General features: G+C 42.9%; 3 protein-coding genes across 5 annotated transcripts in view; all 3 read right to left on the minus strand.

Moving 5' to 3' along the window:
* Positions 1 to 387: 387 nt before the first annotated feature.
* On the minus strand, positions 388 to 14719 carry ptk6b (PTK6 protein tyrosine kinase 6b). Its single transcript, XM_040152298.1, has 8 exons — positions 14131 to 14719; positions 10281 to 10402; positions 7758 to 7921; positions 6800 to 6965; positions 3706 to 3867; positions 2712 to 2893; positions 2469 to 2622; positions 388 to 754 (listed from the first exon to the last, which is right to left on the minus strand). The coding sequence occupies exons 1-8, from the start codon at positions 14517 to 14519 to the stop codon at positions 573 to 575; spliced, it is 1521 nt and encodes a 506-aa protein (XP_040008232.1). The 5' UTR covers positions 14520 to 14719; the 3' UTR covers positions 388 to 572.
* A 2198-nt stretch (positions 14720 to 16917) lies between these two features.
* Positions 16918 to 43653, minus strand: zgc:194282 (tyrosine-protein kinase Srms). The gene is made up of 8 exons (XM_040152299.1): positions 42792 to 43653; positions 38540 to 38661; positions 33029 to 33195; positions 26530 to 26677; positions 25116 to 25274; positions 23506 to 23687; positions 21589 to 21745; positions 16918 to 20050 (listed from the first exon to the last, which is right to left on the minus strand). Exons 1-8 carry the CDS (start codon positions 43169 to 43171, stop codon positions 19851 to 19853), a joined length of 1515 nt encoding a protein of 504 aa, XP_040008233.1. The 5' UTR covers positions 43172 to 43653; the 3' UTR covers positions 16918 to 19850.
* A 10350-nt stretch (positions 43654 to 54003) lies between these two features.
* LOC120803607 (nucleolar protein 4-like) overlaps positions 54004 to 71592 on the minus strand; it is a 166592-nt gene continuing 149003 nt past the window's right edge. For all 3 annotated transcript variants that reach the window (XM_040152228.1, XM_040152227.1, XM_040152226.1), the window contains 6 exons: positions 70575 to 71062; positions 66586 to 66777; positions 64935 to 65123; positions 58435 to 58548; positions 57877 to 58108; positions 54004 to 56151 (listed from right to left, as the gene is read on the minus strand). In XM_040152228.1, the coding sequence (XP_040008162.1) occupies positions 55907 to 56151; positions 57877 to 58108; positions 58435 to 58548; positions 64935 to 65123; positions 66586 to 66777; positions 70575 to 71062 (1460 nt within the window). In that variant the 3' untranslated portion in view covers positions 54004 to 55906. The remainder of the gene's footprint in view (positions 56152 to 57876; positions 58109 to 58434; positions 58549 to 64934; positions 65124 to 66585; positions 66778 to 70574; positions 71063 to 71592) is intronic.

The raw sequence follows: 71592 nt of genomic DNA on the forward strand, positions 1-71592 counted from the left end.
GTCAGTTGATACTAAGGGTCACCTCGCCCTGCGTGGTGCTTCATGGGTCTCTGCGGGCTGAGTAAAATACTCTCTGGTTCCAGCCTGTCAAATGGGAGGATTTGCAGCTTTTCGCTGTACTTACATCATTTTATATCATTTCAAACTGCAGATATTTGATATTTGGTCTGTGGGTCGGGCAAAACAAACGTTTTAAAGACATGACTTGACTTTAAGAAACTCTATTATCTGAGATTGCAAACATCAAAAATTGATCCGTTCTTTTAGAAAATCAATCCTGCTAATTAGATGAATAAATAATTTTCTACCGGTTTCAGCTCTAGAAAAAATAATAGACAGACGAAGTGATTATGAAAATATTTATTAGTAGTGGACTGAATAAAATACATCATGCTTTTTAGGATTGCACACTACCAACACACACACTGAGTCATTCTATACAAAAGCCTGTCTATTGTTTTACTTTCTGGATTTTTAAGAGTCCTCAGCGAAAAATCGGCCCCTGCTCAATATTGGACTCTCTGCTGCCCCTCTGTGGCGTGGAGCATGTGCCGCAGGAAGTCAGGGGGCGGTCACTCCAGCTCATAGGAGCTGCTGTCCAGCTGGACCTTGAGGGACTTGAAATGTGGCCTGTCGTCCGGCTCGGCGCTCCAACATTTCAGCATGACTTGATAGAAAAAGTCGGGGCACTTGGCCGGAGCCGGCATCCTGTATCCTTTGGTAACCTGCTGGTACACGTCTTGGTTGCTAAAAGCTGAGGCAGCGCAAGGGATGGGGTGAAGGAGGTGGAGAGAGAGAGAAAGTTGAAGTGTGAGGGACAGAGGTGCAGAAGCGGCGAAGTGAGGTTTAACATTTGTTCCCAGTAAAACACCTGTAGACACACCTGTGGGCTTTGTGCCCACTTTAACTTTGATGGTGGTGTGTTTGAAAAATTCACACCGCAACTATAGCGCAGTGTATCGCAGTAGCTCTCACATTACTGCTGAACCACAAAAGTAAACTGTACTGTGTAAAGATATATTAAGCGTGGCCGCTGACTTTCAGTTCCCTGCACCTAACACCGAAATAGTGCAGGTGCCGTTACTACATCGCATCGTGAAAACTCCCATTCTGTAATCACACTCAAGCACTTTGGGCTTTTTTAAATGATCAGAATGTACACTGATGGGCCACGACATTAAAACCAGTCAGAAAGTAGAATGAAAGGAAAAACCTGCATAAAAGCGACTCAACTGGCCTGTGTTTCGATAGGATCGGTGGCTAGAGTGACAACCGACGTCAGCGAATAGGGTCGGATATTGTGGACGACGGCGTAACATTTGGTGAGCGTGACGCTCGTGCATTAGTGTGAAATGAGAGGAAAAGCAGAAGAGCAGCTCTTCCTCAGGCGACTGATAAGGTCAACGCAGGACGTGATCAGACTGCGTCAGCAACGACAGGGCGTCAGCAGTGACACATGGAGAGGGATGTTATAGCAGGGTTGCAGAGCGTAGAGCCCTCATCACAAATATGATGCACATCTGAGCGTTGAGGAAAAAAGTGATATGGTCAGACGAGTCCTCCTTCACCACATTCCCGACAGGTGGGCGAGTGCATGTGTGGTGAACAGCGAGAGAACGGTACAGGCCCGAATGCTGGACCCCCACAGGGATGGGATCTGGTGGATCTGTTATGCTGTGGGGGGCATTTTGCTGGATCGGTTTGGGTCCATTTGTCCCCAGGGTCACTGCAAATCATGTACAACGTTTTCCTCGCGATCACCTTCATCCTCTGATGAAACATTTCTATCCTGACGGGAGGGGTCTATGTCAGGATGACTGGTCCCCATCCACAGGGCACTAGGGGTCACCGAATGGTTTGAGTATAAAAAAAGGCCGTGAGTCATATGCTGTGGCCTTCACAGTCCAGTATATATATATATATATATATATATAAATATACGCCATTCATCCACAACATTAAAACATAAAACATTAAAACCGGTTTTATTGTTGTGATCTACGGTAAGGTTAGTAGTCTTTTTAGGGCTGCACCATTAATCCTTTTAAGATCACAACGTCAATTCAGAACTCTGCGTGAACTCATTTGTATGTGACCCCGTCACTTATATTGGAATTTCTGGAATTAGAGCTGTCTTTTAATGGCCGGTATGAACAGGAAGGATGATTACAGCAGGCAAAACCCATTTCAATTTACACTTGGGTAGATAACGTCTTGCTTTAAGATAGACTTAAAAAATTGCGGGCCTCTTTTAAATAAATCTAATGTCTGTGAAGCTTTTGTCCCTGTTGAGGACATGAAGTGGTGGCACTGGTGCAAACTTTGATCTCTCCAGCACAACATGGGAAAAATGTTTCCACAAGGACCTCACCTCATTTCATAACCACCATATATCATCAACTGCTTTAAAAGTGCGTCAGTGCTTTGAAAGAAATGTTTAAACTAAAGCAACATGACATTCCACCAACCTGGGTAAGGAATGCCTCCATAGGTGATAATCTCATAGAGCAAGATGCCAAAAGACCAGACATCCGACTTGTTGGAGAACTTTCCGTGGCTGATGGCCTCGGGAGCGCTCCACTTGTAGGGAATCTTTTTATCTTCAGTGATGTAGAACGGCTCCTGGATGAAATATTTTTGTCTTAAAAAAACAAAAATTCTTGATTTCGGTCCAAAGAAGGTACAGAAACCCTTCCTCCCTCCCTACTTACCTTGATCACTCTGGCCAGTCCAAAGTCGGCCACCTTGCAGATGTAGTCTCCTCCCACCAGGACGTTACGAGCCGCCAAATCTCTGTGGATGCTGTTCTGCTCCTCCAGGTACGACATCCCATCAGCCACCTGGGCGCCCATGTCAATGAGTGACGCAGTGTCTTGATGCTGCCCCTCTGGACCTGAGCGAGAAGGAATGAAACGCAGAGGAAACAGTCCCTACAGAGAAGTGGCCCACAACAAGGTTGAAAACCCAGAACCAAGAGGATCCCCGGAATGGCAACAACAAGATGAAACCGCCTCATTTCATTGCACTTTTTTAATCTATGGTAACATATAGGATTCATTGTGTTTACTTCCTAAAGTCAAAGATGATACTGTATATGTTTGGATTTATTACAGAACAGCTAAGCCGTCCCTGACACTTTGGTTCCTCTTAAAAAAGGGTCTGATTTCCCAATTAGCTTTTTGAAAGATTTTTTTTTCCTTGCTTCAAAAAGCAAATATTAATAAATGTCTTTTCAAAAAATGAGACGTCCGAGCAATGATCACAATTTAACAGCCGGTACAGCGGGTTGCCAGAGTATCAGGTCAGGTATTCCCCATATTTTGCTCTTTGACTCTTCATCACAGTAGCCAACTTTTTTCTTTTCTTTTTTGTTTTTACAGAAAACAAGAAACCTGGCAACTCTACATAGATCTTATGGTAACAGTGAGTGAGGTTAAAATTACAGCATCCTTTGAGACCTGTAAATATATCGGTGGGGACAATTCAGCGCCAAAACCGGCAACTGAGCGCAATTTCCCCAGGTTTCAATGTCCAGGCTGCTGAACTGAAAGAAACCTCTTCAGAACTAAAAGAGCGACATTTTAGATCACACCCTACAGACTAAATAACTGAACCTCACCTTCCTTATGCCCCTAACCCCGAACCCCGGGCCATAAAACTCTAGGTTCTCACACAAGACGGGAGTAGAGTAACACCGAGGTTTACCTCTGAGGAAGTTGAGCAGGCTGCCTTTCTCCATCAGCTCGGTGATGATGTAGTAAGGTGCTGAGGCTGTGCAGACGGCGAACAGAGAGATGAGATGACGATGCCGGAGACACTTTAGGATCTGAACTTCCCTCTGAAACTCACGGTGGTTCATCTCAGAGTCTAGAGAAACGGACAGAACGAGTATTAAAAGCAAGAAAAAAAGATGGAAATGAAAAAGAGGAACGGAGACAAAAGAGGAACAGGGGAGGGCAAAGAAACCAAGGAGAGCACTTAGAAATCTCGAGCGTTTAACAAATATGACACACTTAAAAATGACTCATGACTCATCACAATAAAGGAACACAAACTGTGGTGTTTACCAAATATACTGTGAGTCAAAGCTTGACAAAATGACACTGGCAAGGATGGGATTTTCTGTGTTTTGCAAACATTAGGTGAACAGAAATGTCCATGTAGTACAATGATATTGCAACTGCAGTCCTGGTGCTATGTCGTGTCTCTGAATAGATCATGCTAACTGTAGTAAGTATACGGCGTATTGTGCAAAGTGCCTAACGTCACTGTCTGAGACACACTTCGCGTGTGCTTGTGAGATCGTTTCGGTCTGAAGCCGGGCACACACTTTCTCCTATTACACTAATGTTGTATGTTGTGTTGAGTCACTCTGTGCATTTAATCAGTTTTAATCACCTTAAGCACACGCTGCGTTTCGGCCTTTCTGGCTGTGCAGAAAACTGGCCTCGAGGTGGGTGGTCACACTGAACGGGAAGCACGGAACCCCCCCGCTTGGTTCGCCCGTTAACAATTACTATAAAGTTGATTTAAGCAAGACGACCCCGTGCTCAACAATGATGACAACAAAGAGAGAAAGGCCGCATTACTTTGTGCAAAACTTCCGTGAATGGAATAAGAATCTGGAGCTGCAGATGTCTGGAGGAGGAAGTCGGAGTTCGCTCCTATGTCACAGAAGTCTCAGTCAAGACGACAGTTTCAGCCACGACATGTAAAACACAACTCCAGTAATATTAAAACAAGTTCACTACAGTTTATAACCCATCCTTTGACAACAGCCGTGTGGGAAATTGGAACCGTGGAACCTGTCAAACGACGAGACGAGCGACCGAGATTTCCATCCGGTCATCCAAACGCCAGCTCATTGAGCGTTCAGGCAATGAATCAGCCGCTGTGACCCCTCGCGGAACTGATCCGGCAGAAATCGGGTCTGATTCTAAGCGTACTCTGCACTGATTATAGACTTAAGGTGAATACGTAATTATAAGTAGCCCAACACAGAATCTTGCAAAGATGCAGATTAGTCTACAGAAAACGAGTCTGCCTAAAAACGTTACTGAAGCCGTGATCAATATAAAAAGATTATTCACACTATTTTGTACGTCTTTGACAGTGAAACTAAAATGGCTACAAGCAGATCCTGGGTTTCATTGCATGGTGTTGAGCTCGTTCATGAATGATATCTAGAATCATTACGTGCGAGGTCTGAACAGTCGTAAGGGAGCAGGGACTAGCACTGGCACACAATTAATGCCAAAAAGATGATGAATTTCTCCTGGAAAAGAAAGAAAGAGTTTCAACGATGGTTGCACAACGCGTCGGCTGTTGTGATGAGTAGCCCGATCACGCGCCCCCTAATTTCCACGTGTAACAATGAGGCCTGTGTCGCAAGTCATGTATGACAGTGCGTCAATGGGGATTAGCATGATAGGTCTGGAAATAACTCCTCACATTCTCATTCTGTCTTTACAGGTTGAGCCACGCCCAGTTTCTCTCAATTGTGGGCTTACATGTTATTGACAATGGATATTTGTACTTCGGCCAATTTATATGTAAATGATGGCTCCATTTTACTGGGGCAACTTCTGAGTCAGACCGTTTAGCAATTAAAGATGGAGGGATTTCCCACATTTTAGGAAATACGTTTTGTCCAGGATGGATTTCGTTTAGTTCTTCACAAATACTGGAAGCAGGAGAAAGAAATGGACGGCTGCCAATGGACATTCGCAGCCACAAAAAATGAGTCAGCCGATGAATTGGCTACACAAAAGATTGTCATCGACGACTCAGTGTTTTGGATTAGTTTACTGTGCCACAGTAACCTGAAAATGAAGTTTCTGGGTTTTATGTATGCAAGGACTGTGGCTGTACTGGGCAAGTCCCAGATGTTGGTAATTATTAATCTGGCACAAAAGACAGCCGGTACAAAGTCGTGAGAGTTTATACCATGTTAACACTCCCCAAGCACTTTATTAGGAACACAGTCTTGGTTTGAACGCCAGCGCCGGTCTGAGTATTGTTGCTGACCATGTGCTTCCCTTTATGGCCACAGTTTACCATCTTCTAATGGCCACGTCCAGCAGGAAGCAAACTGGTTTCATAAACATGACCATGAGTTCAGGGAACTTCAGTGGCCTCCCCAGTCACCAGATCTGGATCCAGTACAGCACCTCTGGGATGTGGTGGATCAGGAGACCGGCAGCCTGAATGTGCAGCTGATAAATCTGCAGAAATGATGTGATGCAATCAGGTCAACATGGACCAGAATCTCAGAGGAAAGTTTCCAACATCGTGTGGAATCCAGGCCACGAAGACCTGAGGCTGTTCTGAGATCAGAGGGAGGAACTACCCAGTATTAGGATGGTGTTTCCTAATAAAGTGCTCGGTGAGTGTATGTACAACTCATCCGGGAACACAACACCTGGAGTTCCAGCGAGAAATCACAGCCAGCAACAACGTGAAAAAATGATTAAAGGCAAGATGAGAGAAACGAGTGTCAGCAGCAGGTCTGAAATTCCTGTCGTTGACCAACAAAGGTGTCCCAGTCCCAGTTCTGTCAAGCCTGCAGCTGTCACCAGACTACATCCTGCATCAAACCATCCTACACTCTATTAAAACCCAGTGGTCTGCCCAGATCACTCGACGAAAATCCCTTTATGCACTTGGAGCTGAAAGGGATGTTTCCCTCTTGATATATACTGATCTCACTTTCGTGATATATGGAGCTTAGCGCCGAACAACTCGTAATAAGAAACCTGTTAAGTCGGCCTTCATTAGCTCAACAGAGAGGATGAAATACCACTTTTGATGATCTTGATGGCGACATTAATATGGTTTTTCCAGCGTCCCCGGTAGACATCAGCGAAGTAGCCGCTGCCCAGCTCCTCATCCAGGGTGAACTCTTCTTTTGGGAGCTCCCACTCATCCACCGTAAAATGATTCAAGTCTGGGGTGTTGGGCTTTTTCTGGTGGAGGGAACACACATACACACATCTTTAGGACACAAATCCAGGACACGCACAATACCCACTCAAAAGGGTATTGTATGTACGTGTCACACTCTTTGAATGTTTTCCATCAATCTCAGAGTCGCTGAGAAATTTGGAAAATGGGATTCGAGTGTGTGATGATTTTGGAGGCTGCAACCTGTGCTGCAGTTGACCTGTACTGCATTGTGCAAAAATAGTGTGTCTGTTGTTTAGCCTACTCCTCATTCATTTGAATGGGGTGGACAAAATAATAGGAACGCCTATCGGCATAACGCAGTACGGTTCGACAGCACCACGGACCACGTCATCCAAAATGATCAGGCAGTCGAACCAACACCCATTTAACACAGTTTCAACAAAAACTGAACATTGAAACCTTCATGAACTTATTGCGGGACTGTTGTATTAGTTTCATTAGTTTCAGCTTGGTGTTCCTCAGTGTAGTTTGACAGGCATCCGGGGCTGAGTGCTGCTTTTCTTTCAAGAATTATAGCTCTGATCCATTCGCTCCCTGTAACCTACATCAGTTCTGCGGCCACGTTGCATGATTTCCTAGAAGAACTTTTGTGTTCAAGCTCAGATGCAAGAAAAAAAAAAACACAACACATGCACAAACACAAGGAAGCATTCTGATGACCAGTGCTCCAGCAACAAGTGTATTTGACTGTACTTTCTTTAGACGTCATCGCTTAATGTCCTCGGTTACTGTTCCAGAAACCAGAGGAGCAAACAAATGAAGCAAAAAGATGGAACCAAAACTTGCCCTACCCTCTTGCAGGGGCTTCCCAGTCTGCATGTGTTGTTCAGGCTATTGGTGCTGTAGTGCTCCACCAGGTCAGTCAGAGAGCTGACGCGGTGGTTGTGCTCCACGTAATAATTACTCTCATCCGCTTGGTGGATTTTAAAATGCTTCACCCGGGTGCTCGACCTCACTGCAGAAAGATTCACACGTATACACAAAGTCAGGAGCAGGCAGCAGTGGTTGAAAAGTGAAAACCAGAAGATCGTGCCTCCGGTTGCAACTTTCCTCTTAAGATGTATCTTAACGTGTAATTCTTTAATTACTAAAACACTGTCGTTCAAACTGTGGCAAAAACTTGCCAAACAGATTCCAAAGAGAAGTGAAAGGAAACTTAAAAGGAACTTAAAGCTCTGATTGTAATGCAGTTTAACTTCAAAATTATTATTTCTATTAGTTTTTTTTTAATGCTGTAGTCAAGTACGTCTACGGATGTCAGAAAGCCCAAACTGGACCTTCAAGGGGAAGTGTATTTATTGTCTGATGGATATAGCAAGATACCACATACGTTACAAATTAAATATGATTTGAAAGACAAAAAGGTTCTCAAGCAATAAATGTGGCTAAAGTGTCCCCTAACACTGTTTTCGTCACATTTCCACGCCACTTGATTTGTCGTTAAAAGGAATCCCAAGTGTTTACTTTGGATTGAGGTTTTATTCTTGACAACAAGCTGTAAATGATCATTTCGTGTGAGTGGGTCAGACAAGTTCCAAACAGTCCCCCAGATTAAAGGGGCGTTTGTTGAAGAGAAAACAAAGGGGAGCGGTGCAGAGCGTTTTCCTCTGCAATGTGGGATTATTACCAACATTTTTGGTTCACTCATTTTAGGGTTTACCACCAAGTAAAGTGGTTTCAGATCTGGATACACTGATAGTTTGTTTAACCCGCACTGATCATCTGACTGCTCATGTTGTTTCCCTGTCGGTTTTTTTTGTAGCAAACAGGAAAGACGTGGACCCAGTCACTCGAATAGAAATTGCTGGTCCAGTGCACGAGCTAAAAAACGTTTTCTGGTGTCCGGGTTTGCTTCCACATCGTGCATCTCACTGCACATGCGGATTAGTGTTTTCCTAAACCTAAAAAGTAGTTTTTGTGCCCCAACTTAACTAAACCGTGACCGCACACCTTATCCAGGTGTCCATACCCTAAGACAGGACGCGTAGGCACTGATGGAATGATGGAAAAAAATAGCTGGACAAATTTAACTTCAGAGGAAAACCTACATGAACTAAGGATTTCTTCTAAAGATTGAACCATGTATTTGAGATGAAGCGATCAAAGTTTCAGCTGTTTCCCGTGGCAGAGCTACGCTGTGCTAAGGCAGAGCCAGAAAGACAATTTTTGACTGAATCCCATACCTAGTAGTCTCTCAAAGACCCCTGTACTGTATGTTCCCACGCCCCCACTTTGGAAGCCACTGCTGTGGTTTGTGTTGAAAGGCACGGATTAGTAGGCTGCCTGAAATGATGGCAAACACAAATACTGACATTTTCTGTGGTTACGCTTGGATTCGCATCAGTTAACTCAGGAGGAAGGAATAGGATGTTTACCAGGAACTTGTTTGAATTATCACGGCCCTCGTCTGGGTGCAGTATGGTAACATCGTTCCCTTTTCTACTTTTTCTCCGTCTGTTTCTGCCCGTGCCACACTACACTTGGTCCACTTAGAAGAATAGTTCGACAATGTGGAAGATACGCTTCTTCGCTTCCTCTTTCTGGATACGGAAAACAAAAATGGAAGGGTAAAAACAAGGGTTTGTGGTTTTATCGGTAGTTACTGTGTGTGCCAGACAATTTCCTGGCTCTGAGAAGTTCGCAGGCAACCAGCGAAGACTCCAGGAGGCGACTGTTCTCGGCCAAGAAATAGCGTAGCACATTAACCCTGAAAAAGCGGGGACGGCCATTTTGGACACTTTGGTTTTTGTCGGATTAAGCAATTGAGATATAACGTGTCAGTGAGTGAGCTTTAGAGGTGCTGGTAGCTGGATTTTGTCATTGGACAGGGCTAGGCTGGCTGCCCCCCCCAGACCAAAAATGTCTGTTAGTTCGGTTTAATGACGTTAGCGTGCAGGTTCACGTAGCAAGAGAGCCACTTCAGAAGAGTTTAATTTTTGGCACATCAGCGGGGTTCTTGTGGAGCCAGGTCGACATGCCCCTGCTTATTTGCCACCCCGAGTCTCCGGCCTTGTTTGAGACACCCGAACGGTGTCAAATGTGTTTGGAATTTCAGTCTTATAGTGAGAATGTATACGTGGAAATCTCTTCTTAGGGCTCCCTTTCGGTTACCTGCTCCATTCTAAGGCCGACTGTTTTCCTTATATTTTACACATTTCCCTCCCGGTGTCTCCCTTTCTTCCCAAATACGCCCTGCTCCGTTTGTGACCTGAAGTGAAACTCCCTCTTCCCCCCCGCTCCATCAATCCACTGACATATTATGCTTCTATTTCCCTTTTTGGGTTTCCTTCTTCACCCTCCCCTTCTTGTCTTGCCTGAGAGAACGTATCCAACGTCGTCTTTCTCACTGTGTCGGATGAGGAAGGCTCCCTCTTCGTTTCCTGGTCCCTGCAGGTGGCTTTGGGCCTCAAAGCGGTTCATTTTCCCAAAGTACCATCTGGATCAATACAAAAGGCCACAAATAAAAGTAATTATTAGGAAGCGCTTGCTTGGCCTCACACTTTAAAGTTGCAATAATCAAAAATAATGATCAGAGTTACTGTGTAAATAGTAGAAAATATATTCTGAAATCATTTTTGGAATCATCGTAGGTATTAACAAGTTCTGGCTATAGACACTGGGGTGTATTTCAACATTTTAATATGACAAACACATAGACAAGCCTGTGCCCGTAAACATCCTGGGATCTGCTCTGTAAACAATAAGGGTGGCTCTTGAAAAATTCTGAACGTACAACTTTGAGTTGCCAGAGTGTCGACACGTGTCAGAAATCTTTATAACAGGTGGAAAGAAGAGAACAATGGGAAAGGAGAGAAATCACAGCCGAGCTTTCTGCCTCTGGTTATTATCAGAGGCTCAGCCATTAAAGGCAGTGTTGGAACCGCACTCTTGTCTCTTAATCAAATGTAATGTACGTTGGAGTCACGAGGCCTTTCTGACGTCGGATGATGAAGGGAAACTCCAGTTAATCCTGGGTACTTTCCGGCACTTTCGTAAGTGGACTTCATTTGACGGTGCTCTTGTAATAAGGTGTCCTATCTGTGCCTTTTTGGTGACAGTTCTGGCTCTTCAGTGTAGACAATACAGCGAGTCTGACTAAATCATTACTGGAATTCCTGGCTCTGGTTTCGCCAAGGTATTTTAGACTGGTCCGTGGTGTTAGGCCAGTCTTGAAAGTTGGCCACCTTCCTCCCAGGCTCACTGTGAACTAAGAGCCATAGTTCCATGGTAATAATCCGTGGCACCGGTGGAAAAACATGATTTAAAAAAAAAAAAACCAAAGAGCAAAACGTGGCTCATAATTTAGGGCTTTTCTAACAATGTTGTGGAGCGAGAAGGGAGGAGCAGCAGTGAGGACATCGTCAGTCATTTTTGTTTGTCCGAGGAAACTACCCTGAGTCTGACTGGGGAGTTAGCAGGAGAACTGAGAGCTGCCCCATTAAGAAGCCACTGTATCTCATCTCTACTCTGGGTCTGCGCTGTACTGAGACCCAACGCTGCTGGTTTTTCTTTTTTTTCTTCCTGACACTTCCTGGTAAAATGTCCTTGCAAATGTTAGATTCTTCCAGAAGGCAAACGCTCGCTGCCAGAATGAACAGGAATCAGCAGTTTACTCGGTTGCTCGGTCCTTTTTTTTTTTAGCTTGAAAGAAATTCAACTTTTTTTTGACTTGTTTCAATAGCTCTAGACTATTTTAAGACTAAAACTGGACAGCTTTGTGCAACGGAGGACTTTAGACGACCGTCTGAAGTCGGACTATCAGTTTGATCTGAGCCACTGCCAAAGGCTGTCGTGGTGAAACCAGCCCCAGGTTGGCAGACTTTAACTTGCCACAAACACTTGCTCTGACTTGTGAACTTGAATTTTCATGGACATTTTTTTTTTTTTTTTTTATGATCCTCATAACTAGAGCTGAAATTACCCATCTGCCAATTGATAACACAAATGTAATCTGCAACTACTCTGATGAAAGACTGATAAAGTCCTTTTCAAGCAAAAACATCAAACATTACCTATAACTTCAGGTTCTTAATCGTGAGGATTTTTGCTGCTTTCATTGTCTCGGGTGATAATAACCTGAACAGGTTTTAGGTTTTCGAAATACTGGTCAGACAAAACAAAGAATCTGGAGATGTTGCTTTGGGCTTTAGAAAACTGCGATGGGACTTTCACCAAACAGTCTATCAACCAACAGAATAACTGGCACAGAACCAAGTTAACCATGCGACTCTTAAGTGGGCTAGAACAAAGCACGAAAACATTATTCTTGCACGGTGTTGTATCAGTGGGGCTGAGGTGTTTAACTGGATGACAAGTGATTTAAAAAATAACTACAATATCATATAGTTTAGTAGTATAGTAGAAAAAAACAAAACAGCAGAGCAGGTCTTTAATTAAGTGCAGCTCTCCAGCATCTGCTGACATGTAGGAATTACCACACTTTACACACTTCCCCTTCTGCTGAAACAATAAAGAGAGAGAAGGGGGAGAGAAAGAGGGAGGGAGCCGAAACAAGAAGCGGTGAGGCCGACTGTCTTCATGTTTGCATTCCAGGTTGCATCACTGCTAAGAGACAAACATGAGACTGACATTATGAAAAGTGCCAGTGACATTTCTGGCCGTGTTATTTACAACAGAGGGCTGGGGGACATGCTTGCGCGTGTGATGCAGAGGAGGAGGAAGAATCAGGAGAGGGATCTCTCTCCTGACACGAAGTCGCGGCTACACCAACGTTCAGTGGCTGGCAGGGACAAGGGGAAATGGACCGGTGGAGGCAGAAAGTGGCCGACGCTCGGCTCTTCCTCCGGGGCTCCAAAGGGATGACGGACGTATAAGTCAGTTTCATGGGGAAGCTTTTGCCCATGTGAGGTCTTCTCTAGATGGATCCAAGTGAAATTTGTTCGCTGGAACAGAATCACAAGAATGGTGATTTAAAAAAAAAAAAAAAAAAAGTCATCCGATTCTGACCGGCCATGTGGCGTAGGACAGGTAGATTTGTGGCCCAGTGGTCTGAGATGCACACAATAGGCCGTGTTTCCTGTTGGTTTCACTCTCAAGTACCAAGCAACAAAACCTGCCAAGAAAATAGAAATATGAAATAGATAAAAACAAATGAAGTGTTAGGCTGACACCATGCAGGTCCCTGGAAAAAACAAACCCAATGTGACCAAACGTGGAGAATAAACATTCATATGTTTAATGAGATCTAGTCCAGTTGTCCAGCGTGTTCCAGCCTGATCCACACGGTGAAGGAGTGCAAATAAAAGTCTTGTTGATCTGGAATGATGTTTTAATTTGTCACATTAAAATGTGGGGAAGAAAAGGAAAACAGCTGAGCTTGCACAAATACAAGTCCAACGAGTAGCACCGCAACCCCGGCGTACCGCACATCTGGGGCGTCTTAAAGGAACTCGAACGTGTGGCCCGTGATGTTTGACCACTGGGTTGCCTTTTATGCCGCTGAAGCTTCTCTAAGGGTCGGGTCTGCGTCAGGTCCCTGCAGAAAGGAGGGAACCCGAGCAGGTTTACGCACAAAGCCCCGCTCCCTGCGCGTTAGGCTTCAAAAACCTGGGTCGAGGCAATGGATTATTCCACCCCATGGGCCGTAGAGGCCCCCTTTAAAGTCTCCCTCTCACTAGACACAAAGAATGCGCAAAGCCTCCAGCCCAGACTGGATCCTCCTCGGGTGTGGAGGTTTCCGAGCTCTGCTGGAAATGTCGTATTTTAACGACCCCGGGTGTGTTTTCACCTGAGTAGACAGACATATCCCGAGCTGGAGGCAGAACCAGGGGTCAGAGCAGAACACCTGCGCTTTAATGCGGAAATCTCTGCAGTGAATTACCGGCTGGAGACAGATCACAGCGCTTCCTGCTGATAAAATCTTTTTTTTTTTTTATGTTGGGGAGCTCGTAAATTGCTCTTCGACGCGTCTTTCGTGATCAGTATCACCCGTGCGGAAACAAGGCAGCTCGACATTTTGATCAAAATGTCTTTAGGCTCAGCTTGGGCATAGCAAGGCGACGCAGGGTGAGGTGGGGCAGTGAGGGGGGACGGAGTCGACCCAGGGGTCTGCCGGAGTTACCGAGTCGATGGTGGGAGAGAAACCACGACTCTATAGGTACCTGTGCGTCCCCGGTCAACGAGAGGCTGGTCGATAACACTCACGGTTGCATTTTCAGGGACTCGGCTCTGGTCAGGTAGTTATTGGGGACTATCCCGGTGTCCAGGACGCGCCCGTTCCTGTCGATCTTCCGTGCGGTCCACCAGTCCCCGCTGCGGCAGATGACACTGAACAGATCCCCCTCCTGGAACGACAGCTCGTCCTCGTGCCGGGCTTCAAACGGCCACACGGCCGTGTAGATAGCGCCGCTCTCGGGCACCTGCTCCTGCGGCTGCGGCTCCGGGCTGGGCGGTCTCACCTCGCCGCCGCCGTCGCCGCCGTCGCCGCAGCCGTCGCGTCCTGCCCTTCCTCCAGGGGAAGCCTTTTTCTCGCTGAAAATCCTCTGCCACAGCGCTTCCAGACATGGACAAGCTCTCCGCAGACACTCACCCATGGATGACCATGAGAGGCCCCCCCCCCGCTCAGAGTCGCCTTCCCACGCCCGCTGCCTCCGTGCGCGTCGGGCGGGCCGGCCGCCTACACCTGTCGGACAGGTAGAGAGGACGGCGCGCCAGGAATCCTCGGAATGCCTCACGGAGAAACTGTAGCCGGGTCAATCCCGTGGCTGCGGCGCTCGGAGGACTGACGGCGAACTTCCTGATACCAGACAACAATCCGGCGCACGTTAACCCCGCCTGCGAGACGCCTCCTAAACCTCGCGCTCAGCGACATGGTGATGAGATGCTGGCGGGCGGGCGTCGGATCCGGTCCAACCCGGAGAGCTGCCGCTTTAACTGCGGTCGTTACCGGGGCTGCAGTTTGCAGCGGCGTTGAACCGAGCTGCATCGTGTCCAGACGGGGTTTTCCAACGTCTCTAGTCTCCAGCCACTGTGGAGGGTCTGGACCCTGTGACCTTGCGGCGGGTCCCCCGCGCGGGCTCCTCCCGTGAGCGGGTCTGAGATGCGTCTTTAAGTAGAAATGAGACTGTAATTAAATGATTTTCTTCACAGTCCGTTCACAGTTACGTCCATGCCTTTCTTTTCTTTTTTCTTTTTTAAATTCAGTACTAGTGTGTGCCTGTAAATTAACACCCACATCCTGGGGGGGTCGGATTGGAAGCTGTAGCCTGAGTCCGCTGAGCGGGATGAGATACACAGTAGAGTCTTGTTGGGGTTTTTTTTAATGGGGGGCCTCATGGTTAACTTTGTTTTTGTGTTGTGCACCTAAACATCATGTCCTGGTTTCATCCTGGTGGCTCAGCGACGCAGGGAAATCCGGATGAAACCTCGGCATTATTGGAATAACTGTGTCCTAAAGAAATAAACAACGATATTTTGCGGATAAAAAAACAAAACAGAGGAGCAAAGCCTCCATGGACGTTTCCATTTATGGCTCACGCGTACACGGTTGCCGGTAGAGCTGGGCACCGTCAACGAGGGGTTTCCCGCGGGCCCGGGTCTACGTACGCGCGGTCGAGAAGCGAGAAAAAATATCAGGCATCTCCGTAACTCACCGACACCAGGCTTTTTGTTTTCCGACTTTCTAGCTGCGATATCTAATCTGTTGGCAGAGCGACAGCAAACGCACCAGCGACACGGGATCCGGCTCACCTCACTTTAGGTACCACACGGTCTTCGTGCGGATCCGGCTGCAAAAGAAAACCAGCTTAGGCGGTTTTTCTTGGGTCAGCACTGAGACTAGCCCACCACCATCCGAGGCTTATGGGAAATGGTCTTTGTCTGAGGCTGATAAAAAGAATAAATTCTGAGTAAACAACGATATTAAATGGTTTTCCAATAAACAAACACACAAAAAAACAACTAGTGTCCTCAGACACACAACATCATGCTGAGGAAGATCCTGCTCCAAAGCTGGATTTCCAGTTATTAGTATAATTACAAATGTCGGTGGGATTCTGAACAAGGCCTTTTCTTTCTTTCTGGAACCGAACCAGGAGGTTCCGGTTTCCCTTTGGGTCTCTTTCCACGGTTTTTCCTGTGAGGTCCAAGAATCGTTTAAACCAGTCCGGAAACAGCTCTTTCCAGTGAAAAAGTTCTATAAATCTCGAACGAGATCTCAGGTCCCTTCAAGGTTCAAGACTCTTTAAAAATCACAACTGAGCAGAGGGTCTAGACCGAATCCTCTGAGCACTCAGTCACGTATGGAAAGTAGTTTTCACAAACAACCCAGAATCAGAACCAAAAGGACGCTTTATGCTTTCACATCAGCTCCTCCCAGGCAGGGAGTTCCTTTTTGAGTGAGTTCAGAGAAGATGTGGTAACTGGGGGGGGGGGGCATCTCTGCTGTCCAAACAGTCCCATGTACTCATTCGACCAGGTCGTGACAGTTTTGACTCCATCGGCTGCCTAGAGCTCTAACCTCGGTGGGACGACAGACTACCACATACGTCATGATGAGGACTGAGGCCGAGGGGTTCAGTATTCAACCTTGGAAAAAGCAGTGTGATAAATTCCTAGCACGGGGGTTCACTTCCCGGAAAACTCTCTCCACGCTTGAACGACTGTCGCGTACAAGCGTAACTTAGAGAAAACCCACGAAAAGCAAATACCACGGCCCGCTTTTCGGCAAGCAGACCAATGACTACATGATCACTATGCGTGATCGTACTCTTGGTTTGTAGAGGGCCAAGTGTTTGTACTCTTCTTACTGCGTGCTCCAGTTCGAGGATAATCTCATTAAAGGAGCTTCGTCATGGATTTTCCCCATTCTACACGGTTGCAAATAATTACTGCCAACACAACATAATGCTTGTTTAATACAGTACAAGGAGAGTTTACAGGAAATCCATCTAAAAGCTTACAGCTGCTTTAGAGAAATGGTAATCAGTAATGTAAAATATGGCCCATTGACAGTGAACGAGCCTTTAAAACAAATGTAAGGATTTCTCGGAGTCAGCTAATTCTTGTTTGATGTCTTTACTTCCCAGGAAAGTTTCCAAAGTTTTTTCGTTTCTGAGCAAGTGGCAGGGCCTCTGGTAGCAAAGCTACTCCATGAAAATGGAGAGTTAAAACTATTCTTTCTATAAAGCGCACTTGAAAAGTGTTCTTTGTCATTTAGTGGCTTGACAACACGACCGTCATCGCCCGCTTTAAGCGGCTCTCCACCGACACATCTGAACGATCTCGCACTGTGAGGAATTCAGGGTAAACCCAGTAACCTTATCTACATCCAGTTCTTGTTTCATCAAACGTTCTTTAACTCCCTAGTAAGTGGAGCGCTTTGTAAGCACATGACAGAAAATGCCAAAATAAAAAATAAAAACACAGACACATTTCAAAACAATTCTTAAAATACTTTATTCTTTGCACTACTGGTGTTTGGTACCTGATGGCACGAAGCCTAAAACGCAAAACTCGATCGTGACTCAATCTTGTAATTGGTGATTATGGCTCAAGTTTCCTGAACTTGGCTTTGTCTTCTGCCATGCATAAAAGACCAAAGTTGCATTGTTCTTAAATTGCATTGCTTTGCAACACTGTTGTACAATTTTGTGGTGCAGAAATCCCATTCCCCTCCCCCTCAAAAAGAGTCTTCTGGATATGGCTGATTCACTGTGCAGGTCTTTTTGCCTTAGTGTTAATTTTTGTAGTTTTTACTGTTCTTATTTTGTAGTTTAGTGTGTGTGCACAGAGTCTGTTGTGTAAACATAAGCACTCTAGTTCTATCCGGCCATTTGTGGGCCAGTAGAAGAGTTTGAATAACCCAGGGACTGTACACATGGAACTACTACTGGCTCAGCCGCTATTAAATGTGTCACAGCAGGACAAAAACAATTATTCTATTAATATTCTAGATAAAGCGTTATCCAGATACTAGATATATAACATGTTGCCAAAACCTTCTCGAATCCCTGTAACAGAAGGTTGGCTGAAGAAAACACTTAATGCTTTTGGTTAATAACAAGACTAACAGTGTGTAGCCATGCTAGGGGCCTCATCAAGCCAGAAAACAAAACTGGTGCTTGGATGAAAAATACAGAGAAAACTTTGACTTAGATCTTTACGACAAGTGGGAGAGAAATGTAAAGGTTGTCCTGAGGGTGGTGGTAGAGTCAATAGAGGGATCACGGGGCTCTGAGCAGTGGCCATTTTACGACTTCACAAGTTTGCTTGCTGTTCTTGATCAGTGCTGACATGCTAGCTGTGCTGTGTAATTTTTTTCTTTTCCCCCCCTCAGTGTTGTACATTGCTACACTGCTAACGTTAGCATGTATGCCAGTTAGCATGCTAACGTTTGCATGCTTGTTGACGCAACAGTTCAGCATTCCGGGAATTAAGCTTATTCACCCCCTCGCCAAGAGAGTTATATGAGAAAAGAAGAAAAGAGATAAAAATCGATACCGCTCTCATGTTTGCATTCGAAATGAGGTTGCCAGACAGCCGATGGTGACTCCAGTCATAAGCGCACAGCTGCTGGTCGCCAAGAAATAGTTAAAGTACTTAATTACCTGTAAAATTGTTGTATTTACAATTCCATTTGAGTACGGGTTTAGCAAACTGGATGTAACCATTAATTGCCGAGGTTAACAGGTGTTGGTGGGTGTATTTCGTAACTTTGGACATAGCCAGGCTAGATCTGTCCCCCAGGCTACGCTAACAGGGCTCTGGCTCGCTACTTAACCCAGAGGCATGAGAGTGGTATCAAGCTACTCATCTAAACTCTCAGTAAGAGCTTGAAAAAGCATATGTCCAAAAATGTTGAACTGTTATTTTAAAGAACTGATTTGGTCCATCTTGAAACAATACTCGCATGTCATATGTACATTAAAAGAGTTATTGGTTGCCGTAATCATTCCTCTTGTCCATACTGGCTGTGAAGAGATACCCTTGACCTGTCCTTTCCTTTAACCTCAAAGTAACAGTCATCATGCTAAGATACTTGCAGCTCAAAAACTACAGCGTTGGGCGAGAGGAAACCCTGACGGGATGGTAGTTGTAGATGTAAAAGTCGTAGGATCACCAGAGTTATTAGATTATTAGATTCATCCTTTGGGGTTCGTACCAAAGCTCTGTGCCAGACGTCATGGCGATCGACCCAACTTGTGTCAATCTCTCTCCTTAGATCAAAGCGTTGGGCCAACAGACCGATTGACATAAACATCCTTAGCACCAGTCCCCTAGCGTGGCTAAAGACCCAGCAAGCATTTCATTATTGCACATAACCTCAATTTTAGCACTGGCTTTGCAATCAAAAGACAGGTGATTAGTTTAGGTCCTGACCTGTGATTTCAGACATGGCACGTACAGAAGTAATAAAATATTATTTATAAAACACAAAAAGGGTATAAAATTAAAAACAGTTGGTGCTGTAAATGTGCTGAGGGTTTCAGTGTTAAGTTTCTTTTAGGTAGGAGTGTATTTACACACCTTTCTCAGGCTACGTTCAGTCATTCATTTAACCGCCTTCCTGTCTTTTAGTCTTAAAAATGAAGTATTCCTCATTTTCCGTCTCAGTTTTCTCTATTATTTAATTTGCCGAGCATCTTCTCCGTCGCCTCTCCATCGTACTTGTGTGTGTCCGTCTCTGATGCTCTTCTTCCCTCTGTCCTTTCACACCTTGGTGTTTTTAGAGTACATATACCCTGTTGTGGAAGTGTATTGCATGGGGGAGGAAAAAACTCCTTGCTTTTTCTGCCCCCCCCCCATCTCCTTCCTCCTTTGTTTTTGTAGTCCATCCTTCTGTCAAAGACAAGTCGCAGAGGATCTGCTTTTGCACCATTCATACCCTCAAACTGTCCTTCTCTGCCCGGAAAGTCTCCCTCTTTCTATACCTCTATGGTCTTGAAATATATCCGGGCATAGATTGAGTCCAGCTGGCTGTGCAGGGCGTGGAAGGAGGGTCTCTTTGAGGGCTCGGTGGCCCAGCAGTCCATCATGATGCGGTAAATATTCTGGGGACAGCGGGTTGGACATGGCAGCCGAAACCCTGATGACAGCAGATCCAACACCTCCTTATTGCTTTTTCCTAAAGCAGATTTAAAAAAATGAGCGTTGGAGGAGTTTACTAATTCAAAGTCAAAATCACTCTTGTAACAAATGAGTCCAGATATTCATTTATCTTAAAAGTACTCATATGCTAAGGCTGGAGTTACTTAATATTTTTCCTTTTGTCAACAAATCCCATGGAAAGACCAGAATGACAATGTCTCCCAATGCTTTCTGCTTCGGCTCCACCTCGTCTGTTGCGCTCTGCCCCGAGCCCCCTGGTCCCTACTAAAAACGTACATTTTTAAAAGTAGGTCACATACGTGTAGATTCATTTTATTAAAAAGGCTCAGCGATGTCCTAAAACCGCTGGTCACTGTGGATTCATTTCAACATTACTCAGACAGGTCTGAACGGTGCATTTGTTGGGGACTATTTTCAGTTGCGGATTAATCCACGTTTGGTGCTCCAGTTGAGTATTTCTGGCACCGGGAAGGTGTGTGTGGGATTGAGTGAAAATAAAACTACGGTGTGTGTGTGTTCATGGTAATGAAGGAACATGTCACCTGGTGCAACAGTTGGACTCCACGATGTGTTTTTAATAATATGGAAACAACGGAGCTCTACGGCACAGAGGAATAAGACGCATCAGGCTTTAGATACACACACAATACTTGCTAGTAGGATACAAATATAAATATTCTGAGGACAGCGGGTTGGACATGGCAGCCGAAACCCTGATGACAGCAGATCCATTCATTGATGGTTTTAGTCTATTCATGGGATTTTTTGACATTAAGAAAAAATATATCACAAGCCCTACCTTTTAAATGTCCTTTTTCTGTGTTCAAATGAGCCGCAACACATGTTGTGGAAGTCCTGAATTTCTAATCTAGTCAGACAGTAACTAATACACTGTTAAACGCTGCCGATCAAATTTGACTCTACTCTCTGACACAGGCTCATGTAAATGTTTTCATTTCACTTTGTAACCACATCAAACAAAATCAAAAGATAAAACAAGAGAGGATGAAAAGATAAGAAGCACGTGCAGTGACATTATTCCACCGCATCGACTAACAGAATTATTCTGGAGCAATACTAAAAACCTTCCAACCTAAAAACCTAATAAACTGAGAAGGGTGTACCCACACGTTGGAAGCGCTACAACCATGTGCAGGTACCTGTGCAGTACCTCCATTGTATGTTTACACCCATAAATCCATTATGTAGCTGTGAGAGTTGTGCATGCTTCCAATACTTTTCCAGTGGTCGACAAACAGGTTAACACACTGGAAACAAAAAGCAGCAGTTTATATACAGTTAGGCCAAATGCAAATCTTGGAATCAGCTCCAGACCTTGCGATATTTTTTGTTAAACCCCTTTGGTTTGAAGCTGAACGTCTACACTTCAATCAAATCCTGACGGCTTCGCTTTAAGTGCATTGTGGTGGTGAACAGAGGCAAAATTACTTGGACAGTTACCTGTACCTAACTGTAGTTGTATAAATACTGCTACGGTACAACAACAGCTTATATATCTCTTACAATAAAAGTACAAAACAGTTAACACTATACCTTCATAAGGCATTTTGCCACGTGACATCATCTCATACAGCAGCACGCCAAACGACCAAACATCCGATTTTACAGAGAAGCGCTGGTAAATCGCCGCCTCCGGAGCCGTCCACCGCACTGGGATCTTTGTGTTTCGACTAGCTGTATAAACACTGTCCTGGGGAGACGGAATATAAAGGGTTAACAGGATAGATATGCACACTTTAACTTAACGGTAAACTTTCTAGCCTTTTAGGTTTCTCAAATTTAACAGTACTTTTCTCATCAGCCCCCCCACAGACAGTGTTTCTTCTTATTTATCCACCGTGCAGTAGATTTGCTTTGAACTGACCCGTAACATTCTTCTAAATCAGGTCACTGAAACGATCAATCATGTGATGTTGTCTCTCGTCACTGTTGTGTGTAAACAGGTAGCTGAATGAAAATGTCCTTGACTGGCCAGGTGAATTCTTTTAATAACTCATTTGCGCAAGCGCATTGCCTAATTTGTTTTGCCAATCACAGCAGCAGAAACAACCTCTAAACACAACACCGACACATTCCTGTCTTAAGGTTGATATAGCAAATGTGCTTGCAATCAGTTGTATTTACACATCCAACAGGCACACAGCAGCATTTGCATTCATTAGGATTAGAAGTGGTGTTTCTGTCCACCTGATGCAGGCAGGTCCAAGCTTCATTCTCTTTAACCTCTGTGTTTGGTCTCCACCAGCTCCTGAGGGAAACATCTGGCTCTTTAGCGGCTAAATGCTCCACTATGTTCACCAGCTGGTCTCAAGATGCGCCTGTCTGCCGTTTGGTCACGAGCATGTAACGGAGAGGGGGTATATCTGATTTTTTTTTTTTGTTTCTGTACTGAAAATAGCTGCCTGTTGTGTCTGTAAATGACACCGACGAGCAGCGAGAGTGAAAATGGAAACCGTGACGTTTCAGGCCGTAAAACCAAAACAATTAACTAAAAGATGCTGAAACATTTTGTAAAGCTGAGGGAACCTGCAGAGTTGGGTGATAATCCCTTTCACATTACACGCAGTCATTTGAGCCGCTGTTAGTATAAGAATATTTATTGTTGCAGCTTTAAAGAAGCATGGGATAACGTAGACTTTTCAATATGAAACCAAATTCATAGCAATGTTTTTCTTTTTTCCTTTTTTTTTTTTTTTTTTAAATGTGTGCAACAGCTCTGGACTGAACAGATTTAATTGACACACTAAGCCAAACACAGGAGAGAAGACCAACGTGTTAGTCTTAATGTCTAAAACTATACTATACTTAAACACCAAACTTTCAACAGAAGCATGTTGGACAAAAACCGTTAATCAGTCTTAAAAAACAGCCGGTGCCGGTTTGCTTGACTTCATGTAGAAAATTTAGCAGAGGAAAACGAGATAAATTAGTGTATTTCTTTCAAAATAAAAACTGTGCCTGTATTTAGCTACAAGATTTCTTTACAAGGTAAAGTGCAGCGCAGAGACCAGCAGAGACCGTCTTCATGAGGACTCTGACTTATTTACAGTAAATATTGTTGTCTCACAAGTATGGAGGTAATGATGTATTCATGTTTAAATGGCATACAGAACATTTAAGCTGTCTCTTTCTTAGCTCATATAAAGTCTCGGAGGCTCTGTATCAATAACATATTTCATTCGTGTTAGTACACACAAAGTATACGTGTGTGAGTGCTGCGGCTGTTATTTTTAACGTGACACTGGACGGACAGAGGGAGGGAAGAGGGATGTATTAAGGATACACGAGTTTACACAGGAACAACAAAACACTCTACACATATTTAAAAAGAAGATAAAGAACAAGCGTTATTCTAAAATAAGAAAAGGGTTCCTGACAGATGAGACAACAAATATAGCCCCCGTCTCTCCCCCTTCCTCTGTCACACAGACACACACAGCCCTTCCTTGCCTTAATAATCCGAGCCAGTCCGAAGTCGGCCACCTTGCAGACCAGATCGTCCCCCACCAGGATGTTCCTGGCAGCCAGGTCTCTGTGGACGATGTTCCTGTCCTCCAGGTAGGCCATGCCCTCGGCGATCTGGCTGCCCATGTAGATCAGATGAGCTGACGACAGCACCTGGCCTTCAGCAGCTGAGAACACACACTGTCAGTTGAGCGGGCTGGTAAATCGCTCCTTCATTCTGCGTTAACACATGAGGCCGCCGTGCTACACATTTTCCAAAATACACTACAGCCTAAAGTTATGATCAAATTAAATGAGGAAATATGTCATCAGAGAGCAAGTAAAGAGGATCCGGAGTCTGACAAAGCGTTCGATCCAGGTTTTTAATAAATTTTGGTCAGTACTCAGAAACTGTTAACGTGTGACACCCAGCCCAGTGAGCGGGCAGTCAAAATATTGTCAGACACCTTTGTCCAAAGTGACTTAAAAGCACCTTCAAACGATAACAACGGGTCCAGGATCTGGAGTTCATCGAACACTGGGAGTGCATCCGCCTCGGAGCTGCAGTACAAGTGCTCGGTGTTTTGTCTCTCTCCAAGTTACAACCCCACATTCCCAGAAACTGCCGTTTCAAGACTGAATGACTCTGGTTAGGCTACATGTTTATTGCTGTGCAGATAAGAAAGTAGATTGTGCATTAGAAAAGCTATTTTATTTGAGGAACACATGACACTGTTCTCTTCCTACTGGCAACAGTAAGCTGCAGTACAGGTTGATAGGGATGTGATTTGCAAGTGAAAGCTGGTTACAACAATAGAACTAGTTCTGCTATCTCCACTGTTACTTTCACACACATGAGGCTGATAATGATGATTGAGCCTGTTTTTTTTTTTTTTTCCAAGGGTAAGGAGGAAATTGGATGACTGACAAATGTAAACATTTTTATTTCCTTCTGTGTGTGAAGGGTTTCAGTGACATACAGTGGAAGGTATCAGTGCAACCATAAAGCTAATTATACGCAGAGGGCATATAAGTACAGAAACCACACACACACACACACACACACACACACACACACACACACACACACAGCACTAAGAATAAAAACCCTCTACTGGTATGAGAAATATCTGCGTCAGACCCATCACACTTGCTCGCTAAGACTCCTTGTGATTAAAGCCTTCTGTGAAGCGTCTGAACAATATTTCTCTGCCAGAAACGCAGATTATAATTCCATTTGCTTTGGATTTCAGGGGAAGAGATTTAACGTCACTTGGCCTAAATACTGTTTGAGAGGGCTTTCCAAAAAATGTCTGAGGTGAGGACTGAAATGCTCAAACCCAAGAAGAGCAAAATTAGCTCTGTTCTAAACCTCTTAAAGCAACAATGGAGTCTCCTCTTTTAGAAAACATCCGTGCGATGATTAGAAACAGGAAATAAACCACAACAAAACACTTCTTGATAAGGACCTGATTTACTGTCAGATTTCAAAAGGGTTGACACCCTGTTCTCTGAATATCAGGCATTTCAACTTTTGGTTCAGGTTACAGAAGTTTTACTAATGTGCCTAACTGTACGCACAACTCAAACGTGTGTGTGTGTATCTGGGCACTCACAGGCAAGGTAGGACTTGAGGCTCCCTTTGCTCATGAGTTCGGTCACGATGTAGACCGGTTCTCCTCTGGAGCACATGGCTAACAGCTGGATCAGCTTCGGGTGATGGAGGCTCTTCAGCGCCTGGACCTCCTTCACGAACTCGTCCTGCTTTGTGTCCTCTGGAGGTGGAGGAGACGGAGAAACCGAAAACCTTGGTGAATTTATCCTTCATTTGACGATCTTGGTTGTCTGTCTGTTCACTGTTGTTAATGCTCCTTTCCCGTCTTTAATCTGGTTTTACATTCATACCCTCACTTACGACCAAATCTGTCTTCTTTTGGCCATGGAGCTTGTCACATTTCTCCAAAATGTCCCTCATTTCCCGATTTAAAATTTTACCTGTCATCCCCTCACTGCTCTCATTCATTTCTTTGTCCCTCCTCCAGGATCTCTCCCCCCTCTCTTGCAATCAGGCAAAAGTTTAGTTTAAATTTACTTTTTAGTTTATTAACACAAGTAACAAAAGAGACATCACTGACCAGCAGTAAGAAGGGGACTGTGTTGGTGAGCTCAGTCTCATTTTGCTCCGTAGTGCTGCTAGCGTTAAAAACTCAGACTTTAAATAACCTCCACCTCCCTTTCTGTGGCCATTCAAAATTTATAACTGCATCCATCCCTCCCTGCATTTGACAATGAAATACTTCAGGGTCATCACTGTTCTCCATTCCTCTCATGGTGTTTTTCTCCAGCCTGTGCATCCTTCCATCTCTTTATTTTTAGTCTTGGCCTCTGAGCCTTTGCTGTGTTGTCCGTATCACAACGCACTGGCTAATCAAATACGTGCAGGCCCACGTTCCCGCTAGGATACTTGATATCATGAATGGTGTTGCACTGGGCCAATTCTTCTGTTTACCTTGTGTGTGTCGGGACAGAAAAACAAAAAAATTGCTGCAATGGTAACCTTACAAAGTTGTAAAACGCTAACTCATAGGAATATAAACGGCTATCAAGTGTGTCAGAAAGCCTAAACTGGACTTCCTGGTTCAACTTTTATCTTCTCAGCAGCACCTGTGGCAACACACCCATGTCAGCGCAGCCCTTTGCTTTTGTTTTGTACAGCGATTGTTGTGCAGTCCGCACGCAGCCTTCAAGAGTAGCCGAACATCAGGCGGCGCCATCGCCCGCTCTGGTTGAAAGTGTCAAGCCTTTGTCATCTCTGACCACAGCCAACGTCACACACCCAGCTACACCAGAAGGATGTCAAAGGGTCCCTTAGTACACTTTTTTGGTTTGTGTGAGGCCTCGTGAATTCACACAATGTGCTCTGGTCAGAAACACTGAATGTAAACATGACAGGTTACCACTTAATCTCCAGATCTACAGTATTTCAAGCAGGACCTTCCGTCGCATCGTTAATTCCCCCTGCGTTCGTACCTTGTTTCAGCATCTTTATGGCCACTTTCCTGTTCTCCACGGTCCAGAGAGCCTCCCACACCTCTCCGAAGTGTCCCTCTCCCAGTTTCCTGTGGAGCTTGAACTCCTCTCGAGGCCTCTCCCACGGCTCCATGTCAAACAGCTCCCGCTGCACAGAGACGACAGGGTGAGTCCAGACAACTTTCACACTTCTCAAAACAAGTGGACGGACAATGCTGCGGAGAGGCACACTGCGGCAAAGCAGACATGCAAAGCAGACGCGTTGACACATTTTCTAACACGGACGGATTTTGCATCTTAAATATTGTTTGATCCATCGGTTTTACAATAACTCCTGACACTGCACCATGCAAAGTGCTGAGACACAGAAAAAGGTTGGACTGCGTGAAAATATGAGAGTTGCCTCGCTGCAGAATTTACTTGATCCCTGTATGTTGTTAGACCGGCAACTGGAAATAAACCCACTACTTTCCAGTTGCCCCCCCCCCCTCAAAACGTTGTATCCGACTGAAGGAGGTTTCACAGTAACAACAGAACCGAAAATGTAGCTTTGATTACAATAGAGTGCATCTTTGATTGTGGCTTGGAAACGAGCAGGATGTCTCAACATTAAAGAGCATAGTCTGGGTGCTTTCCCCTCAACACGTAGTATCATTGGTTCTCGGATTTCATTTACTGCCCGTTTCTCTTGAATGCTGGTCGCGTGTTTCTCTGACTGTTTCTCTCTCTGACCGACAGCCTTGGTTCATTCCCTCCTGATGCAAAATGTGAGTCAAATTTTCCTTTTCAGGCGAATATGACCTAATTTAAAAATAGCAAAAACCTGAGCCGTGACGATAAAGGGAACATTTTTCTCCACCTTTATTTATTCGTGACCTTGTCGAATTTATCTGCTTTCGCTATGCCAGATTCTTAACGTCGTCCCGTTTCAGGTTCGATGCACTTGCAGACGGATTTCCCTTTTGATGATGTATGGACGGATCAGCAGCGAGGCGAGCGAGAGATGAACGGATGAATGAAGGAAGGAATAAATGGCACATGAATTCAGACGTTTTATGACAAATTTATTGGCATCAACAATCAGGTGCTACAAAACATTTTGTGCTATCGATCAAGTGCTTTGATGAACATAAATGAAATGAACAGATCAATGAAGCGATTGGTTAAATAAGACGATAAAACATGATTAATGAATTAACAGTCAAATAATTATTAAACATCACTCATAAATAAGATACTACAGATCAAGTTAAGTTTATCTATATTGAAACAGAAATCCAAGCGTTGATCAGGTGATACACAAAGCAACTTGTTGGTCAACGCTCTCCTCTGTTGCCTCAGCATCGTTGCCTTAATGTGCACAGATGTTTTTCATTCGCTTGAACACGTTCAAATAGACGAGCGACCCCAGGTGTAGTTTTTATTTGCCGCTGAAGCTTCGACAACACAGTTGCCTGCTGTCTAGAGACAAAAGCCCAGGCTACGTCGTCCAAAACAAACAAATAAATAATATTCAATACAAAAGGACCTTCAACTCTACGTCACCGTCCATTAACCTTACACAGAAAACCCAATGAAAATGCTTCTTACTTCAAAACATTTTCTTTTTTCAGCATGAACAACGTGAAGGTCTGGCAGATTATTTTGTTAATCCCACTTCATTCAAATGTCGCCTCTCTTCATTTGTAATTCTACCTGACATAATCTCAGTAACAGCCGTAAATTTGACAAATCTGTCCACTCGAGCTTTAACACAGGCCACTGAACGGTTTACTGGGCATTTAAAACACACAGGATGAATCTGCTTTTAGAGACTAAAAGCTAACGGATGAATCAGACCACAAACCATGCTTGAACAGTTTTGAATTGACTATTTCTCTTTGCCACGTCATTACCGGGAACAAGATCTTGTGCCAAGTCGATAAATAGTGATTGAAAGTATAATTAGTGGCCCTATTTAATAGCAGAACATTTAACTGGTAGAAGGTTTAAAAAAAAACCCGTCTCAATGGCTGTGAATGTCTAATTTTCTAAAAGCAGATTTATTCTCGTGTTTCAGGGCCTGAAGACTGTGTTGAGACCCTCTGAAGCTGCACCTAAGACTCATGAGGGAAAAAACTAAGTATAGATGTGAAAACAAATATCAAAAAATAGCTAGCCTACTGTATACTATAAACCCTTTACAATATCATTTTGCAATCTCAAATCATGAATATAATATTCAGGAATAACATTAAAAAAAATCATTTTGGCAGCCGTGAAGTTTGCAACTTTCATGTGTTTCATGTCAAACGTTGTTTTCTCGCAGCTCGTTGCTGATGGTTTGAGACCCAAATGTGAACGACGTTAAATCCCCAAACGTCACTGTTGGCATTTTTTAAATTTAACGATGCTGCTAAAGACTATAACAATGTCACGGAGTAGATTCTTAAAATGTGCACCTTTCTTAAATCACAGCAGAGTCACGAAATGCAAATGGCAAAAAATCAATACCTAAATTAAATCATTAATTCTGATCTTTTCTGTTTCTGGCTATGTTATTAATATCTATAAAAAGCTTATTAAATACTTTTAAGTTAAAAAAAATGAATGAAATGAGGGACAATGAACATTGAAACAAATTGTAAAAGTGTTCTGTAAATTTTCCTTGTTCTGATTCACAGCTGCCGTTAGCTTCTCGTCTGTTGCATGTATTTATGAAAAAGACAAATGCAGTATTGTGTGTTTGCATGCTGAACATGAAACGATGTACAAAAGCCCACTGCCCTCACCAAAGAAAAAGGGGCAGCTTCTCAAGATTACAACGTAGGTTGGTTTCTTGTATTTCGATGAGGAGACTAACCTCCCTCAAACTGATGCACGAAACCAATGCCTCCACCATGTTTTCCACTGTTTGACCTTTGACTGGAGCTCTTTTCATTACGTCATCTTGTTGCGCCCTTTGCTTCTGCAGTGGATTAATGGCAACGACTGGAGTATTAGCTCCACCAACTGTTTATCGCGATGATCCAACTCTATCCAACTAATATTTTCCTTCACATTTTCTTGCGCCTATTTTCTCAAACCTGTTAAAATTTGTGCTACATCTGAGTGGGCAACTGGCTCCTGGGAATAAATCAAGCATTAAAGTATGATATGCAACAAAAGCACTGTGTTGCCACTGCAACAGAACTAAAATTCCTATTTAGGTCACAGAATAGGCCGGTTTAACACCTGATCCTGTAATTATGAGATAGAGAAACTACAATTACAAGATAAGGGCTCCATTTTTTCCCCCCTTTGGTGAGTGCAATGCCATCCTACATGTGCCGAGTCTGCGTTGCATCTGCTCGAGTGCAGATGACGCGTCGAAGTATGTGTATGTTTGCGTTTCTGCCTCAGTGTGTCCGTGGCCTCGGACTCACAGCCTCTGCTGGAAGGGAAGAGACAAGAGGGAGGAATCACTGAGAGGCCTCTGGTAGAGAAGAAACACTGACCTGATGTTCTTAGACAATTTTTATCCACGTGGGAAAAGCTGTAACTTGATGCTCGTCTTTCGTATCTCTAAACTTTATGTAATAGCCCACTGAAACATTTAAAGGCGTCTTGGTTTGAGAGGCCACTGAGCTTTGCTGGTTTTTCTATGTTGTATATATTGTATTTAAACATGTTGAGAGTTTTTTCCACAGCTGCTATCTTGCCCGGGTCTCTCTTATAAGAGACAATTTTTTCATCTCATTGTGACTTCCTGGTAAAACAAAGGAAACATGAATTTAAAAAACATCAGGCAGTATCCGTAACGCAACACACTCCGAAATGTGCGGGGCGGGTGTGCTGTTGGTGGGTTCTTGTTTTGCAGTGGAAAGTCTCCAGATACTGAGGAACCTCGGTGAGCTCTCCCTGCCGGGCTCGAGCTGATGAGCCATGAATAAAGAATACAGCCTGCTGGGGGTTTAATTTAAGCTGCAGTGCAGAGATAGTGCATGTAATTACAGCACAGCCACGTGATTTTTATTCTAAAACACTTCCAAATATTTTACCACCCGGTTAATTACCTTCGAATATATTTGCCTCTTGGAATTTGTTTATGCATAAAGGGCATAAGACAGCACTAATTAAACTCCTGCTGCAGCAATGGAAAGAGGAATTCTGGAGCTTTGTTCCACTTTGGTTCAGATCCAGACGAAAGCTGCTCAAAGGAAGAGATACTGGAGCATCCTGAACATTAAAAACTGGAAGTTTTGTTCGCTGAATATTGGCTTGAAAGATCAGCCAGAAGCTATTGAGTCATCATTTGCTGCTGGTTTTCACTGAGGAAATACTACAAATGCGAATTACTGCTTTTGAATGTCTGCAAGCTGAAGTGCATATCGTAAGGTGCAGGGGGGTGGAAGGCATTATACTGATACTACTAGCCCCCCCCCCGATTTTAGGGATACTTAATCTGTGAGATCATTCAGTGAAATCGTTCTGGCTGGAAAAGGGGAGGCTGCGTACGGGTTGTTGGACCGATTCAGCTGTTAAAATCAGATTTTACATGAATTCAGAATCTAACCACAGTTCAACATGTCTGAAGCTGCGAGCTGAGGCAACAGAGTCCAATTAAGTGAGTGAATTTACAGCGCAGGTGTGAGTTTTTACCATAGTAATTAAGCCTAAAGTCGACTGTGTTCATTTTAGGAGGCACCAGCAGTTTGACTTCATACCGGGGGTTTTCAAAGCCTGACCCTGAGCTACACTTCGACTTCAACCCTGTTTATTTAGTGTGTATTTGTTTACATTTAGGCAAACTGGCACCATTGAACATGTGCTGGGCAGCTGTTAGGTAGTTCCTGTTCACATTGTACCCATGGGAGGACAGACAACTGTTACTGGACTACTTTGTGACGATTATCTGGTTCTGGAGTATTAAGAAGTGTCTTTTATTGTACAATTTTGTATAAAGAGAATTTATGGACGTTTATTTGTGATGGACATGATCATATTCTAAAATCGCACTGAATCTGAAAGTATGTGTATCGTGTCTGTGTGTTCAGATCTGACCGAGTTATGACTCAGAAAGTAGAAAGTGACCTTAACTTCCTCCATGACTTGTGTTTCAGCTGTTGGCTGCGTTGGTAAGTGAGCCAAACTACAACTACTTTCCCTTGTTTTATATAAACACCTGCATGCACCTGTCTTTCGTTTCACGCACTCTTTTCCTCGTGTCTTTATATCATGGTCACGTGAGAAAGTGCTCGTTTCCCATTGGGGACACACTTTCCTTTGACCCCCCCCCATTTAGCATTTATAGCCAGCAAATAAACATTTAACAAATAGTTTATAACACACTATGATGTAATTGTAAACAGAGTGTCCGTTAATGTGTTTGTCGTGTTTGTATGTGCAGCTCCCCTCGGATTTACTGAACTTTACGGTGAGTTTCGGTTCTTTTTTCGGACAAAACATCACTGTTATGGTTGGTGGGGTCATTTTCGGCCGCAGCAGGCAGATGTTTTCAGAGAAACCGCTGTAAAAAGCCACTGTCCACTACCTGCTCAGCAGCAAACAGCAGACGGACTCAGTCAGAGACCAGCTGGTGAACATAGTGGAGCGTTTAGCAGCTAGAGAGCCAGATGTTTCCCTCAGGAGCTGGTGGAGACCAAAATCAGAGCTAAAAGAGAGGGAGCACTGGACCTAGATTCATCAGGTGACACAAACACCAGATCCAGATGAAGGATCATGTTGCTCTGTAACTGCTGGATGTGTGAATAAACAATAACTTGCAAACGAGTTCACCATATCAAATTAAAAAAGTGTTGATATGTCAATGTGTTCACAACTTCCTTCTGCTGCTGCCAAGTGGCCAAAAATCAGTCATTGTAGCTTTAAAGCTGGATTCATTGATTTTGCTTTGGGGTTTGGTTTTTTTTGGCAACTTGGAGGCAGTGAAACAAGCTGTAAACAGAATGGTGACACACAACTCACTTATAAAGCTGGTGAGTGTGTTAGCAAACAGTGCAACATATTCACACATCCACCAGACACGTAGCCACATGAGCATTCATTGGGACTGCCGTTTCTGGCAATCTGACAAATGTGAGTCCAATATTCACTCGTGTACCAACTACTGAGGGAACCGTTTGGCTCTTCAACTTCATTATCTCCAGGGGGAAATTTGTGGCTCAACGCTCCACTGAGTTCATCATCTGGTCTCCGACTGTGTGTGTCTGCTGTTTGCTGCTGCGCAGGTAGTGGGACAGCAGGTTCCCCGGAAGATTTTGCTGAAAACGGTTCCCTGCCGTGAAGGACGCCAAGGTTAATGGAAGCGCCGACAACGAGCCGAGTCTGGTGATAATTCTCTGTAGCTTCATCACTACGAGCGGCTCCTTCCATTTTAAACAGTCATTTGACCCTTTGTTAAATTAAATATTGATTAGTGCAGCTTTCAAGATAGAGGCAAGGAATGCATGATATCCACGAGGGTCCTCACAAGAACAGAAGTAAAACTATTGTGGTTTGGCGTCTGCCTGTGTCCTACCTGCTGGGCGCAGGGCTCGTCCAGCAGCACTCCCAGGCTGCGGTGGTTCTTCTGGTAGTAGGATATGAGCTCTCCCAGCGTGGCGAAGGAGACCTTGTCTGAGACAAAGTATGCACCGATGGTGGAGCGCTGGATCCTGAAGTGGTACACTTTCCCCTCACTCCGGGCTGTAGGAGGGAAGAGCAGTCATTGTTAACGAACGTTGTAGGTTAAAATATGCACACAGTCAACCCCACATCTTAACTTAACACTCATTATATTGGTATATTTAGGTGGAAATAAACTGACTGACCCTCATTAATCATGTTCTTGTACGACCAAATCTGTTTATTTCACCAGCAAACTCAGAATTTTTCGCCTCAATCTTTATGTTTTCCAAGCTGGTATGAGATTAAGTTTTGTTCGAGAGAAAGATGTATTATCTATGTTGGAAGGAGCTGCTTTTGGGCCGGAAATGGCAGCAGCCCAGAGAGATGTCACGACAGTTTACTTAGATCTATTCCATTCACCGCTGCTCAGAAAGCACCAACTTGGTGATTTTCAGATCAAAATACTTCTCCATTCAAACTGGAGGAAAAGTGAAAAGGGTTGTTTGTTTTTTTTTTACATGTAGGTTATGTGTATAACACAGTATGACGGTTGTTTAAAAAGCATTTCAGTGATCGTATGAAAGGGTGTAGTTCTGACCTGTTTCTTACTGGAACGTTTAAAACAACCAAGACATCTAATGACAAAAAGATCCAAAACCTCTGCACAGCTCTCGCCGTTGCAAACACCCAAAATATTATCTAAGGTTTCATTCACAAAGACCTTTAAGCTTAGATAATAACTTGGGTGTTTGCAGTTGAGCTGTTTTAATCTTTGTTTTTAAATTTGTTATTGTATATTGAATATGATCAAATAAATGTCTTTGTTTCCTCTTTATTAATTGTTTGTGTCCCTTGGGACTTATTTGTATGTTCACTTTAAGAGAAAAAGAGGGAAGTGATGATTTACACAGAGACCAGGATGTGACCTGTTTTCTAAATTTGCTAAATTCCCTTCATCAGAAACACATTAAGACAGAGACCCGTTCAACATGAAGACCAGTCTCACTCACTCCATACGTTTTATATAAAAACATAAAGAGACATTAAGACAAGAAAAAACTGAACGCAATGGAAAAGTAGGTAGAAATACAGATTTTCTTCCCCCAAAACACCAGCGACCTACAGAATCCTGGAACCCAGGGTCACATCGAATGAAGGACAATACTATCCTATCCTAACACTTCTGACCTCGGCGCTCCCAGGTAGTCATAGCAGAACAGGCTCAAACCAGGCTCATACATTCAGATACTGGCTGCAACGTGCAAATACAGATACATGTAGAAACACTAGATGCAGGCAGGGATACAATAAACTCTGTAGTTACTGTCCATGAACATGAACGCGTGCATGTTGGTATGGCTGTGAGAAAGACAGAGAGAGGCAGTAAATCAGTCAGAAATGTGTGTAATCGTGCCATAAAACAGAGTAATCGAAGGTTTGGTCTGTTCTGCCTTCACACTCATGCACGTGCTCTTTGCACACACACACAGCGAATACTGATGATCCATACTTCAGGAGGAATAGCACAGAAAATTAAATGTCCCACTGCAGCATTTTCCCCCTGGGACGTAAAGGACCTTGAAGAGGAGGGGGGGGCAGATAGGTAGGAGGAAGGAAGTCGATGAAAGAATGGAGAGGAAAAGATGCAGACGCAGAAGAAGGCAAAGCCTGAGGATGAAAAGAAAAGAAAGGACAAAGTCATGAGACCCAGAGAGAGAAATGGGCTGGAGGTGATTGCGGAGAGAGAGTAATAACAGAGACTTAAAGTCACAAATCACACGAATCTCCCGACGGCAGGGAGGTCCATTAGAGAATTGGCTGTGGGCTCATTCAGTATAAAAGTGTTGTTTGATGCTGACAGCTGGCTTCAAAATGTGGGCTACTGCAAGAGAAGAAAAGCCAACAAACCCTCCTGTAGCTTTCTATAAAACACTGAGCTTGACAAGAGAAGAACTCAAACCTGAACAAACTGTTGGCTCGCAAATTCATTTTGTTAAAAGAAAACAAACGTCTGGACATCGTTAGTTTCTACTAATTTAGTTGCTGCGTTCAGGTCTGGTTTTCCCCCCAAATATGTGAAGCAACAAGTTCACAATTTTACTACAGGAATAGTTCAACATTTTGGGATTCAGCTAGATGAGAAAATTGGTATCACTCTCATGCCTGCGTGTCAAGTGTTGCGCTAATTAACTTAGCTTAGCGTAAAAGGCTTAAATCAGGGGGAAACAGCTAGCCTGCTCACAAGGACGTCACTGCTCCTGGCTGTTGTTCACCAAGACATAAATGCAGCATGTAGCTGCCCCTAAAACCACAATCTCTTGGTTTTACATTTCTGTTTGTGTGCAGATCGAAGAAAACAAAATGGAACGTGTTAATTTTTTTGCGCTTTGGAGCTGCTGAGGGGGTGTTTCCTGCTTGCTTCCAGTCTTTATGGAGAGCTGTTCTCATTACCTACTGGCTCTGGCTCATTACTGAACACACTGACTGAATGAGACCTGAATCGGCCTTCTCATCCAGCTCTCGAAAAGAATGCGAATATGAGCATTTTCCAAAAATGCTGAAGTGTTCCTCAAGTCAGTTTGGACGCTCAGTTAATTAGCAGCTTGAGACTCGTCGAATCACGACATCATCCTCGGATTCAAGTCCAGTCAAGGCCAGGGACTTTTTTCATGCGTCACCTTCCTTTCTCTCTCGTCCCCACGTTTTACTGTTGCGTCGACATCCAATGGACAAATAAACTCAACGTTTCATCAACTCAGCTCGAAAAAAAAAAGAGCAATGGAATAAAAAGTGTAAATAAATATGAAAAATGAGAATGTATGGAAAAAGATGGCATACCTCATGACTGTTACATTAACAACATTTGTCATAAACTAGGGCCCAACCAACGCAGGATTTTTGAGGATTTTCTGATATTTAAGAGTCAAAAACAATGATCGCCAATATCCTTTTTTTAAAGAGTAAAAAAAAAAAAAAAAAAAGTATCATGTTGTATGTTTAACCTTAAATTTGGTTATTAAAAGAAGTCTGTACTCAGCAGGACATGTTACAGCCACTTTTCTGCCCCATTTGTTTCCGGTGGTTTGTGACCATCTGGGCTACTTTGTGTGCCGGGTTTGGTTTCCTCAAATGAAAAATAAAGGCTATATTCCAACAAATCAAACCTCCTCTCGTGAGCTCAGAAGATTCTACTGGACATTGACCAACAAAGCTGAACGTCGTTTTGGACCATTACACCTACACTGACCCTTTTCCCCCTATTTGGATCATTTTTCAGCCTCTGAGATTAGAGGGTTTGTAAAAGTTGATGTCTGTTCTTACGATTGAAAACTTTTACCATAGAATAAAACATTGTCCAAAAGACTGATGATTTGTCATCATGGTTTTGGGTTGACGTAAACTTATCTTGATAAAACAGGAGACTTATTTTCTTCTTCTTATTCAGCTGCATAACAGGGAAGTCCTGAGCTCGTTCCCAGAACCAATTACATGGAATAAAAGAAATCATTCACCTAAATGAAAATAAGAGTTGGGGGAGCTTTTATCACAACTGGGCAGGTTCGAGGTTCTGAGTGGGCGATTTTGTTTTAGTCAAAACTGGAATCTTTCTGACGGACAAACTGAGTAACGGAGACACCGTCTCTGAAAGAACCCAAACATATTTTTAGCATTTCAGCGGCGCAGTTCCTTGTTACTTTGTGGCCGACGCATAAGCTGATCCACGTATCCGTGAAAGCTAAAGTCGGACGCTCTAATGTAAACTCCTGACTGTCTGGTTCAGGTGACGACAGAGGAGAAAACGACAGCGTGAACCTCCACAGGAAAAACCCAACGTCATGCGTCAAAAGAAAAAATGACACACCGAGTACGAAACGCTCACACACACACACACACAGATCCACCCGTGTCGACGGCAAAGAGTCAGGTTGCTGTTAGACAGGTCAGGCGAGCGCATCTCACTCCAGGAACGCCTGTCAATCAGTAAAAGAAACAGGTGAGGAAGTGTCACGCCTTTATTTGTGTGTTTATAAAAATCAATAACACTTAAATCTACCCACCAAATCTGGCAACACTGAGACAGAGTGAGACACCGTGCAGTGTCACCTCAAGCAGGAGCAGAGAGGATGGGGGGAGAGAGGAAAGCGAGCGCGGGGAGATTAAGGTCGATAGTGGTCGGAGACCTTGAAATGGGGGTGATGGATGGAGGGCAGGACGGATGAGGGGAGGGAGGGTGGTTAAGAGCTCAACGCACTGCAACTGAAGAAAACGTGCGAGCGGGAAAGATGCGAGAGAACGCAGGTGGCGCTTACAACGCGCTGAGCTCTGCATCCTCGCTGCTGCCTGATGGAGGAAATTTACCCCCTCCTGCGTCAGCATGCGGTACACGGGAATTTGTTTCACCTGCGGGTGACCATTAAACATCACCTCACTCTCCTCTATTTTCTCACCCGGCCTCCTACTATGAGCCGTGAATTTCATCTTCGGAAACCGATGACACATGGACGAGAAACCCCGTTTCTGTAGGATACAGCGCGTAAGAGGATGGAGGAGCACCTGACGGAGCTTCAGACTTTGAGGTTCACCTTGAGAGCAGGAAGAAGAGGAGCTCATTCATCTCAAGGAGAGGACTGCGAGTGCCCCTTACTACGGCCACTCTACTGTAAACCTGTGCACACACACATAATGTTGAATATCTCTTTCAGGATCTGTTGAAATGGGATATTTTATTGTGCGGGAGATGCGTCGTTCTTAGCGAGCAGAGCAGGAAAGAATCCGCAGTGTGTGAGAGAAAGACGTCTTGAGGTAGAAAAAGAAAAAGTTTTGATGATTTCATTTCCCTTCGGTATTTTTGCTTTCTTTGTGCTATGTCACTGGTTTGAAATGAGCTGATCTCTCATTCTTCTGTGCGTCAGTCAGACTTGTGACTCAGAATCTGCTGACAGATGCAGGGTCGTCTGTGTCCTCTTAATCATCTCTCTTCAGACCACAACCACACAGTCCAGATGAAGCAGATTCGCCAAGTTTCGGACTTTTCTTTTCATGAATGGTGTGTGGGGAAGTTTTTTTCTGAACTTTAACTTTGAGAGAATATTTAATGGTACAGAGAAATATGTAGGAACTGGAACGGAGTTTTCAGGGGCTTTAAAATTTGCTAAATCAAGTACTTTTACTAACCTTTCATGTAAATTGTGAGAATATATTTTTTACAGCTTGTTTAAGTCGCTCTATTAGATCCACAGAAAGCTACAGGAGACACAAACAAACAAAACCAGAAGGAATTAAAACGTGTGAATACGATAAAGACGACAGGACGAGTGGAAAAGAAAGAAATGGAAACCTGGAAACCAGGTGTGGAGGCACGAAGGGACTGGGTAAGGTCAGAGGTCACTGTTGAGGATAAAGAGATGGTGGCGCCGCTCACCGGAGATTGTGTACTCATCACTGTGGCTCTCGCTGATGCGAACCAGGAAGGAGCCATCTTTGTTTTGGGAGGCCAGAAGCAGCTTCTCAGCTTTCCCTCGGTTTATGTTCCCGTAGTACCACCTGAGGACAGAGGAGACGGACACACAGATGAGGCGGCGGCGGACGGAGAGCGGGATAAGAAGGGGCGATCGCGCAGCATGTGGAGGAAGGAAAAAGAAAAGGGATACAGCACAGAATAAGACGGGGTTGAACGAATGAACGGATGACAGTTGTATGGACAGACAGACAAACGGCGTTACATGGGAAAGCAGACATGCAGAAGCCCACACACACACACACACACACACACACACACACACAAAAGCAAAACACACGGGCAGGTAAACACACACACACACACACTTTGCGCATTGCCAGCTGACAGTCAGAGTAAAGAAGGTAAACATTTTACCAACTGGTCCAGTCAGTTACGACAGCAGCAACAGGTTTTAGCAACCTACATTTACGACCGTTTCAAACCTGGAATCTACATGATATGAGCCATTTGCCAGTAAATCCAGTTTTGTATACAAAAAGAGGATATTTTGAGCTAATTATCCAGAACCTGCAGTAACTTCAAGTCATAAAACGGTGGCAGTGTCCTGCTGAGTCTCCTGCCTGTTTGCTCAGGTATCAGAAACGGACCTGTATTTACTTTGAATTATCAGGGAGGGCGGGTCTGTGCTCCATGACGCTCTGGTTTCACTGAAACCAGCAACAAGCAGCAACTCAAGAACCAGGAGAAATGACAGGATATAAGATTTTAGGATGTTATACCGGACACATTTTAGGTGAAAATGAAAAATATAGAACCACTAAAAGGGAGGTTTAAAGCCAAGGGTAAATTTGGTTTCTTTCCATTTCATTATTGTTAAAAAAAAACAACACCCTGGATGTAATTCACAGTCTGTTCCTTCCTGTACATATCAGACAAACACCAGGGCATTTATTTTACTATTACTTTTGTTTAAAAAGAGCATAGAAATAATAAAATAATAGAAGTTATCTGACAAATGGAACAATAAAGATTCAGTCTCTTCAGGCAGGATTCAGACCCTCTTCCCTTTCTGCAGTTTGTGTTGTAGATTTAATTTCAAATCTACAACACAAAGGGTTTAACCTGATCTACTGATGGGTGAAAATGACAATCAATAACCCCTAATGTCAAAGTGAAAATTGCTAATCCATTAAAACCAAAAACTGAAATCTCTCATTTACAACAGTATTCAGACTCTCTGCTGTGGCCCCAAACTGTGGTCAGGTGGATCCCGTTTGCTTTAAATATCCTTGAGATGAGTCGAGAACCTGACCGGAGTCCACCTGTGGCAAAATGAATTGACCGGACATAGTTCAGAAAGGCACACACCCGTGTATACATGGTCCCACGATTCGCGCTGCGCGTCAGGACAAAAACCAAGCCATGAAGTCCCAGGAACTCCCCGTAGACCACCATGATTAAAATTCTGATCAGAGCAGAAGTATAAAACCACTCCTAAAGATTTGAATGTTCCGAGGAGCACGGCGGCCTCAATAACCGTGAAATGGAGGAAGTTTGGAACCACAAGGACTCTTCCTAGAACTGGCCCGCCAGCCAAACTCCAGCACTCCATGGATCAGGTCTTTATGGTAGAGCAGCTGGACAGAAGTCACTGAGTAAAAGGCACATGACAGCCCGCTCGGAGTTTCTCAGCAGCAGGGACAGGGAGACAGAACTGTGGGGGAAGATGAATGCAGACGAATACAGAGAGGTCTTTGAAGAAAACCTTCTCCAGAGTTCACGTGACCTGAGACTGGGGCGACGGTTCAACTTTCAGCAGGACCGGCACAACAGCGGCTTCGGGACAAGTCTCTGACTGTCCTTGAGCGGCCCAGCTAAAGCCCAGACTTAAACCCAGCAGAACCTGAAGAAGGCAGCTCTCAGGCGCTTCCCATCCAGTCTGACGGAGGTTGAGAGGATCTGCCAGGAAGAATAAGATAAACAGCCCAAATCCAGGTGTGCAAAGCTCGTAGAGACTTAGCCAAGAAGACTGGAAGCTGTAACTGCCGTCGAGGGGGCTTCTACAAAGAACTGAATTAAGGCTCTGAATACTTTTGTAAATGAGAGATTTCAGTTTTTGAGTTTTAATGAATTTGCAAACATTTCTAAAAACATGTTTTCACTTTGTCATTGTGGGTTATTGAGAGTACACTGACGAGCAAAACCGGCATTTTATCCGTTTTAAATTGAATCCACAACACAATGAAGTGAAGGGGTCTGACTGCTTTCTGAATCCACTGTAAATGTCGCTGCCTTCAGGGACGTTAAATTGATGCTACAGGAGATAATGAATAGCAGAAGGCAGAGCGAGGTCAGCGTAAACTCACTACTGAGACCAACAGCAGGATTCTCTTCTTCATTCTTATAAAAAGTGCACCATTTGTTCCCCTAAATTTTGGGCCTGTCGTTTACTCTAAATTAGTATCTCTAAGGATTTAACATTCCTGGTTGTACCAGGTTATGAAGCTTCAGCATTTTTATAAAGGCGTCAGTGATGCCATTGTTGTTCTGCAGTGGTCCTCGTCTCCAGTTTCAATGGTGTGTTTGAGGACAGTGGGACATGTGGACTCAGTGTCGGGTCAGCGACATGCAGAGAGACAGTCGAGTCAGCCTCGGAGAGCGAGAGAGAGGCTGAAGCGCGATGACTCCCTGCAGGCTGAATGAATAATGGAGGACCTGCTGCTGCGGAGCGGTGGAAGCAGGCGGGCTCTCAGCTGCATTTAGCTCCAGCCAGGTTCAGCAGCGGCGGCGGCGGGTCGTTTTACCTCCAAACATTTGTGTTTCACTTCGCTTTGAACGCCAGGGGGACGCCAGGGGGCTCGGAGTGAAGTTTTCACTTGTTGTGATTATTATTGGAGCTGAAACAACTAATCGATTAGTTGATCGACAGACAATTACTGCGCACCTAGTTTTATAACTGATGAATCATTCAGATCATCTAATAAATCGGCTCCAGCTTCTCGAATGTGAATATCTTTTGGTTCTTTTTGTCCTCTATGACAATAAATTGAATACCTACGGGTTCTGTACTGTTGGCCGGACAAAGCAAGGTACCTGAACGTGCCAGCACGTGCTTTGGGAAACTGAAGGGAATTTCTTAAAAATTTTTCTGACTTATCAACCACACAGTCAATCATGAAAATACTTATTTTAAAAAAAGACCTAACTGACATTCAGACTGCTTGTCCTGCTCAACAGCAGTCCGGACCAAAAAGATTCAGTTTAACACCACAGAAGACTACGAAAACCCTCAAATATTCACACTGGAGCAGCTGGAACCAGTCAACTTTCTCGATGATCAAATTAGTTGCCAGTTAACTTTCTACTGATTAACTAATCAATTCATTATTATTTCAGCTCCGGAATGAAACTCAGAAAATTATGTAAAAAACAGCAAAACTCAGCACATTGGAGCAGCCGGTCGAGAGCAGGAGCCAACAAATGTTTGGCAGGTACAACTCAAAAGATTCATCGATAACCGGAATGTTTACCTATTGATTTCCTGTCAGTGGATTAATAGTTGAACTCATTATTTCAGTACTTATTAGAGAAAGATGCAGGAAGTCCATTAACGACAAAATAAGTCACTCCAGGTCACATCATACATCATTTATCCAATTTATCCAATAAGGGTTTTTGCCCATCTCTGACAGTACTAATGAAATTTTCAATACTGCAGCTAACAATTATTTATTATAGATTACTCTGGAGAATATTTTCCCTATCAATCAATTAGTCATATCCAGGGGAGGTTTAACCCCCTCACTCACAGACCAAGGTCTAGGGACAGAGTTTACTCTGATATTTGTGCTCAAGTATTTGATCAACAAAACTGCTGCAGATTTCTTTTCTCGATCCTCTGATCAATTCATTCGACCAGTCTTCCTATTCAGCCCTTTCGCGACTTCCGCCATCGACACTGGAAGGTCTTCAACGGCCCAGAGGTCAAACCGCGGTCAGCATCCGATTCTCAGAGTCAGAACTATGGTCGTGCTCATGTACTGTGAACGGTCGAGTCCCTTTACTGTCCGTCAGTCATTTGGGGGATTCAGCCGATGTCTCGGACTCGTCCAGTCAAACAGTCTTCGTCCCACATCAGCACCAGGGGATCAGGTGCCACTTGGGGCCGAACAGTGAGAGCGAGAGCAGAGGAATTACGTTTTTGAACACTCACTTGTGTTTGGCGAACTCGTCCTGCAGCAGGGCCACGTAGTTCGCCGGGATCAGTCCGGACTCCAGAGACCCGGTCAGCTTCTTGGCCAGCACGTACTCCCCCCGCTTCTCAATCACCGACAGCTTGTCGCCCTCCCTCACCGTCAACTCGTCGTCGCTGCGGGCCACGAAGTCGAAGAGCGCCGCGTAGAGCTGCACCGGCCGCTTCTTGGGCGACGGGACGCGGATCTCGCCGGACACGGTGCGGATCTCCGCCGCCTCCGCCGCCGGGTTGGCGATGACATGGTTGTGGTTGGGGACGTTGGGGTAACGGAAGTCGGGCCATATCCAGTTCCAGAGCCGGTTTAAACACGGCATACACGAGCGACAGCAACTCTCCATCCCGGGACATGAAGGAGCGGCTCTCTTTTAACGCCGATCAAAAAGACGCGCTTCGGGCTTATCGGTCCGCTGAAAACGGCCCTTTCCAGCCCCCGGTCCTCCGGCTTCCCTCCCTTCCCCTGGCTGGAAACATACTGCACCGCCAGCAATAGTTGGGTAGATTAGCCGGAGGAACCGGTTTTTTCTGTTGAGATCGTGGATCTTAGCTCCGCGCCTGCAGTGCGCACGGCGGCTACGGGAATGCGGAAACGGGAACGGAGGCCATCCGAGTCGGATCGGTCCCCTTCGAGGACTCGGCGGCGCGACCCAAGTTACACCGGGAACGTGAGAGTCCCGGGGTCCCCGGAAAATGTCGGTCCGCCGCAGCCGCCGACGCTCAGGTGTGAATCCGCCGAGGAAAAGGAGCAGGTGAAGGTGAGGCAGCGGCAAGGTGCGTTAAAAGTTTGGGTTTGGCGCTCGGCACACCCCCTGCTGCTCACACACCTGCGTACCGAAGGATAATAATGCCCCACACACACACGGGGAGGGAGAGGGAGAGGGAGGGAGAGAGAGGAGAGAGAGAGAGAGAGAGAGAGGGGGAGAGGGGGGGGAGCATGTAATAACAATGAGGGAGTGTGTCCGTTCGTCTTTCTGGCTCCGGGTCACTTTTCTCTCTCGAACTAAATGTCGCTGGAGGTCTGTGTTTGCTACAGTCAGTGTGTCAGGCTCTGTTCTCCTCTCTTATGCTCCTTTTCACACCGCGACGACATGATCACTTTATGAAGAAGAAATGTTTTATTCCCTTTCCAAACTTTCATCTCGAATTCCATCTTGTCCCGGGAGAAAATCCACCTCGACCTATCAGAGACTGTGAAGTAATGTTTTTATTTTCAGCGATTAAAGGAGAAAATCGCCTGCAGATGAATCAATAATGAAAATAATTATTAGTTTCAGTCCAAGTCTGTGAGCAGAAATGTGTATGATGGGATCAATAAAACTAAAGACTATAACTACGGATGCCCGAGGTGCTGCTGAGTCTCTTCCTCTGGTTGCTCTCTTCTTCCTCGGGGTTTTTATTAATAGACCGTGGAGTCTAATGAAGCAGCCTTCATGCCTTTCTTCCTGCATCAGTTCTGCATCATTACTGCAGGAAACCGCGCAGGGTACAAACACATTGCGGCACCTCACCCCAGAATAAAGCCCTGGGATGTTGTTGATGCACCAGTGAAACTTGAAAGTGGATTTTTCCTCTTAAAGCTATTGTTAGACCCTGAGTGTGAAGAAAAAAAAAAAAAAAAAAGGCCCCTTGAGTGACTAAATGAGAAAGTGTTTGTGAAACAGAGGCTCGCGCCGTCAACACAGCATCGTCTTCACTCATCATCAGCCTCTAATCAGTCTCAGGTGGTGATGCAGTTTCAAATGATTCAACGGATCAAGATTTCAGAGTGAAACACGAACCTGGGGGGACGAAGAGTGCGATCAAATCGTGACCCTAACCCAAAAAAAGGGCTTCATTTAACGCGGACACGCATCACACCACAGTTTTGGCCGAGCGAAGCGCGGCCTTGATGTGGGACGTTTTGGGGAATGCATTTACGCAGCAAGCAGGCGGTCTTACCGTCATGCGGTAGCTGGATCACACACGGAGACCCACAGCTATCCTTTTGATCCGAGCGGGAACGTTTTAAGACTAAAAACGGCTCGATCCAACATGAAAAGCTTCTCAGTTTGAGCTCCAGTCTTAATCTGTCACTTTGGAACAGCAGCTTTAAATTCATGAAGGGCTCAGTTTTCTCATTGTACAAGTTGACTCTGTAAGCCACAGTTACATCAGAGACTCCAAGTCAAATAAATATCAGACTGGAGGTTCAGTTCGCCTTGTTAAGAGAACCAAGGTTTTTCTGCAGCACTGAAGTAAGAAATGAAAAAGGCAGAAGGAGAAAGCTTTGAATTCTTGCCACTAAAAGAACTGACGCCTGAGCCTCCTGACGGCGGCGGCGGAGAATTCAGACCCTTTGATTTGGTCAAAGTAACTTCAATTTAAAAATACTCAATTACAAGTAACAGTCACGTATTCAAAATGTTACTTAAGTACAGAAGTATTATCAACAAAATGTACTTAAAATGTAAAAGTACTAATTAGGCTGTTAAACGTCTCCTGTGACTGATGTGATATTATTACCACTGATGCATCAGTGCCTCAGCAGCATTTCACTGTTGTAGCTGCTCCAAGCTGAGCCGGTTTTCACCAGAAAGAAGGAAAAGCTCATTTCTGATACAAAAACTGGATTTTACAGATTAGACTTTTATCTAATCCTTGCGGTTTTTTTTTTGACCTGATTGGTCCTCAAACTGTTATTTAAATGAAGCTTGGAAGGGAAATCCTTTATCTCTGGTGGGACTGATAACAACTCATAGTCATCTGAAACATGGCTTGAGGCCCCAGCGAGTCGGGGCTTCTTTGTGACGGGGTCACAGGTCAAACCACTGCTTTACTCTTAAATAATGAATTGTATTTTATAAGTTTATCATTTGTTTCTTTTAAAAAGTAGAATATTTCCTTCTGAAATATAGCAGACTAGAGGTAGAGAGTAACAGAGAATGAAAATACTTGAGTAAATTACCTCAACATTGAACAGGAATAAATGGACTTAGTTATTTCCACCTGGCCTTCTCAATCCTTCAGTCCAGCCTCCTCCTCAGATCAGCTCATCCTTAAAACAGCAGCGTAGAACGACCAAGAAGACAAAGACGTTGCTCTGTTTGATAGATAGCACACCGTTTTATTAGTATATTTAGCTTTGTGACGTACAGCTCGGGAGAAAACAAAAGTAACCCAAAACGAACAAAACTGAATGGTCACAAATTTTTCAAGTCCAGAAACATTTCAGCCTTAGCAGTGACATCACACGAAAGAAAGCTCAGTTTTTCCATCATTGGTTTCTTTGTCATGGACCAGAGTGATATGTTCTCGTTGTTTTAGGCTAAACGAACACGCCCGTACCGCTCCAACCTAGTCAACAAACAGAAAAAAAAAACCAACCCTAGATTTCTTTTTTAACGTCTTTTTTTCCTCAATCATTTAAAGATGCTTCACATATATTATCAACACTTTTCTAAAGAATCAAAATAATTAGCCACAGGTACTGGAAAAAAGGTATACACTGTTATATATAATAATAAACACAATAAATATAAAAAGAATTTTTGATATAATTTATATGGTATCAAAGAGAGAGGGAAATGGGCCTTCAGTTAGACGTGTTTTTACAAAAGTGATGTCCATTTTTTTTTCCTGAGGTTGAGTTTTGTCATCTGCAGTTTAAAATTTTGCTAAATATACTAATAGACTAAGAGACCCGACACGCCGGGTCCGTAATGGCTTATCATTCACTGAGGAATCATCTCCACCGGATCGTGGTCACACCAGTGGAAGGTCACTGTGGCCCCACTGTGATTTTGTGTGATGTGGAGTCAGCCGAGAGGTCAAAGGTCAGTCCCCCCAGAGCCAAACAAACACACAACTCGACACCCCCCCCCCCTCCCCCCAAACAATCGGTTTCATACAGGGGCGCCTCGCTTTTTCAATTTCAGCCGTGTGACGTTTCTTCACCAAACACAAAAATTAAACTTTTTCTCCGATTTAAATCGCTAATCGCACGCAAGCTAGCTGTTAGCATTCCTCCATGAAACACAGGTGCACCTTAAGCATTTCGGTGCTAACTAGACGCTAACAAGGCCTTTTCTAAAAGGATGCAGGATCTAAAAAAAAACTAAAACATCTAAGCGGGTGTCCGGTGAAAAAAGGTGACCGACTGAAATTCAAAATGTCAACGTGTCCCCTCATGCGATAGGCTTGTGTGTGAAATGGTGATAATTGTATTTAGACGCAGTCCCATTTCCCTTCAGTGTGTAAGGAAGGAGTCAGATTAACTGAAAACAGGAATGAGGGGAAAGAGAAAGAGGGAGGAGGGAGAAGGATAGAGAGATGAGAGGAGACGAAACAGAAAACAAAACAAACCAGAAAGAATCGCAAAAATCTGTACATGTAAACATCACACTTCCACTGAGTCAAATCATGAGGAGAATACAGGTTTCTAATTGGTATTACAGTAGGTACAAAGCCCCGGTGGAGGAAATCAAGACAATCAAGAGTCTGGTACAAAGTCAGGTGAAGACGGAAAGAGAAAAGAAAAGAATCAGATATCGCTAAAAATTAGAAAAGAAGGAATCAAAAGCACCACGGAGAAGGAACAAAAATAAAAAACAGTAAAACAAAACAGCTCAGGAAGCCATTTTTTTGATTTCGACAGTAGAAGCTGTACACTGTGCCCTGATAGAAAAATAAAAAAAACTCCTTTACTATTTTCCTCCTTCAAATTTTTTTCATGTGTGTGTGTTGAGCTTTACATCTGAGCAGACTGGTGCAAGAAGTGTGTGATCATTTGCGGGGACCCGACCGGCATCACAGCTCATCTGATGGTCTGAGGTTTGAGTCTGGAAGCCACTTCTGAAAGGATCTAGTATTTCCGCAGCGTCAGAATAATCCGAATCCGGAGCCTGAAACCGGCCTCCACAGCGAGATGTGGTTTCGAAACTTTTAAAAAAGATTAGTCCTGTACACGCACAGTCACGGGCACACCTGGCCCTGAAGACGCAGGGGTCACGCTGTCGCTAATAGTTCTGGAAACTAAAGGGGTTTTAAAGGAACAGTCCAACATTCTTGGAAATATGCTTATAGTCTTTCTCACTGAGAGTTAGATGAGAAGGTCAATAGCATGCTTATGTCTGTGGTAGATACTGTACGTCGTTGGAGCCAGCAGGCAATTAGCTTAGAAACAGGGGCAAAGCCTGGCTCTATCAAAAGTGACAAAAAAAAAAAAAGTTTACCAGCCCCTTTAAAGCTCATTAATTAACACTTTCTACCTCATTTGTGTAATATGTAGAAAAACTTCAGTGTAAAAATACATTTTGCCATCTGCTTTTTTACCGTCAGTTATGTGCAGGACTATTTCTTGGCCTGCTGTTTGCCAGAAAATAGTCCGGCACACAACCCCCCTCCTCGTAAAACCATAACTACACAGTGGTATTGATCTTCTCATCTAACTCTCAGCAACTAAGTGAATAAGCGTATTTCCCAGAATGTCTGTCCCTTTACATCGTTAAATGTGCAAAAAACTAAGTTCAATAAAAATAAAAATAAAAAGAAGTAGTTGTTTTTTTTTTTAAGCTACTCTCACAAAATTATATTCCAGGAAATATAAAGAATGTAAACATATAGGGAGACAGAATTAAATAAAATAAAACCTAGCAGTTAAATGGATAAATAAAATGGGAAAGAAAAAAATGACATTATTGAAACATTTCCTGGTTTGGAGGTGTTGCACTGGGAGACATCCAGTGTACTTTGAAAGTCCTGGTTACGGTCTGGCTCACAAGAGCTGGATGCTGACTTCACTCTCATTTGACAAACAGACTGGCTCCAGAAAAGATTCACCTAAAACATGTTTTTTTCTAGAAAGCCTTTAAGGGACGTCTTTTTGGTCAAAGACATACAGAAGGTTTGTGACTCCCCACTTGGAAAAACAGGCGGATTTTAGGACTTCCACAGTCAACAAGCTGCAGGTTTTAAAGAAGCTGCGTATCACAGCAGATAAGGTGGTCACACATTTCTTTTTTATTCCTCAACTCGGACCTTTAACTTAGTGCTACAGCGAGAAAGGTTACATTTGCTCTGTTGCTCTCTCGGCTGCTCTTTGTGAGCTGTAGCAACCACGTCTCTATTTCTGTGGCGTCCGAGAGGTCAGCAAGACATTGACCTTTCTCAAAGCTCTTCCTCAAACCTCAACGAATTGAATCCTTTGTTTGTTTTCTTTTGTTTATTTATTTATCGATTTATTTTTTGCAGTAGATCAACGCAGGATCAGAATTTTACCACCATGTCGGGGTCCGTGGTTTGTACACATAACCTTTAAAAAGAGGCATACTTTTCGGGAGGAAATAAACACGTCTTGCGTAAACCATGAGGGAAAACATGCTGAGGGGTGAGGTTATTGGACAGTAAAGGTCAAAGCTGTTTGATCTTGGAGTAGAATAAGATTTTGACACCTGATAGCATTCACACCTGGCTGGACGAGCTGGTGTGATGCCGGTCGGGTCCGGTGTTTGTCGACATCCACGTTTGGAATGTGCAGTGTAGGCATACAGAGAGAAGCTGTTGGGATATTGTACAAAAGATCTTCTCAAAAAAGACCACTTCACTCGCACTACAAAATATATCTATAAAATAATAATATTAAGAAGAATCAGAACATTGATAATAATAATCATGTAATACTAAAAAATAGAAATCAGATAGAAAATGTGTCGACCGTTTGCTCGGCAAGTACAGAGGTTAACAACAAGAGGAGGAGGAGGAGGAGGAGGAGGGGGAGTAGTTTTGGAGTACGAACGCTCTGATTATGGCTAAAACACTCAGATTATTCTCCCAGTCTGTCCCACTCTAACAGACAGAAGGAATGGAAATCAAACTGTGAGCAAATTACACCTTTCTAAAGATTGTCATTTGCCTTTTTTTTTGTGGTGCTGTTCTGCAGCTGTCTGGCTTTGAAGTAAACTGGCCTGGGCTCAGAAACACACGTAGAAAACCTTAAGAACATCTTTTCTGAGGTTGACAGAGGACATCTTCACAAAGGAACCTATGAGAGAGTCCCAAAAGCCCCGAATCCCTCCAACCTGGCTCTTGTGACTAACTGGAGGCATGAGTTACATCCATTACAACGATTTTTGGCTCCCTAGTGTGTGTTCTTAACAAATACTCTGAGGTCAGCGGATTTTGGGACGATCTCAGACGCTCACTCGTGTTTGATTAAATGACTTATTCCTAGAGAAAAAAAAATCCCAGATCCCATTTCAAGGAACCAGAAACAAGAATCAAACTCAGAGGAGGAGGAGGAAGGAAGGAAGAGGGGGCTGGACAGCAACAGGAGCCTCTCCACCACTATTTCATTCTTAGAAACCTAAAGTGAATAAAAATTTTTTTTCTTCCAGTGATTGAAACTCACTAAACACGTGTGAGCAAAACTCAACAGCTTTTCGACTCATTTTAGGTCCAAAATGTCAGTTTAAGAAATTAAGAATAGTCAAGAATTATAATTTCTCTTGACTGTCTATGAAAGACAGTGGAAGTTAAATTCTACTAAATGTTGCTGGTGCATAAACATTTCAACTCCTACTGTGGCACTATTCCCTTTTTTAAATTTAACATTTGATATTATCCTTCATTTGAAGATAAATTTAGAAACTGTAGATCTGATGGTAGGATTTCCTTCATTTCTTCAAAATGCAATTTGGAGGTTTAAGGTTTTCATTGCACAGTTGCAGCAACGTTTTTCCCTCATTTCTGACGGAGGTAAAATGAACGGTCCACCTGGTCTGCTCAGCTCAGACTGAATCCGTCAGAGTCAGGATGTTGGGGTTGAAATTCTTCCCGCAATCAACTGCAAGGAAACTGAAACTGAAAACCACTCGGTCCTGCTTTGATCTGAGGGACCTTCACACACATTGTGAGCAGGTCAGTATCACATCACCTGCAGACTGTTCACAGCATTTCTACCTCTGACAGACTGCAGGGATTCATTTGCAGTTTCTGGAGGTTTCGTACCCCCCCCCTTGCCAGATTTAAAATTAGATTTTTTTTTGACTGAAATTAAAACGTTTCCTTGTTTCCCAACTCACCACACGTATTTACTGGTTGGGAAACTCTGGGATACATAACGGCTTTCAAATGAAGAGTCAATTAAAACAGAGTGAAGAGTGAATGTAGCACAACAGGTTTTCACAGAGCGTTTTGTGCAGATGTGATCAGCACGGAGCCTCGATCTAAACAGTGGAAAACATATATGATACTTGATAACGATATCTGACAATAATCAGCAGAATGATACACTGATCTGTTCTCTTTCTCTGAGTGTTTATGTGACCCAGGTCCCTCAGACAGAGCAGAAGGTGGATCAGTCAAACTGAAAAATCCTTTTAAAAGTTCTTTTGAGATGGACTGAGCACGTCTGGACCAATCCAGCAGTCCTAAACACACTGAATCTCCCCGACGCCGAAAACCAGGCTGACTCAGTAAGACTATTGGCAGTATCTGAGAGCACAGTGAGGATCAGACAGGAGAAGAGAAGGACGGGGTGCTGGTGTCATTAAAGTTTCATGTTGGGGTTCAGGAAGGCAATCACACCACACTCAAATAAAATAAAATATTGAATATGCCCCCCAGTGATTAAAGATACTAAAATTTGGGAGAAATTACAGGAAAAACTGATTGTACCTCAGAGGGTCTCAAAAGAGTGAGTGAAATTCTTTTGAATGTGAGATTTTGCTCTCTTGTAAAGGGCTGAGAACTCAAAACTTTTAGGTAAACAACAAACTAAATTTATTGTAGTGAGAAACCCACTACTGTTAAATGTGACTAAAGGTCCTACTCCCACATGTCTGACTTCTGTGATGTCATCGTCCCTTCCCTCTCTCCTGTTTCTCGTCAAGCTGGGTCTTTTTTTTGTGCATATTTCTTTTGTGATTCCGTGATCAGAGGACTTTAAACTTCCCGTTTTGTGAAAATGAACAAAAATAAAAATCCTTCACAATTCTACATCTAATGTGTAATGTTCCATGAATTATATAATTTACATTTTCAACATTTCAAACTAATTTGAACTTGATGTGGTGGTTCTGACATTGCACAATAAATGTAAACCAGTCACAGTTTGGATGGAGGTTTTGTGTTTATGGATACGAGGTGTGAGCGACAGTGACGCCTCCTGAATAAATGGCTTTCATATGTCCTCTGCTCCGTAGCCCCACAGCGCTCGTCATCCAGTGTGTATGATACGGGTCTCACCGTCTGGCCACCACTGTCGGCAGCCTGTCACCAACACAGACCATCTAAAGACCAATGAATGCTATGATTATCAGCTGCATTGCAATAAAACCCAACACACCTCTTGCTCTGCTCTCAGCAGCACAAGTTGGGGGGGTCCCTCCTGGGAAACATGCATACACACAAAGAGAGCCCCTTCCCTTCAAAACACAGATGACTGTTGCTTCGCTCCGTGTGCAAAAAGGAAGAAAATTACAGTGACGTGACAGTCGAACTGAGTAGAAACCACAGTAGAAGCACAGTACACAGAGCAATGCCATAGGAGGACATAAGCCACGTTTGTCTTTTTGTCTTCTTTTTTCCCAACCTCTTCTTTACCACGCGTGTTAAAGTAAATGAATTAACCAGGAGCTATGAGCTTCTGGATGCATCATATGGTTCAAAACACCCTCTGATACAAAACTGAACAAATACCAACAATTAATTAACTCCAACCAGAAATTTTGGCTTATTTTAGCAACTGTACGAAGAGACAAAGCTAATTAGTTGCAATAATAACTAGAGTAGCTTGTTGCCAGTGTCACAGCTCCTCAAAGGAATAGTTCAACATTTTAGGAAATGTGCTTATTTGCCTTTTTACCGAGAGCTAGATGAGAGGATCGATACCACTCTGTTGTGTGTACGGTAAATATGAAGCTACATCCAGCAGCCAAATAGCTTAGCTTAGCATAAAGACTGGAAACAGGGGGAACAGCTAGCCTCTGTCTAAAGGTAACAAAATCTGCCTACCATCACCGCTAAAGGTCACTAATTAACGCATTATATCATGTTTTTTAAATCTGTAGAACACCCAAAGTATAAAAACGTCCATTCATTGTTTTTTTGTTTTTTTTTTTTTGGGGGGGGGGGTGTTAAATAAACATAATATAACAAGTCCTAGTAGGAGGATTTTGTTACTGTTGAACAGAGCCAAGCTAGCTGCTTTCCCCTGTTTCCAGTATTTATGCTAAGCTAACAGTCTCCAGGCTAAAGCTTTATATTGACGGTACAGGCATGACGGTGGCATCAGTGCAGTCTTCTAACTCTCAGCAAGAAAGCGAATGAATGTATTTCCTCAAATGTTAAGCTATTTGTTTAACAAAGAGGCTCCGGCTCGACTCTGCACAGGACAGCAGGTACACCAGAAGCCTTTGGGAGCAACCAGGTATCCAGTAAATATCATTTTTAAGCTCTCGCTAGCTTGGCCAGACAACAAAGACTACCTTCATATGGTGTCATTACAACATGGCTGAAAGCAAAACCTGATAATTTTATAAGGGATACACTACCTCTTTTACAAGTTATCTGCAGAAATTTAGAACAGTCTCTTCTCTTTGCTTTTGGACTAAATTAACCAAAACATATCTCATCATAAAACAAACAGTTATTCGGTTTTCTACACAGAATTATTGGCCCCCTTGAGTGGTTTGAATGTGTGTTTGTTGGGCCGATATGGCGCGCTGTAGTGAACGTACAAGACTTTGCTAACACGTCCCTCGCTACACTCTCCAGAGCATAAAAATATGGGAAGAAAAGAAAAGAAAGACAGAATTCACAGTTAGAAAGTCACAAAACACAATATTAATCAAGCCCTATGAAGCAAAAACAAAGAAACCAACCAACCAGTCAGAGAGTAGACACATGTGAGTGGACGAAGAAGTGTTCAAGGTTCTCCCGGCAAACAGTGAGTCTGTGAGTTGTTTTTGCTTTGTTGTGGTCGAACTGAAGTTGCGGTCGGGGTTGTAGGAGGCTGGTTGGTTGGTCGGGTTTCCATGGGGCACTGCAGCTAACGCCTGCCTTTGTTGAGGTTTCAGGTCTATGGTAGAAGGTCCAGTTTTTGTATAATAGCAGCAACATGAAAGTTCATAGTAATAATAATAATAATAATAATAATAATAATAATAATAATAATAATAATAATAATAATGGCCATCTCAGAGTCTAACAGACAAACACAGTAAGACAGAGCAGTCCTCCTGTTCCTCTGAAACCTGGACCGGACCAGGGAGGAGAGGAGGAAGAGGAGGATGTTTAGGTCCACGAAGAAGAAGAATAGAGTAGGTCCAAAGGAGAAGAAGAAGAGAGGGAGAGAGTGGAGGGGTGTTAAAAAGAATGATGCTGAGGTTTCGTTGGCATTACGTCTACATTTGTAAAAAGTAGAAGCGGGAGGTAAAATTGCCACCAGTAATCAACATTTAACTCCCCCTTCATTTAAGAAACACCTATCCCCTCTACACACACCCTTGCTCCTGGAGAAATACACTCCTGTCAACTTCAGCTCTGATTCTTCTCAAGTTTTCAAGATGAACTGATTATATACAGCAGCACACGAACAAACCCGCACAGATGAAAGTAAAGTTTAAAGATATCAGTGTTTGAAAAGTTTACAACATCAGTTCTTGAAATGCTTCATCGTTTTGACATTACAGGTCTTTGCACAATATAGTTTTTGATTCTCCGCCCAAAATATATAAACCTTGAAGACATCAGGTGGTGAAGTAGAAGTAAACTGGCTTCTGGTGGGAATGTTACCATTCACTTGCAGAGTGTGTGTTTAAATGTGAGTATTTGTATGTGTGTGTGTGTGTGTGTGTGTGTGTGTGTGAGCGGAACTGAAAATGGAATTGGCAGGTCTGATTTGAGGTATTTCCTGGTGGTCAACATGGCGTCTTGGATGCATAAGTAGCAAGTTGCTCCCTGGGTAAAAGGGGTGAGGATTAGGGGGGTTCAGGGTGAGGTTTCAGGTGAGGGAAAAGTGCTATAGGACACAGAGAGCTTATATACAAGCGAGCACAGAAAAAGTTTCTCTCCTCCTTCTTTTTTTTTTTCTTTCTTTTTTTTTTTCTTTTTAAACCAAACAAACAATTTCTTTCTTATTTCTTTTCCAGTTTCCGTCCTTAGGCCCCTCTGGTCTTTTCCGGATTTAGTGCTATCTTTTAAGATAAGTCAAACCGCTTTTCTTTCTTTCAGTCACTTGGGAAGAGTAAAAAAAAAAAAAAAAACAAACAAAACAAAACAAAACAAAACAAAACAACCCCCACCCCCAAAAAAACAAGCTCACAGGACTCCCGAAATTAAATCTTCAATCAAATCAAAATGACTCCTCATTTAGCGAACAGCTTCAGTAGTACTAATTCAGGGAGTCATTTATTATTTTTTAAATTGTTATGATAGTAAGACAGCGTTGGCCGGGGCACCCGTCAGTCAAAACTCCCTGTGTTGGAGCTCAGTGGGGAAATTCAAAAAGTTCTCTTTTCCACCCCACAAGGGTACAAAGTCTTTTTTTTTTTTCTCTGAAACCACAGTAGCAGTCTTCTTCACTCCTTTCTCCAGGCTACTCTACTCCTCCTGCACTCCTCCCTTCCCCCCCTCCTCCTCTCTTCCTCTCCCCCACACTCCTTCACTCAGAGTGTAGTGCTGATTGTGAGGTGCTTTGAGAGAGGACAGGAAGAGATTCCTCCAGAGTCCAAGTGCTCATCTCCTTTTTTAATATTTTCCCCTCCTCGGGCAGAATTGATGAATTGAGATTGTGGTGGATTGTTTTGGGAATGACTGCGGTGGGACTGCCCCCCCTCCACCCCGCCCTTTGTCCCAGTCTCCCACTTATTCTCCAAAAATAAAAAGTAGCCATAGTTCCCGAAGAGAAGGCAGATGAGGAGAAAACAAAAAACCCCGATTTAAGGAGGGAAGAGCAAAAACAAGAAGAGGTCTGGTGTTCAGCGTCACTAAGGAGAGACAGGGGGACGTAGACAGACACAGAACAAACATAATGGGAGGTGTGTGTGTGTGTGTGTGTGTGTGTGTATTTGTGTGTGTTCTCCCACATTTCCCCCAAATCAGTTCTGCTGCAGGATGAGGTTCTCCAGCTCATCTGCCGAACGAAGCAGGAAGGCGGCCGACTCCCGGTAGCCGGCGATCAGCTGACGCACGGCCGTGATCTCTGGTTGGCTGAGCTGGGTTGACGCCCCGCCCCCTCCGCAACCCCCGCTGCCCCGCCCACCCAGGCTGTTGGTGGTGGTAGAAGAGGAGGAGTTACTGATGTTGGCGGAGGAGAGAGACTTCATGCTGAGGTCTGTGGGACCTGAAGATAGAGGGAGAGATGGATGGAGGAGTGGAGAAACATTGAAGGGAGAGAAATAGAGACGTTAGTAAACGAGGGAGACAGAGGGAAAGATGGATAAGGTGGAGACAAATGAAGTGAAGAAAAGGAAAGGAGATCCATGTGTAGAGGAGACGAAAGATACAGAGGTAAAAGAAGAAGGATGGGAAGAATGGAAGAGGAGGAGAGAGAAAACTACAGTCAGTTAAAAAGGACAGAGGACTGCTGGAATATCATCATCATCATTTTCTACCCACTGTTTATTTTACATCTTGTAAACTTTGTACAATAAACTTTGCATTTGTGTTGCATGTAATCAATCATGTGGCCACCATTAAACTTTGTCCAGTTCCTCGGTAACAAGAACAAAGGACCTCATAAGCTTCATCTAGCAGCTTAAGAGTTTTGCAAACAGCAAGCTGAAAACTTTATTAAGGGCTTATGGCATAACTTCAGAGCCTTCGCACGTCTGCCTGCTACGCCATAGCTGACCCGCGCCTCCAAAAAATTTAACCATATGTTGAGGGCACAGTGGATAAAGGGATATCACACGGAGACCTCAAGAACTGCGACTGGTCAGCTTTTGCTGCTTCTGTTTTCTCCAACAAGTTTATGATGCTGCTGGAGAAGGCTGACGGTGAAAACGACACCGAAGGAGTTAAAGGAAGACTCTGTAAATGTCTCCTCTTCAGTACAACACACATCTAAGCTAGTTCCAATGCACAACTCCCTAGAACTGTCTACAGTTAATGAAAGAACGTAAACGGTGATTGAATTAGTCTCCTATTCAGTCATTAGACAAGACAAACCGTCCCACTTCTGTGCCGCTAAAGGATTTTTAAGGGGAGTTTTTCCTTATCCAATTTGAGGGTCTGAGGACAGAGGGGGTTGTGTGCTGTACAGATTGTTAAGCCCTTTGACGCAAATCGGTGTTATTGAGCTATATAAATACACTTTGACTTGACTATATCACAAATTGAATTTTTAGAAATTGAACACAGTTACTCTGGGGTAGCAATTTAAGCAGAATATGGTCAGATCACGTACAATAGAGCTCTCTATTTACAGTACAATCTATAATGAATTAATAATAAAGAGACAGAGGGTAGTAGTACTGTATGGAGACGATTTCTGACAGTTAATTAACATCTTTTTAAAACCAGGGTTAATCCAATGCAAGTTTGCTACACATGACTGTGGTTTTGTGCGATTGCCCTACTCCATACTTGCACAACTATCTTGTTATCAAAACAATGACTTTGTCTTTAAACACTTGCAGAAACTGAAGGAAACAAAGTCACTAAAGACACTCTTTCTACAGAGACGGTAAAATTTTCCTGTGAGATTGCCTTCATTTAAGCGACGTTACTTTAAATCTACAACTCCATATTTAATTGAGGCAGACATCACTATCCTGAGTGTGTGTAAGCTGTTTCACACTGCCATCTGCTGTCTCCTTTCACTGCTTTCTTTTCACTTCTGCTGCTCCTTCTCCATCTCCTTCCTATTCATCCCCAAATTACCCGTTCATGCTGTTTCCTTTTAATCACTTCCTTTTCTTTTCCCTCTCTCATCACTTTCCTTTCTCTCTTCCTCCCCTAACTTCCAGCTTCCTCTTTTATTCACTAATTACTCCTGTCCATCTTATCTCTCTTTATCTCCATAGAGACCCTCTTCCTCTGTCCTCGACCGCTCTCCCACCCTCACCGTTGCTCTGAGCGGCAGCGCCAGTCGTCAGGGAAACGGGGTGTGGCATGGCAGCACCCAGGCCCGGGTATCCACGGTAGCCGTAGCTGAGGCCGGCTCCGTTGATGTAGAGCTGGGTGTCCTGGGAGGAGAAGGCTGATGCGGCCAGGGAGTAGGCAGAGTGAGCGAGGGACGCCGGCTCCCTCAGACTTCCTCCACCGCTGGACGGCTTGTCCAGAGAGATCTGCTCATCCTGGCAGAACGAAACGGGAAATGAGGGGTATTCTTCCCAAAATACGACACAGGCAGCTGGCTGGTCTATCAGTATGAACAAACCCGGCTATTTCCAGTGATAATAAAAAGATTTTAGAGGAGAAGAATAGTATTGCTGATGTTCTTACTTCCTGTAAAGAGTCTTACTGAGATTGAAATTTTCAAGAGTTTTCAAGAAGGCAGCGTGAGATTTAGAAACATGTCAGTAGTGAAATAGTCACAGTCACATACAAATACAGAACGATACTTGCTTTTTTGGATTTTACATATAATTTAGGCTAAACACACACAGAAACATAGACTTACGTGATAGGTTTCGAGGCGCATCCTCTTTGCGGCGTTGCGTGATTCACTCTCGCAGGCGGCAGCCAGGATGTTCTCAGCCATGGCTGAGGTGAGGTGAGGTGGAGTAGGACGAGTCTGGAGATAACAGAATATTATGGGAATTAATTATGTGTTCAATTTACCTGCATGTGGCTATGATATTCTGGATTTACACTACCGGTCAAACGTTTTAGAACACCTCCAATTTTCCGGTTGTTACTGAAATTCACACAGTGTAATGTCTCAGTGTTTCTGAAATTAAGCATAGAACAAATAAATCATAAATATTTAAAAAAAAAAAAAAAAACAGGAATCACGGAATCTAAATTTGTGACTCATCCAGCAGCCGAACAAGCTTGAGTCGTTCTTTCTACAATGGAAATCAAACACTGCTCAGAAAGTTCGTCCCAACACTGTTGCAGAAGCTCCTACAGTGTGTTGCACCTGCAGGTGGCTTTGCTTTCACCTTCTGTCCAGTTCATCCCAAACCAGCTCCATGGGGTTCAGGTCTGGAGACTGTGCTGGTCCTCCATCATGTGAAGCCACTGTCTAGTTCTTTTCCTCTAATGTTTTGGGTCATTATCTCTCCCCTGACCAACCAGTCTGTCTTCCTCTGTTACTTGTCTTTTCCTCACCATTCTGACAGCAATATACCGTCCTACTTCCTGCAGAACACTATTGTCCTGATAATGCATCAGAGGGTGTAGTAACAGTTTGTTCCAACACTGCCTTTGTACAGACAGAGGGTTTGTAAGTCATCAACAGAAGTTGGGGCACTTGTAGGAATAGTTTGCATTAACTTTCAAAACGTCATTTACATCCATTAGTACGGGAAAGTTTTAATTAAACCAATTTCTTAATATCTGAAAAAAGCCTGTTTTGTATAGTTTTTTGTTTTGTTTACCGCTGACCTTTGTACCGTTTAAGGTAATTCACTGGACTTGAGCTACTGAAAGTTCAATGAAACTGGGAAATGGGGGTGTTCTAAAACATTTGACTGGTGGTGTACTATGTCGGATAGAGACTGTGCAGTGGATCCACCTTAGGTAATACTTATATACTGACTAGATTAGACTGAAAACTTTTCAGCAGAAGACACACAAACATCCTTAGGCAGAAAAAACAGAGTTTCCAATTTAAATTCTTAACAGCAAAAGATTTACTTTCAGCAAAGCTGAGCGCTTTTCCTTCTAAAGCAATAATTCCTGTTAAGCTTCACTGATTCCGTGCCAAGTCTGGAGGTAATTAGAGAGCTAATGAGCTTTATGTTTTATTCTATTTTTAATTCTTATGTGCATGATACATTGACGTATACTTTCCAGTTAGTAACAGTACCTATGCTTTGGTATGCACTGCATATAAGATATAACATCCCCGAAGGCATATTTTACTGTGATTATGGAGAATGATGCAAATTGTATTTGAAGGTACACTGAGCCTATTGTGTCATACCCACAGTGAAGAAAACCTTCTTGAACCCTTCAGTGCTGTGTATTAAGACGTAGTGTAACATCAGTCTTCACCACTGGGGGGCAGCAGAGACATTCCCATGACTGGGTCACCTTTACCTGTCAGATCCCACACAGTGTGACTGCATGTGAAATCCCAGCAGATGTGACTGGTCAACATCGTGCACCTCTTCTGCTCTAGCACAGTAACGGTCCCCTGTCTTTGCTCTGTGTTAGAAACTACAGCTGAATCAGCGTACTCGACTACAGTGAGACAGTCGACCCACAGTACTAAATACATATGATGAGACCTGGTTCGGACATATTAGATGAGCTGAGGCTCACTGGTATAAACCTGGTCGTACGGCACGTTTCACTGGAACTTTAAGTCTATTGCTCTAAGAAGACGAGGGGGCAGTGACAAACTTTGACCTCAGCATGAGGTATATTGGATAATTGAGTTACTCTGCATCCTTCATTATCCAGCTGAGAAATTTCGACAGCGCTGACATGAGGGTCTTTTTTATATTCTTTCATAGTTTTTTATTACTAGTACAGATTGCAGTGGATTAATTATCTGTGCCACTGCACACACCCTGCTGGTTCCTGCTGACATTATGTTATCAAATGTAAAACGTACTATAAGTACACACCTGTCAGTTCAAGCTAGTTTTGTAACTAAATATGCGTCTGACCGGAAACAGCGGTGAAACAAATAGATGCACATGAAGAAATGCTGCTGTGTAGTCTTTACTAGCTCTTCAATGAAGATATTCTGCACCGTGTCACATCTGTAAACTGAAGTTCATTCACTAAAACGTGTTGTTTCTATAGTTACAACCAATTTACACGACAATTTTATCATCTTTTCACAAAAGATGATAATTGTTTGTTAGTCGTCCATGCTGCAGTGAAAGCTGCTTATTCTGTTTGATCAAAATATATATACAAGACAAAATATAACAAATTCATTCAAATTCAACACCAACGTACGTTTTTATCTTAGTTATTTTAATCAAATTGATATTTAAAACCTTTTAATCTGCATCTGGATGAGAATAAAATGCAGGTAGTAAAAGATAATCATGATTTTCCTGAAATCATTAAAATTTCAAGTGAGTCAGACTTCTGACTTTTGAGCTGTGGCTAATAAATGCTGACAGGAGTAACCGATCACGTGGTGGAATATAAATTAAAAATAAATATCGGCCACTACGTTTGGATGCCAGAAATCTTTTATGATACAACTAGAGAGTATTTTCATTGTTTTTTTTATACACAGGTGGATGCTGGCTTTGTAGGATCACATCCATGAAACATAAAATACATATTCCAACAATCTAGACCAGTATGCTTGTGTTTCAACGTGGCTCTACAGGCAAGCCTGAAATCATCTATATTCCTGTGATGTTGATTCCCTCTGGTTCTGTACCTGCATTTGTTTCTTTGTGCGTTTTTCGACGGGAACGTGCTAAAAGTTCTCAAGAGTGTTTTTTAAATTATTTTCTTTTTTTTTTTAAGGTGAGGCACTTGTGCTTGAACAATCAACAAGAGACCTTTTTTTTTTTTTTTAAGGTGAGGCACTTGAGCTTGAACCATCAACAAGAGACCTTTTTTTTTTTTTTAAGGTGAGGCACTTGAGCTTGAACCATCAACAAGAGAACTTTTTTTTTTTTTTAAGGTGAGGCACTTGAGCTTGAACCATCAACAAGAGACCTTTTTTTTTTTTTTAAGGTGAGGCACTTGAGCTTGAACCATCAACAAGAGACCTTTTTTTTTTTTTTAAGGTGAGGCACTTGAGCTTGAACCATCAACAAGAGACCTTTTTTTTTTTTTTAAGGTGAGGCACTTGAGCTTGAACCATCAACAAGAGACCTTTTTTTTTTTTTTAAGGTGAGGCACTTGAGCTTGAACCATCAACAAGAGACCTTTTTTTTTTTTTTAAGGTGAGGCACTTGAGCTTGAACCATCAACAAGAGACCTTTTTTTTTTTTTTAAGGTGAGGCACTTGAGCTTGAACCATCAACAAGAGACCTTTTTTTTTTTTTTAAGGTGAGGCACTTGAGCTTGAACCATCAACAAGAGACCTTTTTTTTTTTTTTAAGGTGAGGCACTTGAGCTTGAACCATCAACAAGAGACCTTTTTTTTTTTTTTAAGGTGAGGCACTTGAGCTTGAACCATCAACAAGAGACCTTTTTTTTTTTTTTTTAAGGTGAGGCACTTGAGCTTGAACCATCAACAAGAGACCTTTTTTTTTTTTTTTTAAGGTGAGGCACTTGAGCTTGAACCATCAACAAGAGACCTTTTTTTTTTTTTTAAGGTGAGGCACTTGAGCTTGAACCATCAACAAGAGACCTTTTTTTTTTTTTTAAGGTGAGGCACTTGAGCTTGAACCATCAACAAGAGACCTTTTTTTTTTTTTTAAGGTGAGGCACTTGAGCTTGAACCATCAACAAGAGACCTTTTTTTTTTTTTTAAGGTGAGGCACTTGAGCTTGAACCATCAACAAGAGACCTTTTTTTTTTTTTTAAGGTGAGGCACTTGAGCTTGAACCATCAACAAGAGACCTTTTTTTTTTTTTTAAGGTGAGGCACTTGAGCTTGAACCATCAACAAGAGACCTTTTTTTTTTTTTTTTTTAAGGTGAGGCACTTGAGCTTGAACCATCAACAAGAGACCTTTTTTTTTTCTTTAAGGTGAGGCACTTGAGCTTGAACCATCAACAAGAGACCTTTTTTTTTTCTTTAAGGTGAGGCACTTGAGCTTGAACCATCAACAAGAGACCTTTTTTTTTTTTTTTTTTTTTTAAGGTGAGGCACTTGAGCTTGAACCATCAACAAGAGACCTTTTTTTTTTTTTTAAGGTGAGGCACTTGAGCTTGAACCATCAACAAGAGACCTTTTTTTTTTTTTTTTTTTTAAGGTGAGGCACTTGAGCTTGAACCATCAACAAGAGACCTTTTTTTTTTTTTTAAGGTGAGGCACTTGAGCTTGAACCATCAACAAGAGACCTTTTTTTTTTTTTTTTAAGGTGAGGCACTTGAGCTTGAACCATCAACAAGAGACCTTTTTTTTTTTTTTTAAGGTGAGGCACTTGAGCTTGAACCATCAACAAGAGACCTTTTTTTTTTTCTTTAAGGTGAGGCACTTGAGCTTGAACCATCAACAAGAGACCTTTTTTTTTTTTTTTTTTTTTTAAGGTGAGGCACTTGAGCTTGAACCATCAACAAGAGACCTTTTTTTTTTTTTTTTTTTTTAAGGTGAGGCACTTGAGCTTGAACCATCAACAAGAGACCTTTTTTTTTTTTTTTTTTTTTTAAGGTGAGGCACTTGAGCTTGAACCATCAACAAGAGACCTTTTTTTTTTTTTTTTTTTTTTTTTTTTTTTTTTTTTTTTTTTTTTTTTTTTTTTTTTTAAGGTGAGGCACTTGAGCTTGAACCATCAACAAGAGACCTTTTTTTTTTTTTTTAAGGTGAGGCACTTGAGCTTGAACCATCAACAAGAGACCTTTTTTTTTTTCTTTAAGGTGAGGCACTTGAGCTTGAACCATCAACAAGAGACCTTTTTTTTTTTTTTTTTTTTTTTTTTTTTTTTTTTTTTTTTAAGGTGAGGCACTTGAGCTTGAACCATCAACAAGAGACCTTTTTTTTTTTTTTTAAGGTGAGGCACTTGAGCTTGAACCATCAACAAGAGACCTTTTTTTTTTTTTTAAGGTGAGGCACTTGAGCTTGAACCATCAACAAGAGACCTTTTTTTTTTTTTTTTTTTTTAAGGTGAGGCACTTGAGCTTGAACCATCAACAAGAGACCTTTTTTTTTTTTTTTAAGGTGAGGCACTTGAGCTTGAACCATCAACAAGAGACCTTTTTTTTTTTTTTTAAGGTGAGGCACTTGAGCTTGAACCATCAACAAGAGACCTTTTTTTTTTTTTTTAAGGTGAGGCACTTGAGCTTGAACCATCAACAAGAGACCTTTTTTTTTTTCTTTAAGGTGAGGCACTTGAGCTTGAACCATCAACAAGAGACCTTTTTTTTTTTTTTTAAGGTGAGGCACTTGAGCTTGAACCATCAACAAGAGACCTTTTTTTTTTTTTTAAGGTGAGGCACTTGAGCTTGAACCATCAACAAGAGACCTTTTTTTTTTTTTTTTAAGGTGAGGCACTTGAGCTTGAACCATCAACAAGAGACCTTTTTTTTTTTTTTTTTTAAGGTGAGGCACTTGAGCTTGAACCATCAACAAGAGACCTTTTTTTTTTTTTTTAAGGTGAGGCACTTGAGCTTGAACCATCAACAAGAGACCTTTTTTTTTTTTTTAAGGTGAGGCACTTGAGCTTGAACCATCAACAAGAGACCTTTTTTTTTTTTTTTAAGGTGAGGCACTTGAGCTTGAACCATCAACAAGAGACCTTTTTTTTTTTTTTTTTTTTTAAGGTGAGGCACTTGAGCTTGAACCATCAACAAGAGACCTTTTTTTTTTTTTTTAAGGTGAGGCACTTGAGCTTGAACCATCAACAAGAGACCTTTTTTTTTTTTTTTTAAGGTGAGGCACTTGAGCTTGAACCATCAACAAGAGGCCTTTTTTTTTTTTTTTTTTTTTTTTTTTTTTTTTTTTTTTTTTTTTTTTTTTTTTTTAAGGTGAGGCACTTGAAAATTAATTGGAAACTATTTTGATAATCAATTTATGGTGTCAGTCATTGTTCAAGGAAAACTGGCAAACGTTTTCTGGTTCCAGCTTCTTTTGTTAGTTTTCTCTGCTTCATACAATTGTAAACTGAATATCCTTGGATTCTGGACAGCTAGTCGAACAAAACTCAGAATTTCTGGGACATTTAATGGACATATCCTACTATTTCCTGACATTTCATGGTAAAAGACATTAATCAAGAAAATAATCAGAAGAAAAGTTGATGATGAAAATAATCGTCTGTTATTTCAATAACAGAAAATATTGAGATACCTGTTAAGATATCCTGCTAACAGAGAAACAAATAAATATACAAACAAGAAAACCCACTAATATCGAACAGGTACAGTACCTCCATGCCATTCTTCTTCATGCGTCGGCAGGATTTGAGGTAGGTGCGGATGCGCTTGCGGGCGCGTTCCTGGAATTCTGGGAACTGTCTGCTGCAGGACTCGATGATGGCCTGGATCTTCTCCTTGGGCTGTTTGGAGATGGGTACCATCCGATCCAAGTTCTCGTCCACAAACAGACGCACAAACATCTGCAGCGAAACAACTCAGCTCAGATCAAAAAACCCTTCCGTTTACCAATAAAAGAGTTTTTCTTTGTGTGTGTTTATGAGCTGCGTAAACCCTGCTTCTCTAGGCTGTCTCTGTAAGCGTATATGAATATGTTTTGTGTGTTAAAGCTCCATTAATTAATTAATGTTTTTAAATTAATTTGTTAACGTTAATTAATGTTTTGTTTTTTATGTCCACTTAAGGACAGAGGAATGGCACAAAAAGACGAAGAAGCAAAGACACACCTCTGACATATTAAAGCCTCATAAGGTTTCACCCACAGAAACATTATCTTTCATTTTGAGTCGTATTTCTGTCCACCTGATGAATGAAAGTTCGACATTCACTCTGCTTTTAGCTCTGGTTTGGTCTCAACCAACTCCTACGAAAAACATCTGGCTCTTTAGCTGCTAGATACTGTATTCCTCTTTCTTCACCAGCTAGTCGCTAAATTTCTGTCTGCCATTTTTCAAGTTTAAGTTTATTTAATTGTATAGCACTTTTCATACAGAGGTTGCAACTCAAGCTGCTGTGCACAAATTAGACAATAATACAACAAGCAATTATAAAACAGCAACAGAGATATTTGGGAAAATAAATAAATAACAGGAGTCAAGAAGAAATGAGAAGTTAGATAAATAATGACATTTAAATTAGAGGTTAATATGAGGGATTAATATTAGAAATTAAAACTGGGACATTAAAATGCACTTGTACAATAAACACAAATAAATATTGGGAGGAGGCTAATTAAGGCTAATTTGTATAGGTAGGTTGCTTCTAAAAGTGCTCACTGAGGTCCAGATTTTAGGTATGTAAGAGGAGAAGGCTGCGTCCCCAGTGTTTTTATGGGTGTGAGAGCCGCAGCAGGGTACTAGAGCACCTGAGGGCACCGTTATATTAGTAGCTCTGCAGTATAGGGTGGGGCTAGGCCATTTATTGCTTTTGAACCATTAAAAGAACTTTAAAGTCAATTCTAAAAGTAACAGGGAGCCAGAGTAAAGTCGCTAAAATTGATGGAATATGCTCACTCTTCCTGGTTCTGGTTCTGGTGGCCAAGTTTTAGATGAGTTGAAGTTGTTCAAATGATTCTGTGCTGGGCAGGTAGTGTACGGTGGGTTTAGCAGAGCTTGTTTGCTGAAAACAGCTCCTTTTGTCCAGCATGCCCCTTTCACATTACATGATCCATTGCTAATATAAAAAAAATGTGTATTTTGAGCGAAATGCGGCTCATCACTGAGATACTTGACACAAAGTTCAGGTTTACTGAATATCATGGAGTCTCCACTTCTGTGATCAATTACACCGATAGCTTTTAAGAGAGGAAAAGAGAGTCGGCTCTTCAATATTTTCTCTTTATGAATATAATAAGAGATTTTATTGATCCCTGAGGGGACATCATGTAACACAGAGTCTGGTCTCAACACACTGTCTCTGACTTACATTGAAGGCCTTTAGTCTCTCGGGATCAACTCCCTCTGTGTCGTTGATCTTGTCGTTGTCGTCGTGGTCGTCATGGTCGTCGTCGTCATCGTCAGGGGCAACCTGGCTGCCATGACGCCCCATGGTCAGGTCCTCGGCACTCAAGTCCATCTTCACGCTGTCGTAGCTGCCGCCTGAACTGTACTGCGGGGACTAAACACACACGTACACGTATATAATATTATTACTATCTTGAACTCATGGTTCTTTCTCTCCAAGTGCAAATGCTCAACTAGACCAGAATTGAGGAAAGGCAAAGGAAGGACAGCTTGGTGAAGACACTGAAGCATCTAGTACAGAAACACAACACAACACACACCAGACACACACACACACACACACACACACACACACACACACACACACACACACACACACACACACACACACACACACACACACACACACACACACACACACACACACACACACACACACACACACACACTCACATTCGTAAAAAGACAAACAGATCCACTGCCAGTCAACAGCCATTATCAGCTGAAGTTGTTTCATAATTGAGACTGACTGTTTCAATTAAAGTCTTTATATCTATGCACTGTCTATGTCTTTTAATCATTTGTGGGCTTAAGTGGTTAATTGTTCCAGTGGATCTGTCCTTAATAAAAAGCTAATTAAGAGTCTCATTAGGATCTGACAGCTTGCCAAAGAAAAAGCCCTTAAATACAAAGATTTAGATCTTCGATGGAGACACTTCACCGACATAACGGGAGGCCAATATGAGTTCACAGCAGAGAAAAGTCAAGCCACTCAAAGGAACAAAGGATCATCTTACAAATATATTCAAGTATAAAATGTAAAGAACTAAAATTTCTTAAAGTGCTGTAATCTACACTGTCAAAAAGCATCTTGAATCTAGGAGCAAGACTGGCAGGTTGAATCCAGCAGACATTTGATCACTGTGTGAAAGTCAACAAATTCAATTCTATTAAATTAATTCAAGTTTTCCAATTCAACAGGGCAAAGAGGACTTTGGGAAACTGGGATGATAGGTTTGTATTGCAGCTTTGAAACATTTACTGACGCATCAAACAATGTTAATTCTGTGTGTTTTGTGTTAACTAATTACATCTTCCTGTTGCAGACTTTTAATCACCTCTCCTGCTCTAATAATAGTCGCCTTCTTTGATTTTGTTGATCACATTTTAATTTACCTGCCTACTGAGCTGCATTCATTATATTATTTTTTCAAATAATCATCCTTATGCAATTTTGAAAACTGCAAATTCTCAATCCTTTAATGTTATTGCTGGACCTCTTTGGGCAAGAACAGTTATTTAAGTGAAACTATCTGAGAGGTTTAGAGAGGAAATCACTCTTTGGTGGAGCTGCTAACAACTCATGCACATCTGAAACCCGTAACAAGGAGCCCCCAGTAGACGCTGTTTTCTATTGCATTCTATAAGCCTGACAGTGATATTTTTAATGTAAAATCTTAATTTGCACCTCTGTCAAATAAATGTAGTGGTTTAAAAAGTATAACATTTCCCTCTGAATTAAAGTGGCGCAGAAGAAGCATAAAAAAGCATAAAGTGTAAATCCTTAAGTGAAGTACAAGTACCTGAAAATTGGACTCAAGGACAGTACTTGAGTAAACGTAATTAATTCCTTTCTACCACCGGTAAACTTTAAGATGATTAGAATACTGTATGAGTAGCAGTGCTACTAAGTTGAAAGCCTTCAGCCTGTAGAGGCCAGTGCAACACTGATCTTCATATAGTGTGAATGTTTTTTTTCTTCCAGTTTTATCTAGAGACGTAAGTTGCACATAACACAAATGCATAAACATGCAGTTGTGTTATGTGAAGAGATGGACCTGTTGCAAGGCGAGACACAGATAAAATAAGAAAAAACACACACACATACACACACAAAGAGCAGAAGAAAGAAGAAACGCTGACAGAAATGTTAGAGACTGAGAGCTGAAGTGCAAAAAAACACGCACACACACACACACACACGCACACACACACACACACACACACACACACACACACACACACACACACACACACACACACACACACACACACACACACACAGGTGAACTGTCATCTGTGAGATAGAAAGTGTGAAAGGAGTTTTTGTTGACTTAATGAGTGGAAAGGAGTGAGTGTGAGACTGAATGACTCCGTGTGTGTGTGTGTGTGTGTAGCGTTTGTGTCTGAATGTGAGAGCACTGTATGTAGCTGTGCTTGTGTCCTGCAGGAACACTATCTGGCAGTAATGTGTTCCCTCCATGGCCGCTGTGTATTGTTTGTGAGGTTCTGCTATTCAGCTCCATACAAAGGCAGCGAGAGGAGGAAGGACAGAGATCTCGTCTCATCACCTTGCATCCTCCATCTCTCCTCATTTTTGCTTCCATCTTTTTAATCCTTTAGTTCCATTTGGTGGCCTCTCTTTACAAATGACTGTGTACACCTTCACGTTTTAACAAATATGTCCTAAATAAGCTGATATAAATCTGGTGATTAACTCAGTCAAATTAAGCTTTCATGTTTATAGATTTTTCACACTAAGCATGAATAAATGGAGTCCGTTTCTCCAACTAAGCTGAGCGTCTGCAGGCAACAGCAGGGAGGACAGAAAGCAGAGGAGAAGCTGTACTGATGGAAGTCACGATCAAATACGAGTCATACGAGTTCATCTTTCTGACGACAAAACCTAAAGCCTGATTCAGTGACATTGCTCTTTTACTTTATACCTTTATTTTGATATTCAGCTGACTTTTCTTCACAAAAACATTTTATTTTCAGCAGTTACTTAACAGTTTACCAGGGAGTGCAAATTAAAACTTCTAATGCTATGATTGTGTTACTCTGACACAGTTCACAACCTTATATTAGTTACTATCTAACTTTGCGAGTAATTTGCTAAGATTACATTGAACATGACCTTTACTTTTCTTAAAGGTATAGTTCAGTATTTTGGGAAATATGCTTATTTGCCTCCGTGCCGAGACTTCCATCAAAAGATGGACACTTCTGTTGTATCTGTATGGTAAATATGAAGCTACAGCCAGCACGCAGTTAGTTTAGCTTAGCACAAAAACAAACAGATGGAAACAGCTAGCCTGGTGACTACGTCTGAAGGTACCAAAATCCTCCTACCAGCACCTCATAAGCTCTTTACATTGGTGCATTTTGTTTGTTCAATCCGTTACATGTTAATTAGTGAACATTAGTGAACTTTAGATGTGCAGGTAGGCGGGTTTTGTTACCCTTGGACCACGTAAGGCTAGCTCTTTCCCCCTGTTTCCAGTCCTTCTGCTAAGGTGAGTTACCTGACTGCCGGCGCTGGCATCATACTTAGCCTACAGAAATGTGAGTGGTATCGATCTTTTCTTCTTACTCTCTCCAAGAAAGCAACAATGCATATTTCCCATTTTTCATTTTTCTTTAATGGAGGAGAATTTGAGTCAATAAGATTTATGTTACTCAGGCCCAATATAACTTTACTAACTCCTATTAAACAGGCTTGTTTTGTTATGGTGGCCATTGCATTTTATTTATGACTGGATGCTGCTTTAAGGCAGCACGGCGGTTAGCACTGTTGGCCAGTAGTACATTAGATTTGAACTTGTTCCGGCCAGCTGGAGCTTTTCTGTATGAAATCCTTCCAGATGAATAAGACCTGTAGGTGAAATAGAGACTCTAAATTGTCTGTTGGAGTAATTATTATTGTTGAATTTTTTCATCTGTCTATATGTGATTGACTCCAGTTGCCACAACTTTGACCAGACCAGTAGATGTAGTTACTGGATGGATGGATGAATATTTAAGAGCCAGCCTAAATTAGCTAAACTTGATTGACAGATACGCCTAAGTCACTAAATCTTAATCTCAACAAATCACTCATGAATTGATGCATGTACAGTATCTGTATGTTTGAGTACAGTATGTGTGTGTATGTCTACTGTATGGTCTCACCTTGCCCCCGTAGTCCCTGCCGTCTCGGTCCAGTCGCAGCTCAGCGGTGGGTATGTGGGACTGGGAGTGTGTGTTGGGAGTGTGTGAATTATGTGTGTGAGGAGTGTGCGTTTGTGGCAGTGGCAGAGGCAGGGCCGGGTGTGGAGTCAGGGGAGGTTTGGCAGCCAGCGGGTACTTCCTGCGGAGCTCCTCGGGCGCGTTGGGATGCAGAGCGCCGAGCAGCGCCGCAGCCGCTGCTGACACGGTGACGGGCAGGTGAGAGGTGGACAGGGGCAGGCGCTGGGGGGGCGGGTCACTCAGGTTGATTGGCTGCTGGTCCTCGGACGATGAGGAAGAGGAAGTTGGCGTGCTGAAGTCGAGCGGGGCGGGGCCACCGTTGCCATTGACGACCTCGGTTTCCCTGACAATGGTGCTGTCCGTCACAGCGGATGAGGGAGGGGTTAATGCAGGCAGGCCATTCCCACTGCCGCTCTCTGATGAGGAATCATCTGTAGGAGGAGACAGAGAGGGAGGTTAAATTTCATGACTGAAAAAGGATTTTTTCTGTTTCCAAACTGATGTTGCTTCCTGTTTTTTATGTTTATTTCCGAGTCCGGGTCTGGCAACAGATGAACACGGGCCTGGGGAACTGTCTTTGTTGGGATGTGAAAGGAGAACAAAGGACATTTGACGATGTTACAGACACACTGTGTCTGTAACATCGTCGGTGTGTACAATGACATGCAGCAGTCTGTGTGCTATATAGGTCATACAAAAATCTACATACAAAAATAAATCTGTCATCATGGACATTTAGGGCCTTAGGCTCAATTCACCTTAATCACACACTCACCAAAAACAAAAACAAAAAAACCCAAACATATTTTCCCAGTTACTTCTAGTAGTGTTTAGCCACACAATTAAGTTATGTTTTACTGTATGTGGCCCATGGTTTCATCTATCCTTCGGAGAGTTTTCTGTCACCAAGCACAGTGGGAGTGACGGATTTGAAAATTTAACAATTCTGGATAATCCACAA

The sequence above is a fragment of the Xiphias gladius genome, chromosome 18 (assembly GCF_016859285.1).
Source record: "Xiphias gladius isolate SHS-SW01 ecotype Sanya breed wild chromosome 18, ASM1685928v1, whole genome shotgun sequence".
NCBI lineage: Eukaryota > Metazoa > Chordata > Actinopteri > Istiophoriformes > Xiphiidae > Xiphias > Xiphias gladius.

Excerpts from the sequence above, each read along its gene's own strand:
- ptk6b (XM_040152298.1), bottom strand. The coding sequence starts at position 14,519 with ATGGGTGAGTGTCTGCGGAGAGCTTGTCCATGTCTGGAAGCGCTGTGG. Across the intron at positions 2,894-3,705 it reads CCTGCTCAACTTCCTCAGAG|GTCCAGAGGGGCAGCATCAA; the intron begins GTAAACCTCGGT and ends CTTCTCGCTCAG. Across the intron at positions 2,623-2,711 it reads GACTGGCCAGAGTGATCAAG|GAGCCGTTCTACATCACTGA; the intron begins GTAAGTAGGGAG and ends TATTTCATCCAG.
- zgc:194282 (XM_040152299.1), bottom strand. The coding sequence starts at position 43,171 with ATGGAGAGTTGCTGTCGCTCGTGTATGCCGTGTTTAAACCGGCTCTGG. Across the intron at positions 26,678-33,028 it reads ACGAGCCCTGCGCCCAGCAG|CGGGAGCTGTTTGACATGGA; the intron begins GTAGGACACAGG and ends GTCTCTGTGCAG. Across the intron at positions 20,051-21,588 it reads TGGCAAAATGCCTTATGAAG|GAAAAAGCAATAAGGAGGTG; the intron begins GTATAGTGTTAA and ends AATCTGCTTTAG.